A 71,853-nucleotide genomic window follows, 5' to 3' on the forward strand; every position below is an offset into this window, starting at 1 on the left:
GTCCGACCTGGTGTGCTCCGAATTATTTAACTAAATCGAGCTGAACAGACTGACAACAGCAATTCAATGAGCGAGCTTTCGGTGGAGAGAGCCGTTGGCCACGCGAGGTATGACGGGACGGTTCAATCGTTACGGGGAGTGTCTGCAAATACTCACACTCATTCAAAAGCGTCTGTTTATGAAAACTTGTGTAGTCAATCATTGGTTTCTAATCCATTAATGTATTGTATTGTGGTTAAATGTTGAACTGCAAGGTATATGCAGTATTTTCTTTCATATTTGTAAAGAGAAGGGTTATCCGGATGTATGTAGGAGTGCTACTTTTACACGTTCCCTTACCTACTCAAACTTGAATAAAATACACGCACGCCTGTATGAGCGTGCACGCATTTATTCACACTACAGATGCGCGCGCAAACAACAAAGAACAAACTCCAGACATATCCTACAAAAAAACATTTAAAATACCTTATAATAATTTTGACTTTATTCATGAATCCCTTTTAAAACATGGAAAAAGGGTTGGACATTTGGTTCAGAATAATTTAAAATGTAGTCAGTTACTGAAAACAAAATATATGCCAATTTTGGAATTAATAACGTAGTTGTAAAAAAACATTTTAAATCAAATAATCTACTGGATTACTAAAAATGGGTAATACTTTATAAAAAGGGACACAACAAAGTGAGTAGTGACTGGGGTACGAATGAGGAACTAACTGCTAGTAACCATTAGTACTTCACTAATAATTCCTTATGGAGGACTATATAGTAGGAACTGTAAATATGAGTTACCAGAGAGCAGACTGGGACATTCCTATATTAATTAATAATTAAGTAATGATTAGTTAATGAATATCTGTGAATCAATTACACTGACCAGTTTCTTTTTTTTGTGTCACCAATTTATACAGGTATTTTGATGGTTATCTAGAAAGCGTTGTCATGTCATTAACCCCGTGAGAAGACTCAGATCTGTCCTCCAATCAACAATCATTGGCACAGCTCTGGGAACCATCACTTTATCGTGGTGGAGAGGTTTGTGTGTCCCTATGAACCTGAGAGCTGTGTTGTCTGGAGCCTAGTGCTCCTGGTAGGGTCTCCCAAGGCAAATTGGTCTCAGGCGAGGGGCCAGACTAAGAATGGTTCAAAAACGACTTGACGTGAATGTTTCACCAATACCTATTCCAATCTCTTCTACATTAATATGTTCGTCATAACATATACATACATTAAACGTAGCTTGTAGTTCAGACTTCAATGTGGTGTCCTTTACAGTTAATCCAAATTGCATAATTGTCCCCACTAACTTTCCTGTTAATATTTAGACATATAATGATATTGTCCAAACAATGGAAATTACACATTCACATCCAATAATCGTAATAACACGGGGTTAGATAGATATATTCATATTTTATTCATACATAATACTGTCATACAAACGTGTGTGGTCAACATGACCCGTCAAATGTTCATATCCTAGATCATCCTGTCTTGCCACGGAACTGCACCGCCTGGTGAGTTCACCCAGTGTTTGATGAGCTCCCTCTGTGTCTTTCCGTCCATGGAGGTGGTGTTGGGTGGTCCAGACACTGTCTGTGTGTCCTCTAGGTTCTGGCCTTGTCTCCATGCACCTGGGACATAATTGTAGTTAGCGGTCTCTGTACGGTCAAGCTGCTGGGTCTGGTGCCGTGGGTGCCGCATCCTCATCATGTTGTGCAGGATGAGGCATGTGGTGACGATGAGCTTCACAGTGGACGGGTGATGCTGCATGGTACTCAGCAGTTTGACAGGATGCTAAACGCATTCTCTACTACTCTCCTGGCACGGGAAAGCCTGTAGTTAAAGATCCTTTCCTCCTTTGTCAAACCCCGCTGCCCGTACAGCTTCATCGTGTAGTGGCGTAGGGCGAAGGCATCGTCACCGATCCAGAAGTAGGGCACATCCTGGGTGCTGTTGGGCATAGGATCTGGGTCAGGGAAACCTATGGTACCATTCTCGGCGCCGTCCTTCAGCTCACAGTTATTGTAGATCTGAGCGACTGACGCTGACCCCATACTTGCAAATACAGAATAACAAAAGAAGTGTTAACTCAAACAGTATATAACTATAGGCTCACACCACATATTCATCAATCATAAATTGTGTGATTCATATTGCAAATACCCACCACCGACATCTGCCCAGACGGCACGCAATGTGCTTTCCATCAAGTGCCCCTAAGGTGTGGGGCAAGTTCCACTTGGTACGGAACTGGTCGGAAATGGCGCGCCATCCATGAGGAGTGGTGGGGCAGCTCATCACCTCCTCCAGGTATTCATCAATGATTGCCTGGCACACCTCTCGGACGATGAGTGACTAGGTGTTGTGAGGGACCCTCCAGCCAAAATTAATCGATGCATACCTGCTCCCAGAGGCAAGGTGACGGAGAGTCAGGGCAAGCTTCAGGCCAGGCTCGATCGGCGCCCTGTACCAGGTATGCTGCTTGGTTATCCTGGGACCCACTCTGGCTAGCAGCTCGTCGAACATCTCGGGGGGCATTCGCATGAAGTTGAGGAGCTCCAGCTGGAGCCGGTCGTATATGTCATACTGCCGTCACCTACCGATCCATGCTCTGGTCCAGATCCTCCTCCGTTGCCCTCTTCTCCTCCTTCTCCTACTGGCGCGGAGCTGGAAAAGCGGCAATTTGTTTACACCATGCTGATGCTGGAGAACGGCTAGAATGTACTCCTGACGCATCCTCTCCGCATCCTCCATGCCCTCTGATGCTGGGTTGATGTATTCAGCAAGACGTGCTGTGAAGAAGTGAGGATACTAATAGGTTACTCCGTCGTCACGAATGGGTTATCCACTCATTATCAATAAATCAGCTGTCGGGTTCACGTCACGTATATCAATGTATATTTAAGCAATAGCTCACGACAGGCCGTGGTATATGGTCATTATATCACAGTTAAGGGCCGTGGTTCGGCCCGACGTGAAGTGGAGGGTCGACAACCCCCTTAACTGTGATATAATGACCATATATCACGGTCTGAAGTGAGCTATTGCTTTTATAAAACGGTTACCAAGTGTGGCAATGTGAAAGAAAAATACACACTCTAATTTAAATAGTTTTTATTATTATTAAATAATGATGTTCAAAATAAAATAGTCCCTCCGTTGCCTTCTGCACAAAACATAGTGCGAGGTGGTTGCTATGCAACAACACTAACAGCTAGCGCGGTCTACCTGCTCTTCACGTAGCTCTGCATGTAGCTCTGCATGTCGTCTTTTAGGGGCTTTTTTCTCTGGAGATAGGCACTGATCGATCCACTCCTCTTTGTAAGTTTGTTTGTTTCTTAACGGACGTAATTTAACAGCTGTAACGGTGTAGCTTTTTCTCAGACGCGGAGGGATACTGACTTGTTGTGAAAAGTAACTACAATTCTACCAGTGATATACGCTCATTATACCACGGCTAAGAATCAGATTGCTTGATTTGACATGTCCGTTTTATAAGTATATATATACGACTGCCGTACCTCTAACGTCATCACATATGTCTTACGTAACTAACCGTATGCATGAAACTATGACCCACAAGTTGGGTACGTCAGAATATTTTGAACATGCTCAAAACATGTTTATTGCTTCAGCATTCAACCATACCCCAGCGTACCACGGCGTATTCTTAATGAATACTACTTATGTCCAACATACCCCTAATTTATATTGACGCACACCAGAGTATTGCTGTGTATTTCGTATATGCCGGCATTCGTTTCCACCATACAGACCTGTGTGGCAGAACCAATACGTTATACATTAGTCGAATATGTTTTGTACCAGTATGGGATATGTTATGTATACGTATCAATACGTTAGACATACGACTCTGTGTACGTTCCGGATCCAATCCGATCCAATGAAAAGTTGGACATATTTGGATAAATTGTGGGCTGTTTTTCGTATACGTTTCCGCCATATGGATATGTGTGACAGGGCCTTTAGCTCTCTGGATACCATCTACCACGGTGCACTGAGATTTATAACAAACCTCAAAACCCTGACGCACCACTGCACCCTATATGCTCGTGTTGGATGGTTTTCCCTGACCACCCGTAGATTGAAACACTGGCATATCCTTATTTATTTTTGGTGCTCTTCCTCCATACTTAAGGATCTACATTAGTCGGAAATGTAGTGGACCATATCGGCTTCACTTCGAGGACTTGTTTCTTTTAACTGTTCCAAAAGTCCGTACAGAACTTGGGAAAAGGACTTTCATTTACGGTGCTCCGGCTGCCTGGAACTAGCTGCAAAATTGGCTGAAACTCAGAGAGCTGGTCTCTCTGAACAGAGACATTGAAGCAAACCGCTGTGTCTGTAAATGTTTTAATTAATGTTGTGATTGTGATTGTTTCTTGTCTGTAACTATGCTGCTGGCTATCTTGGCCAGGACTCTCTTGAAAAACAGATTTTTAATCTCAATGAGACATATCCTGGTAAAATAAAGGTTATGAATAAATAAAACATGCAGAAATACTCAGATGACACTGTGATCGTTGGCTGTGTCAGGAATGGACAAGAGGGGGAGTACAGGAACCTGGTGGAGGAATTTGTGAGGTGGTCCAAGTCAAACCATCTGCAGCTGAACACCTCCAAGACCAAGGAGATGGTGGTGGACTTCCCAAGGATCAGGCCACACCAACAACCGGTGTCCATCGAGGGGGTCAACATGGAGGTGGTCAGTACCTACAAATATCTGGGACTGCAGCTGGATGACAAGCTGAACTGGACTGCAAATATGGACACTCTTCACAAGAAAGGGCAGAGTCGTCTGTACTTTCTGAGAAGGCTGGGGTCCTTCAAAATCTGCAAAAAACTGCTGTTGATGTTCTACCAGTCTGTGGTGGCCATTGCTCTCTTCTATGCTGTGGTGTGTTGGGGAGGAAGCAGCAAGAAGAGGGACACTGGGCTGCTGGACGGACTGGTGAGGAGGGCTGGCTCTGTAGTGGGCACAGAGCTGGACTCCCTGGAGACAGTAGCAGAGAGAAAGACCATCCTGGACAACGCCCACCACCCTCTGCACAGCACATTCATCCGGCAGAGGAACGTGTTCAGCGGTAGACTGCTGTCCCTGTCCTGCTCCACAGACAGGCTCAAGAACTATTTTGGCCATAAGACTGTACAACTCCTCTTGGTGATGGCATGAGGATTCAGATTCAGATTCAATTCAAACCATAACAGCCAGTACTTTCACTTTGTATTTATAACAAAGCTTTTCAAACACTTCAAAGGAATCCTTCCGGGTTAAGTTACCCGGATGGACTGCGGAAACAGTTGCAGGGTACCGACGGATTCGAAGGGCGGCCCCGCACTCCCCTCGCCGGCGTTCGCCACCTCCGTCTCCCCACCGCACACAACTCACATTTCCTCACCGCACGTGAACGCACCCCCCCCAAGTATTCCCCGCTAGCCTATCAAACCCCGGCCAATTGGTTTCCAAGATCAGGGGGCGCGTGAGGCGAGTACTAACTCCAGCCTTAACTCTATGCTTTTTTCACTTAAATTAAATTACAAGGGTCACCACAGGGTACTCGTGAATATCCCCATGCACACACCTCACCTTCACCCATGAAGCCTCCAGCAACGCCCCAGGGCTGAACCAAGCGCCATACATCCCGAGTCCCACAGAGCTTGGTGAATACCCCCCTGTATATCCCTTCCGGACCGGGGAAGGAGTCTGGCGGCGCCACAATCCGGACCAACTGCCCCACCTCCTTGACAGTCCCGCCAGGTGTGGCTGGGCTTGCCACACCGCCAGCACCCCTACCCTGGCACTTGAGGAGCCCCCTGTGGTGACTCTGTGGCGGTGGGGAGGGGCCAGCGGCCCCCTGCGGACCGGAACCTCCTCGGAGATGGAACGGGCCGGGCCTGTGGGGGAGCTGCGGCCCTGGCCCAGGCTCTGCCAGGGCAGAGAGAGGTGGTCCTCCACGAGGACGACGGCGGCTTCGATGTTGGCTGGTCGGTGGCACTGGACCCAGTTCGCTGAGGAGGCTGGCAGTCCGGCGATGAACTGCTCCAGTGCCACTTGCCCGACGACGTCCTCTGCGGAGTTGGTTCCCAGTTGAAGCAAGCGCCTGGCGGAGTCGAAGAGCTAACGGAAACCGGCGGCCAGCGTCCTAGAAGGACAGGCTTCGGAGCCGGGAGCGGTGTGGAAAGGGTTTAGAAAAATATACATTGTTTAAATCTCATCTTAAACATCACAAGGCCTCAGTACATTCTTCAGCATGTTAACCCAAATACTGCACCCTCAAAACAACAAAACTACTAATACATCCTTCAGTATTTTAACCTAATTAGTTGCCAACACATCACCCTTTAAATAAACTAATTACCTCATAGAGCCCGCCCACTCACGCACCACATATAATGACTTCAGCTGAGGGCGCTTCCTCTTTAGGCACCGGCACAAGATGGCTTCCACACAGGACTCAAATTCAGGTTATGGCTTTCCTGACAGCTTGTCTACTAATATGTTTAAACTTGTTTCAAATGCAACAAATGTTACCTTGTCTTGGTCTGTTGAAATTAGAACCACAAATAAAATAAAGAACTGAAAAACTGTCTACCTTTCTTAACAAAAAGGCTAAGCAAATTGTCAGTGAGGGAGTTAGTGCTTCATCACAAGAATCAATTCAGAATTTGGTTTATTGCCAAGAAAATGTATACTTACAAGGTCTTTGCCTCGCTCTTTTTTTTTCAAATCTTAGATTTAACAACAGAGCAGAGCCTATAAAACAAACGCCCCCCAATAACACATAAATGACCTTCTTTCAAAAATATTGTTTCCAGCGCCCCCCGATGAGAACCCCTGCATTAGACTGTACTTTGCACATCATTTTGACTTGATTCATAAATCACAGTTTTGTTGTTGCTTTCTTACTTTCAAACATGGAAACATAGGCTGTATACTAAATATACTATACAATTTTAATTCTATTCAAGATTTCAAGATTTAAGAAAATCCATACCTCAATTATACAAGTTTAAGTTTTGGCTCTTCAACATTGCAGCAATAATAGAAATGAAAAAAAACGAGGCATTAAAGGTATTGAAAAAGGTACTAAACAAAGAAACACGATATCATATGTATACAATGTGATAAAATACAATACAAATAAAGATTACATTTTAAAAAAGGAGCCTTTAAAGGGAGCCTAATGGAATTTAACTTGAGTGCAAACGTAATCCTCAGAGATTTAATTTATTTGATTTGTTAAACATGGATCCAGTAGAATGAGATTTATTCGGTCTTGAGTGAGCTTTGTGATATAAGTGGAGGGTCTGAGTGAAGATATGAAACCTCATTATTAAGAGGTCGCAAAGTATTGATTTAATATTTATTAGGATTATTATTCATCATAATTATGTATAGATTATTCGTTATTGTTTACACTACGGTCACTGGTCCCCCCATTACAATCATTTCCATTTAGTTCCAGAGTAATCAATAACAAGAATGCATTGTCTAAGATGTCTTTTCCATTAAGACGATACTGGGTGTATCATGTTTGTCCAGCAGGGGGCGGCCCAAGGAAACACTCGTAAATTAGGTAATTCTGTAAATCTGCTTTGTACGTGAAAAAGAACAATCCAAATATAATAAATACGATTTGACATATTATTTAGCTTTCGGACACATACCATAGCAGTTCTGATGCATAATTGAAAAAATAACCATACAACGCTGAGCCGAGTCTCATATCGCGAAAGTGCTTTTGCTGTCACACCGCTGACGTTACGCTGTCAGGCAGTCAGCTGACTGAACCAAACAGGAGCTTCCGTCTCTGCAGCAGGAAACATCATATTCATTCATTTTCAGGTAAATCTACTTCTAATAAAATTGATAAATTCATCAAAACATAGCAAAAAGCGCTGCTCAGTTAGACATGTCCACGATAGATTGCCTCTCATTATTTTTAGCTTCGTATATAACGTTAGCTATACTGCTAGTTAGCATGTAGCTACATTTACAATAGAGTGACACTTGACGGTGATTAGTTATTAAACTTATTAAATAGAAACGGCAAAAACCATCGTCCTTTGCTAGTTACAGTTTAACAAGGTTTTAACGAAGACGTCGTCTCACGGTGTGGCTTGTACTGTCATGTGGACGCTGTTTTCTCTGCTGTATGAGGTGGTTAACTTAGGTTATTTCACATGTTTGAAGATATGACGATGACAATTATTATTATTATTATTATTATTATTATTATTATTATTATTATTATTATTATATCATAATTTATAGGAAATCTGCCTTCTCATGTCAGAAAATAATCCAAATGTTGCACAATAATCCAGTCCTATGCCATGTTGAGTTGTCTATCGCTTTGTTTTTCTCAAACTGTAAATCTCCTCTCTCCATTTTTTGCTCAATTGACACCAAACTTGCTACATTGCATCGTCAGACTTTCCTACACAAACCATTAAGCCAGATTTTTGAATTTCCAAAACTTTAGCCCACAGTGCATCAAAATGTACTTTGCTACTGCAAATTCCAATGTTCTTTTATGAATCTGTATAACAAATAAATGACAGACTATGTTGTCTTGATGAAGTACACAGATGTCTTGATAACTGAATTTCTAACACTATTTTGAAATGTGCCTATAGCTGTGTACATGCTGTAGTCACCTACTCAGCAATTACCTCAACAAGACTTGCTTTTCGTGTCGATTGTTGTGAGTTCAATACTGATGTGATGCAATTTAAACATGCTAATGCCAACTCATGCATTGTGTTTTGTGCTTTAGAAACACAGAAAAAGATTACTGTTGCCTTCTATTTTTTAGCTGCAACCATGAAGAAGAGCAAGGGCAAAGTGAACAGTACTGCTGAGAAGGAGTTTGTATTTGAGTTCAGGGCGGGGAAACACAATTGTGTTCTCAAAGTGCCTCTGCAGTTTCCTGTTCAAGAGAACATCAGTGACCTCCATGGACGCCTGATGCTGCTACATAAAATACCCTGCTACATAGAAAATGGTGAGATTGCCTCTCTTGGTAAAAGAAAAAACATTCAAGGACAAGTTACAGGACTTCTGCATTTGTGTTGTTATCCTGCTCACAGGTGGAGTTGACTTTGTAAAATGACATTTCTATGTTTCTTTTCCTTTTGCATTTCTGAGGCAATACTGGCTCAACTGTCTTATCAGGGATTTGCAGACTAACGGCAACCATCACCCCAACCCTAATATTAGCCACATACTACAGCCAAAGTTGGAAACCTTTTTGATATGGAGTGCCATTTTTAAATGTTTTGTTAATCAGTGTGCATATTAAGGTTAATATTAAGTTTAATTATGATACCACATCAAAATTAAAATCTCCAACGGATCTGTAATTTCATTCTATCCATATAGGCATAGGAACAAAACAATATTTCTCATAAGATGAGCATTATATATGAGAGGACTGTACAAGAAGGCAGCCAGCCTTATGAAAACATCCACATCTGAGTTGAAATAATTAACCTTACCAACTTTCCACCAATCTTGTTTATCAGCAATGAAAAAAAAAAAAAAAAAAAATCAACCTACCAGAAATAACCGGCCGCACAACTGCCAATGGCTGTGAAAGAGGTATCATCTGTCTTTAAGTATTAGAGATAGATGATACCCGCCATGCATGCTATTAGTTTGAAACCTAATCGGATAGACTGGATCTAGCCCATTGATTTTGCAATGTACTACTACTAAAACATATTTTAAATGAATGTATATATAAATGTTGTTTATATTCCTGCAGATCTAAAAACCTACCTTTCCAACTTCATCGAGAGGGAGACCATCCTGGATTATGACAGAGAGGCCGAGCTGTCGCTGCAAAGACTCACAACAGGAGATGGAGATGTAAACCAGCTCACCAACGCATGGACCAGGTCTTATGTGGAGGTGTGCCTAAAAATCTATAGACATTAGTTGCTAATACCATGAACTGTCATATCTGTGTCTGTAGTATAATGATGGGCGGCTAGTCACAAATTCTCCGTCATGATGCGTTCTTGGATTTATTTGGATTTATCTACATTTCTCACATTTACTACTGAATAGGTTGCCATGGTGCCTGTTTTTTAAATTTTTTATTATCATGAGTTAGTTGTGTGCAGTCACTCTGGCTTTACACAAAGTTGTGGCTGTATATATCTAATGATATCAGTAAGATATTAGATTGGAGAAGAATGCCATAAACACAATTAGTCTTTCATTGACTGAGTGAGTTCGATCATCCTCACTTTATTGTTAGGCCCCTGTGACCTCAACATGATACAATCAGATATCTAGTTTAGAATTACTGTCTTAAACAACTTAATCAAGTCCACGTGGCATCTTAACTTCTTTATGCTTCCCCTCCTGGATAATAATTTCAGCTTCAGCACAGTTTGTGATGACAGAAAATACTGGTCTATTAATAATGTGGACATCATGTTTTATTCTTGGCAGGGGTTAATTTCAGACACTGTTTGCCTGATCGTATATCCACTACTCCATGTTACTGTAGTATCACAGCAGTGATTCGGAAGTGTCCACAAATGCTCCCGCTAACTCCGGGGCCGTCACAGATCATTAATGTAACTTGAACACAAGTAGTGCAGTACATCTGCAAAGGGATTATTCATGAGCTCTTTGCAGAGATCCATTATGTGGTGGCGCGTTGCACATATTTGAGAGAAGGGTCATCATTTTGATGTTCTGCATCCATACAAAACAGTCTAGTGACACACAAGTGGACTTTGTGGTTTACTAATTAATTTAAGTATGGTCTTCTGCCCTTCACATTTCTTGGATAGTGAACATCTCTTATTTCATGTTTAAAGAAGGGCAATAAGATCGTTTGGATTTACACTTTGAAGTTCAGGAGGCTAAACTCTGCCGTCACTTGCCCAGGCATTTATAAAAATACGAGGACTGCCTCAGCTCGGGTTGTGAATGCTCTCTTGCTCACTGCACTCAGACATTTAGGACTGGCTACCCATTTGTATTTTACTGCAGTCACACAGAAATACACATGGAAGCTTTCCGGAGTCCGTCGTGTTTGTGGCCTGAAGATTCCAGAGCCTGTATAAATAGAGGAGTTTCACATTCTAATACTGTTGTACGAATTATGGGTCGAGTGTTAAACTTCCGTGGTTTATTGAGCCGAGCAAAACATTCAAAATCTGTTGCATTCCTCTTTTGTTTTCCTGTGGCCACAGAAAAAAGTTGTTTTTACACTTTTTACTGAAAATGTTGCTCTTGTGCAGCAGATCACCACCAACAATGACAGTTTTAGTTTTATACAGTGGAGCAACCGTGCAACATGGAATGCATAAAGGGGTTAGGTTGTGTTTCTTTGCCCATGTGCAATCACTTCCAATTACTATTTTAAAATAGTTATTACATTTCTTCATCATGGTTTCAGACTACGCTGGAACATGCTCGGCCAGAAGAGCCCTGTTGGGATGAGGACTTTGCAGATGTTTACCATGAGCTGATCCACTCCCCTGCCTCAGATACCCTCCTCAACCTGGAGCACAACTACTTTGTTAGCATCTCCGAGCTAATCAGTGAGAGAGACATGGAGATTAAGAAGCTACAAGAGAGGTTGGTATTACGGATTAGTGCATTGGTCTTTCTCCATATTCAGTAAAAGTATGTGATTGGGAGATCGGCATTAATGTTTTCTAGTCGCCTAATGCTACATTGATAACAATAAATCCATGTTGGCAGGATGAGAGCTAGTTAATGTAGCTGTGGCAGCAGCAGGTGCCATTGACTTATACTATGATGCAGTTCTGGCTCTATTCAGTAAAAATTAGTATTAGGCGGAGGTAAATTATAACGTTATCATGATGTGTTCAAATGTATTCTTATAAAATTGACTTTTGCTGAGAAAAGTAAATAAATGATGCAGATGTTTTCACAGCAACATAAAATAGATATTAATTATGAGTTGTTTAACTTCCTACACTAGCTCTAAGCAGCTTATAATACATTACTAAAACTATTAATGCCAAGGTTTTTCTTTTTAATTCAAAGCAAATATTTATATAAAAAATACCATCATTTATTTCCTAATCATTTGAATTGTGTGTTTTAATGCAAATAACTACTATAGAGGACAATAACAAAGTAATAAGGATAACATTTAGAATGTACACTGAAATCAGCAGAGACGCGTATAAACCCCGCCGTATTAAAAAGGCATTGCGCTTGCGTAACACAACAGGGTGTTCAACACACTACCGTTTCCATTTAATTAAATGTTTTGCTAAGTTTTGTACAACCAGATCTTATTTAGGTTCTTCATATTAAATGGGGTGAATGCTTATGCACGCTCCACTTTTGCAAGACACTGTAGATGATGATGTATTTCCCCATCAGTCTAATGAAATCAGTGAATATCTTTCTGTCTGGCAGGCAAGCCACTGAAATGGACAAAGTGATGCATGAGCTGGGGAATACTTTGAGTGACCAGGATGTAAATGCAGTTGCTTCTCAACACTTTGATACACAGCAGGTAAAAGAAAAAGTTGCGGTGCTCTGTAGCTGTGTTAAAAACAGGTGCACCTTGACCCTAGTACAAAGTTATCATTTAACAACAGACATTCAGGGGATTCAGTTAGTGAATATTCAAATTCAGATTCACCCCAGCCTGTTTGGTCAAAATATGTTGTTGTCATAAGTTCCTCAATGTTTGACTTCTTCGAGCAGGTGTTGGAGAACAAGTGGGCCAGTGAGCTGAAGCAAGTTACTGGCATTCAGAAGCACGAGTATCAAGAGTGGGTCATCAGTCTACACCAGGATCTGCAGAAATCTAACAGCAGCCAAATTACGTGAGTTTTTAAGTGTTTGTGTTTACACTCAGACAAACAGGCTCTTAACAGGATCTGTGTTTGTGTACGCACATCTGATATCTGCAGGCTTACTTTAGACCTATATGCAGCTGAACAGCCTCTTTAAGTTCTGTGACTTGCTCTTTCAAATCTCTGGGTAAAGCAATAATTGATCCAAGATAATGAACACTGGAGTCAGGTGCTTAGTTCCTGACTCTTGTTGGGTAGAAAGAGAAAAGCTGCAGTGCAGACACGGATGAATGCAATGTGCAGATGCGGCAGCTTGGAGTGGCAATGTCCAAAGGCAGCAGAACGGCATTTCATGATCTTTATTCAGTGACAGTGTGAGGTTTAGTTTAAAGCAGGGGTCGGGAACCTATGGCTCTTTCAATGATGCGATATATATGGCTCTTTGATCTGACATTTTTTAACATGATTAACAAGTAATAAATGATTATACTGTGTCTTTTTTAAGTAAAACATTGAGCAGCGGATTTTGTTTTAGTTCCCTCCTCTCCTTTCCTCCACTCTGTCTCTGACTGTAGGTCTGTCCGCACGTGTGTGTGTCGGCAGTGAAGCCCCGCCCTTCGTAAAACTGCGCAAAGCAGGCAGTAGACCAGGGGTGTCAAACTCAATCACAGAGAGGGCCACGGTCCACATTTATTGAACAGGATACACATATTGGATAAAGTGCAAAAAGATATGGAACATATTTAGGTAGGCTACATTCTCCGAGTATGCACATGTGTCAGAGCCAGATGTTTGGAATCTTTTCTTAGTTGCCAGTTTAATGTTTGGGTTCTGTGGAAACCCTCAGTGAGTGAAGGTGTGCATCAGTGAGACGACTCCTGTGTGGGTTTTTGTTCATCTTCATCACAGAGAAAAGCTGCTCACACAGGTATGTGCTTCTAAACATGCAAAGCGTCTGAGTGGCATGAAGGTGGGTTGAGGCATCGTTTCGGGGATGAAGCTTGGAAACTGTGCAGCGCCCACAGAGTCATACTTTGCCTTGAGTGTGTCATTACACTGGAGGCCAATCAGCTCCATTTGGATGTTCACATGTGCTGTTTCCACGTCAACTGCAAACGGATTGCTGAGCAGTTCAATTTTAATTTCTGAGCTGCAAAGTGGCAAATGCGCTCAGTTGATCAGCAGAATGCGCAGTCGGGAACACAGCGGTGGAGATGTTTGTCAGTGTTTGGAAACACGCAGTGACCAAAGTTTCCTTCTGCATCAGAGTCTCTCACAGGCAGCTTGGCTTAGAAAGCTCTCACTGCATCACACATGTCCGTGATCACACGGCCCTGAAGCTGGAGGTTTAACAGTGAGATGCTGGCCAGCTCACATCGACACTTTTCGTCCCAGAAATCTGTGGTGTGTTTCCCTTTGCTTTCCAAAAATGGCCAGATTTGCTCAGGCAACTCGAAAAATCTATTCAGCACTTTCCCTCGACTGAGCCATCGCACCGCCATGTTCAGAATGTATCTCCTCAGGAGAAGACTTAAATTGGCTCTTATAAAGTTTCCTGTCTGTATTACGGTGCTTATTACATGTTCCATCTCCAGAGCTTTACAACACAGCGCTTCCTGGTGTATGATGCAGTGATACACCGTCAGCTGCATCTTCTCCCGCATCCTCTCCGCTAATCTGCTCTTTTCACCGCGCATCTAAGGCGCTCCATCTGTCAGTCCCGTCAGTTTGTCCCGGGGCAGTTTCAGTTCTCACACATTTCGATACTTCCTCAAATATGTCTTTTCCCGTGGTTGTGCCATGCATTGATTTAATTACCAAAACCGGCGGGCCAGTTATGATAGACATGTGATACACACTGATAGCGCTTTTAGTACTCCGAGATGTGATATACTTAAAACTCAATTTTATTAAATATATGGCTTTCAAGGAAATACATTTAAAAATATTTGGCTTTATGGCTCTCCCAGCCAAAAAGGTTCCCGATCCCTGGTTTAAAGGGACAGTTCACCACATTCATCACAGTCCCTGTAACATCCAACATCATAGCACTACACTGAGAGAGCCAATATCTTTGCAAAGGAAATAAATGACTGAGTTCATCTTTGCATGGAAATGATTAATTTAAAATCCATAGTGTTTTTTAGAATCGACACCCTTATAACTAACGGGATCTCAACAGCAGCACTTCTGCAGCAGTTCTAATCCAAAATGCGGCTTGGCTGCTGGCTCTTTGAAGTACAGACTATATTTACATAGAAATTGAAGTAATTACAAGAGATCAAAAACTCTTCTTAGTTTGACTGATGCTCAGCTTTGCAGCATCAGTTATGACTGGCATCTTGGGATAAGAGTTAGGGGAGAAACATCTAATAGTGGTTAACAGTAATGTGGCCCCGTAGAGTGTCGGTTTAAATTCACGTTCTACACTCCTCTGCATATATTATATTATATGGATATTCCATCAAAACACAGATACCACCAGGACCTGTATGCTAAGAGCTCCTCAGACAATGTGCTGACCCTGCATCGTTTTTGTTCTTCTTAATAATGAAGATCATTATCTTGTTATGCAAGAGCGGAACTTAATACTCCAAAATCCACACTTTGAACACTTTGTAAATATGCATTTTTAAAGCTGGAGTCCGTAAAGGAATTCAGGTTGGATTTTTGATTCCTTTGATATTGTTCTGAGACTAAACAATCCTTATAACTTGCATAATCAAATTGTGTACTACATTATTTCTTGTTTCATTGTCCAAGAAGTAGCCACAGAAAATGGCTGCTGAATGTGTGGGATTTTCTTTCAAATAAATAAAAATTTGGAAATTGCCTTATCTGTCCAATAATGTCTTTTTCCGGGCAGTATAAAAATCATTTAAGAAAATATTAAAATATAATGTTTGCTTTTCACTTTCACCTTTTCTTGGAATGAAAGTCTTCAGTTATGTCCCTGAAACTATAAAACACCAGATGTGCTGTTTTTAATAGATATCTTGACTCATTGATTTGTTTGCGTGATTGATTCCCAGTGAGGAGATTAAGGTGCAGCCCAGCCAGCTGTTGGAGCTGGAAGATTCTGGGGCCAGGATGTTTGAGGAGCAGCCTCAGCTGGAGGAGAGTTTCACTATACACTTAGGTGCTTGACTTCTAACATGCTATCCAAGTATTTATACACAGTTTTGTGTCAGCCGAAATGTCAATAACCATGTTCCTGAAACACTTATATTGCATTTTATTTTGGGTAATATAAGTCTGTAAATATTTATGGAAAGCAGTATTGATGTGAACTACAGTACAATGTGTAATCATTTTCTGATTAATGTGCATAAGTATGTAGTGACAGTATATATATGTGTATGTGTATATATATATATATATATATATATATATATATATATATATATATATATATATATATATATATATATATATATATGTGTGTGTGTGTGTATTTATTTTATATAAATATATATAATTATAATTATTTATATATAATTATAATTATTTATATATCATTATTTTTATATATATATATATTTTTTTTTTGTATATTAATATTTTTATATGTGTGTGTGTGTTTAGGAGCACAACTAAAGACGATGCACAACTTGCGGCTGGTCCGGGCAGATGTGCTGGACTTCTGTAAGCACCGGCGGCATGGCAGTGGTGGAGCAAAGCTAAGGCGGCTGCAGACGGCCCTCTCGCTCTACTCCTCCTCACTCTGTGGTCTGGTGTTGTTGGTCGACAACAGGGTCAACTCCTACAGTGGCATCAAGAGAGGTCAGGACATATTTTGGTGATCTTCAGAGAGATGTTGTCACTTGGACGACCTTGTTGGTGTTGTTTTGTAGAAAGATTGTTTGTGCTTGGCAGTCTCCTAGCAGTGCTTTGTAATATTTTGCCACCAGTGAATTGTAACGTTTTTATTTTGGTCCTATTAATGACTCACTCTGACTATTTCTCACTTTTACTGTGAGAATAACACTATTCTTTCGCTTTAAATGTTTTGTTTAAAGACCAGGCACTCCATCATTCTTTAAATATATTAAAAGAAAAAGTTGGAGTATGGGGTGCTCCAATCAGGATTTTTGTCACCGATCGCTAGAAGCCGTATTGGGTTAGGGTTAGGGTTAGGTCTATTAAATGAATCAATGCTTCATCTGATTGGCCTTTGTAGTGACCTATGAGCAAACTATTCAGAACAAATATCGGCCGATAAGGATCAGTGGCAAATTAATCGGAGCACTATTAGAGCCCTATTAACAGTGATGAGCTGTGGATAGATATGAATTTTTACTTCATGCATCATATCATCTCCCCGTCCTGTTTTGTCTTGACTCTCCAGAATTTGCAACCGTGGCGAAAGAGTGTACAGACTTCCACTTTCCCTTTCTGGAGGCGCAGCTGGACGAAGTGCAGCAGGTGCTGCTCTATGCCAGAGCCCAGCGGAGCAGCAAGCAGAAAGAACAGCCCGGTTAGACATTTGGCTGCTCCATTACAGCTATAATGTAGACCAAACATTCAAAGAGAATTAGAGAAAGGCAAGAGACCAAGGCTTCCACAAATCTCATCGTGGATTGACATTTCTCCAAGCCTGGACACAGACACTACTAAAGAATGTTTTAGTTTTTTAACCAGCTAAGCATGAACAAAAGCCTAACTGATATTGTTATAAATTATCTTGTTTAGCACTGACTCAGAGACACAAAGCTGCAAGATACAAGTGGTATGCATGCTAAACATTCTTCTCAAAATACAGAATTTACTGAGGTTAGTTAAAGTTAATCTCTAATTTACCTGGTTTGATGTTTAGCGAGACAAGAAACACAACCTTTATCTCTTATTTCTTTATAAGAATTAACGGAAGGGGAGTATAACTATGTACGTGACTGTAACATTGTTGCAGTAGAGAAACTTTACACTGCACAATAAGTCAGAGTTGGAGAATGTGGACGACGCTAGCAGTATGAGAGAGGGACTGAATAGGCAGGAAGCAGAAGACACTTTAGATTACTGCCACTGTATTGACAGGAAACTGTGTCCGGATCTTTATCAGAGTATAGGTTGAATGGTTCTTGGAGTAAAGCTGTATATAGAAACATTCTTTCTAGGTTACAAGCTTCTTTAAAGGCCCTGTCACACATATCCGTATGGCGGAAACGTATACGAAAAATAGCTCACAATTTGTCAGAGTCCAAATACGTCCAATTTTTCATCGGATCGGAAAAGTGAACCTAACCTATTGATAGCGTATCACTTACCTATACAAAATGTATCAGACAAATGCCCAACGAATGCATAACGTATACAAAAATATGGTGTATACAAAATATTGGCACGCTGGTGTACGTTGATATAAGGTAAGGTATAAGTAGTATTTGTTAAGAGCATGCAGTGTTACGCTGGGGTACGTTGTTGAACGCTGAGTCTGTGAAAATGTTTTGAGCTTGTTCAAGATTTCCGGACGTACCTAACGTGTGCTTCATAAGTTATGCAGATGTTACACGTACATTACGTTACGTTAGACATACGTGAATACGTACGTGACTACGTTAGAGGTACGCTACGTTTCCGTCGGCTGACGGTGAACCCTACAGCCAACTTATTGATAACGATTGGATAACCTATTCGTAACCTATGTTAAACTTATGCCTAACGGAGGAGTAACTTATTAAATGTGTTACTACAGTACAGCTAGCGTTCAGGTAGCGTTTTGGGAGCTTATTGGGGTTTAAATATAGTATATAGGGTTTCTGTGAGTAGCTCATCCTCACTTATTCACAGCACGTCTTGATGAATACATCAACCCATCATCAGAGAGCATGGAGGATGCTGAGAGGCTGCGACAAGAGTACATTCTAGCCGTTCTCCAGCATCAGCATAACGTGAACCAAATGGCACTTTTCCAGCTCCGTTGGACAGACGCTCTGATACGTTTTATATAAGTAAGAGATACGCTATCAATAGGTTTGACATTGACAAGTTGGACATATTTGGACTCTGACAAATTTTGAGCTAATTTTCATATACACCGGCATACGTTACTGCCATACGGAACTGTGTGACAGGGCTGTATGTCTGCCGTGTTCGCCGTATTGTCTGCGTCCTTTGAACAATCACAACTTACCCTTAATTTATATAAACGGAAAATCAGCTGCCATTGCCATTAAAGGGACAGTTCACCCCAAAATCAAAAATGCATATCTTTCCTCTTACTCTTGAAAAATAATGGCACTAGATGTTGTTTCCCTTGTGAAGTTTATGGCGCCCACAACAAGGTCTGTGGAGTATCTTGAATAACCGGGTTAAGATTTTATGGGACGAGACATTGCTGTTGGGTTTTTCAAATCTATTTTTTTGTCGCTTTGAGCACCACAAGCAAAGCACCATCTAGTTCCATTATATTGCAGAGAAGTCAGACATGTCTATAGCAAATATCTCCAACACAAAGCAACTCACACAACAAACATCGAGATTTATAAATAGCTATCAGGGTAAGAGGAAACATGTATTTCTGATTATGAGATATTTAGATCAATCTTTTTACTTTCATTGTATTTTTCACTGTTTATCCTTACAGAGATTCCAAGGAATGGAGGTGACGATAAAAACAAAAATGTTGAAAGAAATCCATCCAACATCTTACCAGGTAATGGATACCAATATATTTAGACTGACTCCTGACTAATGGTGACAGAGCAAAGAATCACATTATTCAGAAGGATTACTTTTCTACCACACTAGTTTTACATAACGTTTTTTCAATACTGTACCTTCCTCAAGGTGAGTTTTACATCTCGCGGCACTCCAACCTGTCAGAGGTCCATGTTGTCTTCCATCTGTGTGTGGACGACAATGTGCGTTCTGGGAACATCACAGCCCGGGACCCGGCCATCATGGGCTTGAGAAACATCCTGAAGGTCTGCTGCACACATGACATCACCACCGTAACCGTCCCTCTGCTGCTGGTCCACGACATGTCAGAGGTGAGAGTCTCTGAGAGCACTTGGAGGGCTTGTGTGTACGGATGGATGATGTTGTAATATGCACATTCATTCTCCACCAGACTCCACACACATTTGCACAATCCTTAGGGATTAAAATAATGTAGTAATGTGATACCTCAAGGGAATAATTAAACCCAAATTGAAAAAATTCAGTTATCCTCTCCCCGTGCTTGTTAAAACATTGTCTAAAGGTTCTCAATACGGAATTCAGAGCATGTCTATGATAGGATATAATATGAGGGATTGCCTCCTCCGGGCAACATTACTCCACTATATTTTTAATTAGCAAATAGCTGTTTGCTGCTATATTACTGCTCTGAATTCCATATATAGACCCATTAAGTTTAATATGCACATGCTGCTCCCATGTTTCGCTGTGGATGATGACATCATCCAAGTAGGCGGAAGCATATGCAGAGTGCAGACGCAGCACCCGGTCCATGAGCCGCTGAAAGGTGGCTGGGGCCCCAAACAACCCGAACGGAAGCGTCACAAACTGGTACAAGCCTTACGGAGTGGAGAAGGCCCTTTTTTCCCTGGACTCTGGAGACAGGGGAATCTGCCAGTAACCCTCGGTTAAATCCAGTAAAAACGAGCCGTGCCCAGCTGGTCCAGGAGTTCGTCGACCCGGGGCATTGGGTACGAGTCGAATTAGGACACATCATTAACCCTGCGATAGTGCACATAGAACCAAATTGACCCGTCGGACTTGCGGACCAGCACGACAGGGCAACACCAGTCACTGCTGGACTCTTCTATTATCCCCATCTCCAGCATGGCCTGAAGCTCCACCTGAACAATTTTCCTCTTGTGTTCGGGCAGTCCGGTAGGGCCGTGACCGCACCGTCCGATCGCACCACCCGCCGGGTGACCATGAAGGGCCCATGCCACTTGGCGAGTAATTTGGAGCTAGAGGTTGGGAGCAATACAAGCACTTTATCTCCTGGTGCAAATTTCCTCAGTCGCGACCCTCTGTTGTACAGGCGTTGCTGCCGTTCCTGCCGTTCCTGAGCCTGGAGCAAATTCTCCCGTGATAACTGTCCCAGTGAATGGAGTTTTGCTTTCAGGTCCAGGACGTACTGAACTTAATTTTTACTCGTGCTCAGACTCTCTTCCCAGTTTTCAGGTCCAACACACCCTGTGGTTTCCTGCCAAACAACAGTTCAAAGGGAGAAAATCCTGTGGAGGCCTGGGGCACCTCCCGCACTGCGAACAACAGAGGGTCTAACCACTTATCTCAATTACGGCTATCCACGTGAACGAACTTACGGACCATGTTCTTCAGCGTTTTGTTAAACCGCTCCACCAGCCCGTCTGTCTGCGGATGGTACACACTAGTCATAATGGAGTGGACGTCAAGCAGTTCGTACAGCTTGCGTAACGTGTGTGACATAAAGGTTGTGCCCATGTCAGTTAAGATCTCTTTCGGCATCCCAACTCGGGATATAGCATGGAACAGTGCTTGCGTCACACTCTTTGCCGAGATGTTACGTAGCAGCACTGCCTCAGGATATCGTGTTTCGTAATCCACAAGAACCAATAGAATCGGGCCATGATCCGGTTGAGTGACTTGTCTTACCCTAGATGACCGGACATGGGGTTATGATGAGCCTTTTCGGAACCAACAACTGTGTATTTACCTCCCCTGTTTATGTGTCACGGCTCACACGGTACAGCATGGCCTTGAGATTGCTTTTAGCTTTGAAAGGCACTTTATAATTACAATTTTTTATTATTATTATTATTATTAATCACAGAAAAATGGGGTTGTGTCAGTGTGGTGTTCGGGTGTTGTGGGCAGCCATCCACACTCACTACCTGCTCGAAAGCGAGACGAAGGGGAAAGTTCTCCACCGGATGTAACGGCGGGGACGAGGGAAGCTCATCACAAGCCTCCTCCGGCCCCGCACTCCCCTCGCCGGCGTTCGCCACCTCCGTCTCCCCATTGAACACCGCACACAACTCACATTTCCCTACCGCACGCGAACGCACCTCCCCAGTCTTCCCCGCTAGCCTATCAAACCCCGGCCAATTGGTTCCCAGGATTAAGGGGTGCGTGAGGCGAGTACTAACTCCAGCCTTCACTCTATGCTTTTTTTCCCTTAAATTAAATGATAAGGGTCACCACCGGATACTTGTGAATATCCCCATGCACACACCTCACCTTCACCCACAATGCTTCCAACGACACCTCGGGCCGAACCAAGCACTGGTGGATCATGGTCTGTGTAAATCCCGAGTCCCACAGAGCTTGGTGAATACCCCCCTGTATACATACCGGTACAAGGTACAACCCTTCCGGGCCAGTGGAGGAGTCTGGCGGCGCCACAATCCGGACCAACTTCCCCACCTCCGTGACCGGACAGTCCCGCCGGGTGTGGCACCGCCAGCACCCCAGCCCTGGCATCTGAGGAGCCCTCTGTGGTGCTGGGCGACTAGATGCGTAGGCTTCGCCCCCCAGGCTCCGTCAGGGCCGCGAGGACGACGGCAGCTTCAAGGTTGGCAGGGCGGTGGTGGCACTGGACCCAGTTAGCTGAGAAGGCCGGCAGTCCGGCGATGAACTGCTCCAGTGCCACCTGCCCGATGACACCCTCTGCGGAGTTTGTTCCCGGCTGGAGCCAGCGCCTGGCCGCATCGAGGAGTTGCTAAGCAAAGGCAAATAGGGGGCTAGTGTCCTCGAAGGGTAGGCTCCGGAACCGCCGGCGGTGCCCCTCCTGAGCTGGTCATACCCATGTCTGGTGGTTGCTGGTAGGCTGTGTGCGGCCCGCTGGGCTTCCCCGGAAAACAGCCACACCGCCCACTCTTCCCTCGGCCACCTCGGGCAGCGGTGCTCTCCTGCATTGCCGCCAGACGCTGGAGGACCAGGCTCAGCGGTCTCTGCGCCATTCCCTCCTCTGTCATAGTCCCTGTTCAAGCGCCAGTTGTGGAAGACTCCTGTCCACAGTCAGTTAAAAAAGACCGACCACTGGCCTTCCGGCCCACACAGGTAAAGTTCACCAATAATCGCAGCAGACAGGTGGTTCTCCTGCCCCGCTGCTCTGCGGCCCCGCTGCTGCTTCAGGGCCTGGGGTTTCCTCCTCTGGAACCCAGCCTACGGCAAGAGAACAGAACCAGGCCATCATCATGCATTTATTATGTGACTGATTACCTGATTCCGTTCAGCTGTCTGGCCTCAAGCTGGGACACTCCCATCTCTCCACCAGCAGCCGGCGCCCTAACCACCCCCCACTGTCACAGTGTATTATGCAGTACGCTAGTATGCATTTACGAACACAGAGACAGCGAGATATACTGTATGTTTTTCATTTTGGTATTTTATTTAATTCATCTCTATGTGAAGCACTTTGTACTTTGTTTGATAAGTGATCTATAAATAATTATTTTATTCGAAGTTTATTAATATTGAACATGTCTCGCACAGTATGGGAGAGTAACAGAAAGCTTTCATTGACTGATGAACTGAGCCTGAATCAAGCAGAGTTTAGGGAAACCTCCCGTCATAATAAGGAGGAGTTTCTATATATCTGGAAATTGGAAGGGGAAAAATAATAATTTGGTCTGCTGAAAATGAATGGAATTTGGATTTTCTTTTAACCTGAAGAGCAGCTCCTTCTTAGTGCTTCAACTGATAAACATAAAATATGATGAACTGAGAATTCCATAAGAGGGAAAGTAAATTCTCATCAAGAGTGCTCTCATGCCACAACATGCCCAGTGCAAGTTTTCTTATTGTGTCTAATCAAGAGTCTTTGTTTACATAACCAAAGACTTCTAACTTTTGAAGTCTAGGGAACCAGAGGAACTCTAATTGATAGCTTCTGGTTCCACATCAAAACTTTTCCATCTGTCATCTTGTTTGCCATTTAGTGGAGATGTTTGCCTGTTTGTACAAGGTCTTGTGTTTTGGCGTTGAAAACAATTGCCGTAGTTTGTCTAGAAGAATTAAATTATTACATGGCTGCGCCTCATATTGTTATTTTTAAATGTTTTATGCTTTTTTCTCCTGAGAATGTAAGACTTTGAGGCAAAAGGAACACAGAATAATTGTGTAATTACACTATTATACATGTTTAAAAGTTTGTAGAGAGGAAATTGAAAACTAAACTAAACCAATCTTAGAGTTCCAGTTTCCAGACAGTGACACTTACACAATTTGACATCTGTTATGTTCATTTTTCTGGTTGTAAGAAATGCCTCTTCTTGCCTCAATTGCTTGGCAAAGACCACAGCTGCCAGCTCAGCACTGGTACCAGCCTCAACCATAATGAAAAACAGAGTTGTGTGTGTGTGTGTGTGTGTGTGTGTGTGTGTGTGTGTGTGTGTGTGTGTGTGTGTGTGTGTGGGTTTTAGTTTTTAGCGATTTTAGCTGTTTATATGGCTCCAACACAAATTCCTCTGTACTAACAAACTGAACACTATTTTTCTTCTCATCTCTGTGCAGGAGATGACCATACCGTGGTGTCTTAAGAGAGCAGAGCTGGTATTCAAATGTGTCAAAGGTAAGTTAAATCATTTTTAGTTGATGAAATATCTTTTGAGCCATTATGCCCCCAACACACAGCAACACTGTTAAAACAGCTATATACGTTGCAACTCATATTGTCCCCATTCGGCTCTGTATTGGTGTATTCCTTATGTTTTTATATAAGACTACCCAAATGTAAACATCACATGTGATTAGAGGCACAGCGGTCCTCTTGATCGGTAAAACAGTTGCTCCCTTGCTTGAGCGGAAAGACAATGCAGGTTGAGGGAAGATAGCTACACTAAATAATGTTAAATAATGCTTGGAATACACAAGGTCTGTGTTTAAAAAAAATCGATATGACAATATATCGCAATGTTCTCCTTGCAGATGCACGTAAATCGATACAGATGCTACTTAATAGATACAGCAGCAAATGCTATGACTGCAGTTTTGAAAAACAAATATTGCCTATGGTGATGTGCAAAGTAAGCAAAGCAAATCCACATGACACAGACAGTGCGTGTCTCAAGGCATAGATATGGGAGCATTTGGGAGTTGTTGTACTTAATTCTGTGTAGGACATCGCCATTGTTCAAAATCAACGTGTATCACGATACGTATCGTATAGTGGCCTCTGTATCATGCTACGTATTGTATCATGAGGTTGTAGGCAATACCCATCCCTAGAATACACTGAACATTACAGAAAGATATTTGATGCGTAAATGACTTTCAATCTGTTTTTATTTGCAGGCTTCATGATGGAAATGGCCTCATGGGATGGAGGAATATCACGCACTGTCCAGTTCCTAGTGCCAAAGGTGGGAGCAGAATGTACTACGTATACTTTTGGTTTCACAACTTTTAGCTAAGGCGACACACAATCATCCTTTGAGTAATTGCTTTCCAGCTGATCTCTGTTAATTCAACATACATGTATACTTAAGGCCTCACATGTACACAACATCACAAAAGGCCCACCTGGCCCAGCAGTACATAGATTTGAATGCAGGCAGAGAAGAGAGACTGTTTGTCGTAAATCAGAGATTATAGAGCTTTAGGTTCTCTTGACCTGTGTTTACACTACTATGATAAAAGAAAGCTCAGAGACTCAGCCGTATAATTGTGTGATAAGTAATCGGATTAACGTGTAGCATTCCAACACTGAGGCGTTATCTTGAACTGCGTTGCATATCCAGGTCTGACCTTATGTAAAGGTAAATGTAAAAACATCCAGCATCAGCTTTGAAGCAAAGCCTTATGTCATATTTTCAAGTAGATGTGACCTGCAGTCATTTATTTATTTATTTATTTTATTTTGAGCTTTCTGGATATTGTATACCTACAGCTTTTGTGGCTTGTCAGGAAGGCAGCAGAGCTTATAGCACAATCTCATGTTGACAGGTTAAGATGATAAAGCCAGCGGCATCAAAGGACTGTGACTGTATTGGCTTCCTGTCGGCTACATGCTCAGACAACATTCAAAATAGCAGCTCTGAAACAACATTGTTTTCTATTCTTTAAAGAGACGCGGTGGCTAAATATACGCTCTGTTTCTGTGTGTGGATGTGGATGAATGATGCGTGAATGCTTAAAGATTAATACTTAACATTCTTATTTGACAGGTGGCGATGCTTAGTGATGCGGTATGTTCCCCACGTTAAAATCACAGCTGCCGTAGCTCGCATCATTTTGGCATCTTGACTAATGTTCCCTCAGGGGAAAAAAAGACCCTGTGATGTTGAACTAAAGGGCACCGCAGGGGCTGTTAACACTTGTCTGTACACAAACAGTCCAGATGTATTTTGGTTGTCATGGGCGTAATTTCCAAAAGGTATCATTAGTTCCCTTATGCGTGGCGGTTAAAAGATAACGATATGCATAGCGATAATAACAATAACAATAAGAAAATAATAACTTAGTTTCACTTCCACTTTGTCGTGTACCTTACGTTCTCAATCTGTGTGTTTGTGTCACTAACCGGGGGCTATACGGCCTGTGTACGCTTTGGTTGTTTTTTTTATTCGACTAAATCCATTGTGGCAGAAACAAGAAAATGACCCGCACATCCTGCTCATCGTCCCCGTGTCTGGGAGACCACACTGCACCGAGGAGGGCGGCCGCAGCAACTCTAATTCACCCCACAACCCCAACAAGCGCTCGGCGTATACAGCGGGGCTGCTGGAGTGTGGATCTATCGAGGCGAGGGTGCAAGGCGTTTTCTCGTTTCTGCCACTTTAAATGTGATCCAATAGACAAACTATGAAACTGCACACGGACCAGGACGTATAATCGACCAGCCTTCGTGGCAGCTCATTTTTTTCCCATTGATGCTGCACATATGTCAGTCCCTTGTTGCTCACTAATCCTGTCTGTGTGTCTTTTTTATTGACAGAGTATCTCGGAGGAGATGTTCTACCAGTTGAGCAACATGTTGCCTCAGATCTTCCGAGTCTCCTCCACCCTAACTCTCACCTCAAAGCACTGATGGATAGAGATGGACCACATTCTGAACTACAGTGACTCATTTATTTAAACAATTATACAAGCTTTTTTTTCCAGTAGATTTGATGAAGGAGCGCATTGTCCCCTTTCAATGAAATGGGGCCAACATAATATGGTGGCATCAAAGAACTTACAAAGTTGCAAAAAAGGATTTCAAACCAGAAGAGACATTTGTATGAAATTGATGAGCCTTGTTATTTTTGCACCTTTCAAAGCTGCACACGCTGTAAATACTTGTTACTGAAAAAGGACTGGATTCAGTGGCTCACCAAAGCAGCAGCTGCAATTATCATTTCAAGCCTCCAGGGTGCGGTCATGGTGACAGAGTTTTATGACATCAGCCGCCAGTGCCGCGAGTATTCCATTTTTCCTTTTAAAGCTGCAATCTGTAACTTTCCGCACATTCGAGCTGCAGCATAAAGACTTTTGTGTCGCGGTGGTGAAGTTGTTTTAACTCTCTGGTACGGACTGAAAATGCCATCAACGGAGCAAATGAGTAAATGTGAAAACACAGTATTGTTTACTAAAGCGATGACGCTGGATGGAACTGGCACTGGCTAGTAATCAGTGTGATCTCACTGTATTAGCAACCGTGCTCAATGTGAAATGTTTTCACCACACATTACTATAAAGATGGATGTAATAACAGTATATTGATTATAAAAAAAACATTACAGTAATACGCTTTCAATCAATTGTTTTCTGTTTTGATGTACAGTATAAGGTCCCCTGTCATCATCACATTTCATCTGTTAAATGTTCACAAATGGGTCCTGATGTACGATCACACATCATCATTGAGATTTAGATTTGGGGGCTGATTTGTCCAGAGAGCAGGGACTAAACGTGGCTCCTCTACTCCTAAAGAAGAATGTCGTTGTTGCTGAGATGAGCAACACGCAGGTGTTTTTTATGCTGCAATGCAGTGAGTTGTAGTGAGGATCACTCTTTGTGTGCGTGTGCGCATATGTGTGCGTGTGTGCATATGTGTGCGCGTGTCCCTCCCCTTTACCTCTGTAACAGCAGATGGCACTGTTCCTAAAGACAAAGATGTCAAAAGCGTGACTACACAGGCACTTCCATACTTCTCTTATTAAAAGAGATAACATTTAAATGAGCGTCTGTCAACTGTTAAAATTCATCTCTAGAAATGTTTGTATATTCATAATTATCATGAGCAAGGAGGGGCTGCTCTAAAAAGTTCAGCTTCAGTGGTAAATGTTAAACGAGTTGGAACACTTAAAGCTAATCAGATGTGTATTCTGTGTGTGTACTGTTTATGTTTACATTTTTACGTCATAATAAACACTCACCAAACTGATTTGATGTCTATTCTTCATGAAAGCCATCATAAACTCATCACAGACTTTCATATTTTGGCTGATTGGCATTTTCCTCCCCCTCTGCAAACAGTGAGACACTTCTAGTGGCATTTGGTTCAGCGCTTTATTCAGTGTTGATGGGTTATCCACGGGCACATAATCTCTCTGAAGTTAATAATCCATGTCATTCATTGGAATTACATTCCTCCTTCATCTTCATCTTCTTTAGGTGGCCTCTAAGCCATTTCAGACAGACCAAAATCAATTCAGCTTGTCAGAAAGTTTGACTCAGCGGTGGTATTAGGAAGCTTAATAGAGTTGAGAGTGTAGCAATCAAAGCAAGTTGCCTTCTCTCCTTTCAAGATAGGCCAGTGACCCTGTGAGAGTTATGAGATTTAATAGCTTCATTTTGAAACCGGCAACTGTTTATATCATACTGCCTCTCTGGGAACCATCACCTTATCGTGGTGGAGAGGTTTGTGTGTCCCTATGAACCTGAGAGCTGTGTTGTCTGGAGCCTAGTGCTCCTGGTAGGGTCTCCCAAGGCAAATTGGTCTCAGGTGAGGGGCCAGACTAAGAATGGTTCAAAAACGACTTCATGAAAGAAAGGGAAAGGAAAGGAGAGACCCTGCCCGGAGGAAGCCCGGGGCCCCCGTCTGGAGCCAGGCCCAGAGGGAGGGCCCGACAGCGAGCGCCTGGTGGCCGGGTTTGCCACGGAGCCCGGTCGGGCACAGCCCGAAGAAGCTACGTGGTGCCTCCCATCCATCCATCCTGTGGGCCCACCACTCATGGGAAAAACCGCTGGGGTCGGGTGCGCTGTCACATGGGTGGCAGTGATGGTCAGGGACCTCGACGGACCAGACCCGGGCAGCAGAGGCTGGCTCTGGGGACGTGGAACGTCACCTCTCTGTGGGGGAAGGAGCCGGAACTAGTGCGGGAGGTGGATCGCTACCAGTTGGATCTGGTGGGGCTTACCTCCACGCACAGTCTTGGCTCTGGAACCGTACTCCTGGATAGGGGTTGGACTCTATTCTTCTCCGGAGTTGCCCAAGGTGTGAGGCGTCGGGCCGGGGTGGGGATACTCACTAGCCCCCGGCTGAGCGCCGCTACGTTGGAGTTTATCCCGGTGGACGAAGAGGGTCGCCTCCCTACGCCTTCGGGTTATGGGGGGGAAAACTCTGACTGTTGTTTGTGCCTATGCCCCAAACCGCAGTTCTGAGTATTCGGCCTTCTTGGAGACCCTGAATGGAGCCCTGCAGGGGGCTCCAGTAGGGGACTCCGTAGTCTTGCTGGGAGACTTCAACGCACACGTGGGAAACGATGGAGACACCTGGAGAGGCGTGATTGGGAGGAAGGGCCTCCCTGATCTAAACCCGAACGGTCGTTTGTTGTTGGACTTCTGTGCTAGCCATGGAATGGCCATAACAAACACCATGTTCGAACATAAGGATGCTCATAAGTGCACGTGGTACCAGAGCACCCTAGGCCAAAGGTCAATGATCGATTTCGTAATCGTATCATCTGACCTGAGGCCGCATGTTTTGGACACTCGGGTGAAGAGAGGGGCGGAGCTGTCGACTGATCACCATCTGGTGGTGAGTTGGATCAAGGGGTGGGGGAAGACTCTGGACAGACCTGGTAAACCCAAACGGGTAGTGCGGGTGAACTGGGAACGTCTGGAGGAAGCCCCTGTCCTGGGGATCTTTAACTCACACCTCCGGCGGAGCTTTTCAGCCATCCCTGTGGAGGTTGGGGGCATTGAACCTGAGTGGGCGATGTTCAAAACCTCTATTGCTGAAGCTGCGGTGATGAGCTGTGGTCTCAAGGTCTTAGGTGCCTCAAGGGGCGGTAACCCTCGAACACCGTGGTGGACCCCGGTGGTCAGGGAAGCCGTCCGACTGAAGAAGGAGTCCTTCTGGGTTATGTTATCCGGGAGGACTCCAGAAACAGTTGCAGGGTATCGAAGGACTAGAAGGGCGGCAGCTTCTGCCGTGTCAGAGGCAAAGCAGCGGGTGTGGGAGAAGTTCGGAGAAGCTATGGAGAAGGACTTTCGGTCGGCACCAAGGTGCTTCTGGAAAACCATCCGGCACCTCAGGAGGGGGAAGCGAGGAACCATCCAAGCTGTGTACAGCAAGGGTGGGACCCTGCTGACTTCAACTGAGAAGGTTATCGGCCGGTGGAAGGAGCACTTTGAGGAACTCCTGAATCCGACTAACACGCCCTCTATGGTTGAGGCAGAGCTGGAAGCTGATGGGGGATCATCGTCAATTTCCCTGATGGAAGTCACTGAGGTAGTCAAACAACTCCACAGTGGCAAAGCCGCAGGGGTTGATGAGATCCGTCCAGAAATGCTGAAGGCTTTGGGTGTTGAGGGGCTGTCTTGGTTGACACGCCTCGTCAACATTGCGTGGAAGTCTCGGACAGTGCCTAGGGGTTGGCAGACCGGGGTGGTGGTTCCCCTATTTAAAAAGGGGGACCAGAGAGTGTGTGCCAACTACAGGGGTATCACACTTCTCAGCCTCCCTGGTAAAGTCTACTCCAAGGTACTGGAAAGGAGGGTTCGGCCGGTAGTCGAACCTCTGATTGAAGAGGAACAATGCGGATTCCGTCCTGGTCGTGGAACAACGGACCAACTCTTCACTCTCGCAAGGATTCTGGAGGGGGCCTGGGAGTACGCCCATCCGGTCTACATGTGTTTTGTGGATCTGGAGAAGGCGTATGACCGGGTCCCCCGGGTGATACTGTGGGAGGTGCTGCGGAAGTATGGGGTGAGGGGGTCACTTTTGAGGGCCATCCAATCCCTGTACGCCCAAAGCGAGAGTTGTGTCCGGATACTCGGCAGTAAGTCGGACTCGTTTCCCGTGAATGTTGGCCTCCGCCAGGGCTGCGCTTTATCACCAATCCTGTTCGTGATTTTCATGGATAGGATATCGAGGCGTAGTCGTGGAGGAGAGGGGTTGCAGTTCGGTGACCTGAGGATCTCATCGCTGCTCTTTGCAGATGATGTGGTCCTTATGGCATCATCGGTCTGTGACCTTCAACAGTCACTGGATCGGTTCGCAGCCGAGTGTGAAGCGGTTGGGATGAGGATCAGCACCTCCAAATCTGAGGCCATGGCTCTCAGCAGGAAACCGGTGGATTGCCTACTCCGGGTAGGGAATGAGCCATTACCGCAAGTGAAGGAGTTCAAGTACCTCGGGGTCTTGTTCGCGAATGAGGGGACAATGGAGCGAGAGATTGGCCGGAGAATCGGAGCAGCGGGGGCAGGTATTACAGTCACTTTACCGCACCGTTGTGACGAAAAGAGAGCTGAGCCAGAAGGCAAAGCTCTCAATCTACCGGTCGATCTTCGTTCCTACCCTCACCTATGGTCATGAAGGCTGGGTCATGACCGAAAGAACGAGATCACGGCTACAAGCGGCCGAAATGGGTTTTCTCAGACGGGTGGCTGGCGTCTCCCTTAGAGATAGGGTGAGAAGCTCAGCCATCCGTGAGAGACTCGGAGTAGAGCCGCTGCTCCTTTACGTTGAAAGGAGCCAGTTGAGGTGGTTCGGGCATCTAGTAAGGATGCCACCTGGGCGCCTCCCTAGGGAGGTGTTCCAGGCACGTCCAGCTGGGAGGAGACCCCGGGGAAGACCCAGGACTCGGTGGAGAGATTATATCTCCTCACTGGCCTGGGAACGCCTCAGGATCCCCCAGTCGGAGCTGGAGGATGGGGCCCGGAGAAGGGAAAATTGGGGTTCCTTACTGGAGCTGCTGCCCCCGCGACCCGATCCCGGATAAGCGGTAGACGATGGATGGATGGATGGATGGATGGATGGATGGATGGATGGATGCCATGCTGAGAACCCGCACAATTGTAAGAATATGAATTGTTGAGTGTTTGGCATTCTTGGGATTGGCTTGGAGTGTTGGGTTTCCTTGAGAAGAGAGGGCAGGGTGCTGATTCAGCATGACAGTCCACCTCTCCCTCCTCTCACTTCTGTGCCACATAAGTGAAAATGATCAGAGCAACATTCACAAACTGAATATGACGAGCATTCTTTGATATAGAAGTTGAACTACAACAAACTAAGTTAGAAAGCAAGTACCACAAGGCACCTGTTAAAGTGATTGACAGTAGTGAAACCGAAGGCCTTTCTTAGTCAAACCAGCGTGGACTCAAAGGCACAGAAACATGACCAGGGAATATTCATCTACAGCACTAATTCCCCACCTGGGGGCCTTACCCCCAGTAGGGGTCGCCAAAACTTCATGGGGGGGTCGCAAGGCTTTATTTCTGGCTTTCGCAAGGCCTGATTTCTGGGTTTGAGAGAGAGTGAGAGAGTTCATGATGTTCACAAATATTGATTTAACTTTCTTAAACAAAATATTGTAATTCTTAATTTAGGTGGTGTTGCCTTTTAAAAATAAAGTTGTCTTATATCTCAGGTTATCATTCATTTCTGTGAAAAAAAACTAAATGAAAGTTTGAAGTTTGGATTATTATTTAAGGTATATAAATTGAAGTACAAGCTTCTTTTTTTCTCCAACTCTCATAGGATAGGGACACAGGGAAGAAGTAAACACAAGCTTTATATTAACAGAACCTCTGCTAAAAAAAGCCTCATCCTGCATTAGAAAGGTTTGCAGTTAAAACAACCAAAGAGCTAATAGAGCAATGGCTAATTGTCAGGGAGAAAAAAACACTGAATTTGTCAGAAAAGAAGCCTATTAAGTACAGTATGTATGATTAATACAAATAAACAAAAAGTCATCCAAATCACCCGTTTTATTATTGCCTTTGCTATTCGGGTTAATTCTATAGTTTATCAGTTGTTCTATACTGTTATTGTTATGCATTGAATATAATATGAAATATCCATAAAATAATGTTATTTAGTCAGGGGGTCCTCAGTTTACTCAATGATAGAAAAAAAAAAGGGGTCCCTTAAGGAAGAGGTTTGGGAACCACTGATCTACAACATGTCACAGACACAGACTATAAACTCTTCTTGTCTTAAAAGGAATATTGTTTCAATGTCTTTGCTCACAAATGAAAATTGGCAGTTGTAAGTGGAAACCTTGCCCTTCCTTGGAAAACTGTAAAGTTCGGTGCCAGTAAAGTTTTACCCCTACAGAGCAAAGTTATTCAGTGATAATTGATTTCCTTGCTTATTTTAACTTGTTTAGGAATCACAAGTCAGAGGAATGGCATGCCAGCACTGGCTGGACAGCAATCTGGTGGCCCTATACGCAAATTAAAGGATAATTGAATGAGAAGAAAAAACATTATGATTAATGTTTAATTTCTGACTTGGCTAAGTCATGATGTGCTTAAAATGCGTACAATTACAAAAACAACAAGAATCCAGAATATGACGCAGAACCTAGTGAAAAGCATAGTATTCTGAGACATATATGCACAGTTATGGTCAAAAGTTTACATACACTTGTAAAGAACATGTCATGGCAGTCTTGATTTACCAATAATTTCTAAAACTCTCATTTTTCTGTGAGAGTGATTGAAGCACATACTTCTTTGTCACAAAAAAGATTCATGAACTTTGGTTCTTTTAGGAATTTATTGTGAGTCCACTGAAAATGTGATCAAATCTGCTGGGTCAAAAATATACATACAGCAACATGAATTATTAATTTTGGTAACGTAGTGGTATGGCATGGCATGGCCTCTTAACTTCTTGTGAGTGATTATGATTGACTACAGCTGGTGATCCAATTTTAATATGGCTCATTGGATACAATCATTAGACTCAGCCACAAATGGAAAGTCAAAGGAGCTCAGCACAGATCTGAAAAAGCGGATTATTGACTTGAAAAAGTCAGGAAAGTCACTTGGAGCCATTTCAAAGCAGTTACAGGTCCCAAGATCAACTGTGCAAACAATTGTTTGTAAGCATAAAGTGCATGGCACAGCTGTGTCACTGCCACGACCAGCAAGAAAATGCAAGCTAGCTATCACCTGCTGTTGAGAGATAATTGGTCAGGATGGTCAAGATTCAACCGAGAAACACCAAAAAGCAGGTCTGCTATGAACTAGAAGCTGCTGGAACACAGGTGTCAGTGTCCACAGTCAAGCGTGTTTTACATCGGCATGGGCTGAGAGGCTGCTGTGCAAGAAGGAAGCCCTTGCTCCAGAAGCGGCACCTTAAGGCTCGACTGAAATTTGCTGCTGATCACATGGACAAAGAAAAGGCCTTCTGGAGGAAAGTTCTGTGGTCAGATCAAACAAAAATGTAGCTTTTTGGCCACAATGACCAGAAATATGTTTTTGGTGGAGAGAAGGTGAGGCCTTTAACCCCAAGAACACCATGCCTACTGTCAAGCATGGTGCTGGTAGTATTATGCTCTGGGCCTGTTTTGCTGCCAATGGAACTGGTGCTTTGCAGAAAGTAAATGGAATAATGAAGAAGGAGGATTACCTCCAAATTCTTCAGGAGAACATAAAATGATCAGCCAGAAGGTTGGGTCTTGGGCGCAGTTGGGTGTTCCAACAGGACAATGACCCCAAACACACATCAAAAGTGGTAAAGGAACGACTAAATCAGGCTAGAATTGCCTCCACAAAGTCCTGACAGCATGTGGACAGTGCTGAAGAAACAAGTCCATGTCAGAAAGCCAACAAATTTAGCTGAACTGCACCGATTCTGTCAAGAGGAGTGGTCAAAGATTCAGCCAGAAGCCTGTGGATGGCTTTCAAAAGCACCTAATTGAGGTGAAAATGACATGTAACCAAATATTAGCATTGCTGTATGTATATTTTTGACCCAGCAGATTTGGTCACATTTTCAGTAGACTCATAATAAATTCATAAAAGAACCAAAGTTCATGAATCTTTTTTGTGACAAAGAAGTATGTGCTTCAATCAGTCTATCACAGAAAAATGAGAGTTTTAGAAATTATTGGAAACTCAAGACTGCCATGATGTAAACTTGTGACCACAAATGTACATATCACATTTATGTGAATAACATAAGATTTTTTTCCCCCAAATGTTTAGGTTTTGCTTCATGCAATGAACCAGAGCCATGATAGTTAACCGAGTAAACTAAACCAGAAACCATCGCTTGATTTCTGTAAAAAAGTGTGGTGATAGTTGAGATGTATTGTTAACAAGTTAAGTAGAAGAAGGATGAATGATTTGGAGTTGAAAATGAAGGATAAAGTAGAAGCCAACAATTGATTTACATGGTCAATAAATATTAATATCAGAAGCGCTTTAAAAAAGCACAACAAATTTTTTTTAATTCATTAATCTATTAATTTACTTACTTTACAACCGTTTGTTTACGGCTGTTTCCCTCTTACGTCACACGCTATGCTACCGGAACTTGCTATGTTTGTGCTTAAAGAAATAAAAGCTTTTGTGAGCCTTATGAAGCAAATGAAAAATAAAAATACAAAACATAAAATGTGTTTCTTGTTTTAGCTTAGTATTGATGAATTTCAAAGTACGTATTTGTTTAGTTAGTTTTAGGTTTATATGGAGTTATTAAGTTGTTAATCAGCAAAAAGTGCCCGTTGCCAGTGCTTTTGATCCTTTTATTTCGAAGGTTAATACCGGAGGTTGTAGCTGGAATTACAACTAGCTTGACAGTGGTTGTCACAGCTGGGTATCTGGCTCTCTACAAGTTGAGCAACAGCCATACGCCGGGAGCGAGCAAGTTGCTGCACTGTTTTCCCGGAGCTGCACTTAACTTAAGGTGAAGTTTCACTCGAGAATGATTTAACGGAATAATATATGTATTTAACAGATACTGCACCTATACAGCCTTGTTATTTAGACACAAATCGTACGCAGTACTTGGTAACTTGACGGTCGCTGTGTCGGTTAAAACTTATTCATTGTATGTGGCTGCCTTACAACGATTGACCGCGTCGAAAACCGCAAACAGCGGGTTTAAATTTCGACCCAAACGCCAGCGTGTGTCGCAGGTTTTATGCCTAATTCATACGACGTCAGAAACAGTGATTTGGCTGAACTGAAAATGGAAGCGTGTGTTTGGTTTGAGCCTGCAGGCTGAAAGGTGTATGGGTCGCTACAGTCCAGCAGCGTGGTGCTTTCTGGAAGTTTTTCCACTCTGCGTCGTTGACTGCAGCTCTACCACCAGGCTCCGTGCACACTGATGTGGTGCCAAGTGCCATGGTGGCAATAACTTTACAGGCTTACCGACCGTTATAACCTCCTCCCTGTCCACACTAAAGCCTTCGTCTGATTCGCTGGAAACATTTGGCGCTGTGTTGGCGAGAACCCCGCTGTTTTGACACATAGATATATGGGGGTGGAGGCGTTTAAGGACACCTTGTTTTGTAAAAGTTGCTTCCCAAACTCTTCCAACTGGCACTGAGCACTTAAAGTGATCGCGTTGATTCTTGTTGTTTTCACAGGCTGGTCGAGTATTTTGTAGGTTTCAGTGTAGTCTGAGAGCCAGCTAAGCGCAGAGATGCTGATGCAGCTGTAAACACAATCCTTGGCAAATGAATAAGGCTTCATTTTATTGTACGGCATTTAAGAAATCTTAGTAAGAAAACATTATTTGTGAGCCGTCGCATTTCTACAGTTGATAGCCGACCAGACATCCTAGAACATTGTGTGTCTTCAGCAGTACTTGTTGATGATGATGAAGATGATGATGATGAATGAATCAGTGACTGCTATTGCACAATGTCCAAGTTGTCTTCCTGTCAAAGTTGAACTTCCTTGTTACATTGATTACTCACTGATAACTCATCTCTTTCTGTTGTAATCGTCACTGAAAACAAGTACCAGAAAGTATTCTTTACCCACTGTTACTGGTCACAGTAGAGTAATTGTGTGTTACTGCCTAAAAATCAGTTTATTATTGTTCATAACTAATTTTTGTAAAGCAAATGACAAAATCCTTGTTGCATTGGGATCATTTGACTTGCTCACAGTTAAAATATGAGAGATGACACTGCATTGCTTTTTTTCCACCCTTTGTGGACAAACGTTAACATTTTTGAATTATGCGAGACATTTTACTTTTAATGTCTTCTCACTTTTTAAAGCCTCTTTCTAATTTAAATTGAGTTCAGAGAATACAATGTCAGGAATGTAAACTACATTTTCTACTAAGTAAACTCGGTGTTTTGACTCGCTGCAGTCAAAAGCTAGTTTTTCTGCTTCAACTAGACCCTTCAAGATTCAAAGACCACATCAAGAAGGAAGAGGATCAAAAGGTTAAACAGCTCTAACCCATGACAGAGACTTTTATTGTCACTATGACCGTGACTCTGTTGTTACACAAAGACCTCTTTCCCCCCTTCATGGTCCACTCAAGTGTGTTATTCATTCTACCCTGGAAAATGGACTCTTCTCTTCAGCCTTATTTGCCCCGGCAGCTCTTCTCTCTTCTCCTCTTGACACTATTTCATTTACAAACCTCAACTTTTTCTTTTTCAAATGATACAAAGTCTAACTGTCTTCTGCTAGTATGTGCAAAACTAGTTTCCATGTGAGATCCCTTGGGTGTACTGTGTTAACATCACCCAAAATATAGTACCACTAATGATCAGTGAGGAGCAGTCATTTATGATCAGAAAGACTGATCTCAAGAAAGCCAGATTCTTAGCGCTCAATACTTTCTATGTGTTGCCCCAGGAGGAGTTTGTGCTGCTCTCCGAGGAGCTCATCTGCTCCGAAGTGATAGAAATGCTGCTTCACCCGGGATGCTGTGGCTAGACCAGCTGGCTGTTCTCTAACTGCTTTTTGACAGTCTAATATATCCCTAAGCAGAGCGCAGGATAATCACCCACCGTCGAGGACACCAAGCTACTTAGGCAGACTGAAGGCTTTGCAGTTTTAATCAGTCGTAGGCTGTTTATCTCCCGCTCGTAGTGCTCTCTGTGCTTTCCATGCATACCTGGATTCTCAATGAATTACACTTCTCCCTATGTTTTTTGAAGGCAGGTGGTGGATTATGTGGTGGGTGTGATTTTTTTTTTTTTTTTTTTTTTTTTTTGCTAATGAGTAGGGCCCGAAGAGCTTTTTCTAGGTTTTTTTCTTCCGCTTAAGCGCTGTGTCTTCTTCAAAGCTTTGTGTGCTGCTGTTGCTCTCGTATCATGTGTAGCCATGAACAATCACAGGTATGCGATCTGTACAATAGGTTGTCTCTCACATCAGAAGTGCAGGAGACGCTCACTTCAGTGGGAAAGCGCTGTTTTATGGCTCTCGTGACAATCCTGTTTCTTTACATTGCTTTCAGGTTTTAACTTTCATGTCCTAGTTTAGTCAAGTGGTGGTGCTTCAATGGCCTAAACTGAGCTTTTCCTCTAGTTTTTGTTGTGCATGTCACATGAGATTTATCCTAGTTGTTGCTGTGCTTCAATTTTATGAATTGCATTACCTTTTTTAATTCTCTGTGTGAGTGAATTTTGATGAAACCTTATCTGCATTGAGTTGGACCAATTGGGGGTTTTATGTAAACTGAGCTGTTTGCTTTATATTGACAGAATCCATGTTGGCTGCCTCCGTTTTCTTTGTCTCTGCGTAAACTGCGATTTACTCCATTTCTCAGTTCTGCGTGGTGTATTTTGTTGTTATCCATAAGCAAACATTAAAATCACTTGGGCCTTGCACATTTACTGCTGAAGTGAATGTGTCCCTCAAGCGCTAATCATTGTAAAAACAGTGAGCTCATTTGTTGTAACAGGAGGAGGGAGAAAAAGTTGATGGTGGGGGGAAGTGTTGGTTGTATTTATTTTTTTCCCTGGAGGACAGCATACACCAATCAAAGGCAACACAACACCTGCGCACAGACTGGGAAAATCTTGCAAGTGCTGGAATGCACATTATTAGACCGTCATAACTCACTAACAGCAGGGGAAAGGGCTGAATATTAAGCAACCTGTCTGGTTCCTGGTTCTCTCAATGGGAGGCAGAGGAGCACAAAAGTTGTTCCCAGCTCTCTGCAGGCTGCAGGGTCAAAGTCCAAACTGTTCCCCTGTAATAGTGTTCTGCAGCCAGCTGGGTCAGAGAGAAAGACCGCTTATTGGCTCCCCTAATAGGCCAAAGCTAAACGAAAAGATGACAGCATCCCTACCAACCAACAATGTCACCTTTGTGACATTGTTATCATTCAGGTTTCATTTGTTTTTGACATTATGGCCACTTTCTCACAGTTGTTGCTGGGAATTTGACCAGTTTCCTTTTTATGTCATGACAGAGATTTTGATTCAAGAGGGAAATCTTTTTTTCCACCTTAAGTTTATTTAGCATTTGTGAAATATTTATATATTTTTTATTTATATTCATATTATATATAAACATTTTTTTTTATATCATTAAAAACATAATAACACTGAGGGCTATGTATGGTCAATAATTTTGTGATATGAATCATGGGGTTATGATATATATTGCGATATATCGCAATACTGTAAGCAAGGTGATGTATTGCGATTTAATAAAAATGTAATTGTTGGTCATAGTATAAAGAACACACCACCATATGCATAAGTGTAGTTTGTTTTGATGTAATCAGAACAGTAGGATGTGCTTATATTAGTCATACAACATCCTAGCACTACTTTATGTGCAATCAGAGCAAAAATAATTAACATTTGCCTATATTAGTACAAAATAAAAGTGCTAGCAGGATTCTTCAGATAAAGACTATATATAATTATTTTTTTAACAAAAACAAATTGATAGTTTTTTTGAGAAATCTATACAGCATCACAAAACCTAATATCCCGATACACATCGAGTACCGATATTTTCTTACACCCATGCTAACGCATCGCTCTCCCTGTGGCATCATTAAAGTCGTGACAGTATGATGTGCATAGCTGAACATCTGTTCGGACCACTTTAATTGCTTTGTGAGGGTGAAGGCATATTCAATTCAGCCATCTCTGTTATCTGTGTGCTTTTAGTGTCTGGTCTGATTAAAGACATGAATATTCCCTATCTTCTCTTCACTTTTGCATGAAATCGCTCCATGCCAAAGTGTGTGTGTGGGTGCGTTGGCACTGGTTCAGTTCTCTAGTGGCTTGCTTGGCCAACTGCTTTTCTCTTTAGACCCAATTTGTTGCTCTGTATTTATGTCATTCAAACTTGAAAAGCACTGCAACACAATTGGTGAAACATGCCAACTGCACAGCAGTTTCTAAAAGCAGGATCATTTAGTAAGTTCTAGAAAGATATAAGGGGCATTCATTTAATATTGCTGTATTGTAAGTAACTGTCTGATTATCTTTCTCCTGTCTCTGCAACACAAGAATAAATGATGAAAGGATATTCTGAATCTTTTTGTGCACTCCATTATACCCAGTGTGAGTGTACACTGATCGCTGTCACGTAAGCATCGGTTTCTAAAGTTTTGACATTTTGGTTTAGAAGCTATTTCTTTGTCTACCTTTTTATTCATGCAAATTTGGCCATTGGCGTGTTTTCACATTCCACTTATTTTTCGCTCCAAAGAGCCTCTGACTGATCTCAGAACTCACCAGGAATCGCAGCTCTTTCTGTTTCTTGTCTCCTTTTTCTGCTAGTCTCCATCCGTTCATACACTGGAGTCATAAAGCCCTGGGATCGGTGCAGATTTAGCAGCTACCAACATAACACACCTCAATCTTTGACCAAACTATTGCTGTTTGAGTTGCATTGTGGGTAATGTAGGCGCTTTGCTATGAGAGTCCAACGATTTTAATCATGCAATGCAATGCTAAATCGTGTGTGTGTGTGTGTGTGTGTGTGTGTGTGTGTGTGTGTGTAACTCCTCTAGTCAAGAAAAACAAGTTCATAATAAGAATGGTCCTGACCAAAGATTCATTCATCTTTTTTATTAATACATTTCATTGTCATCTTTTATATCAGGACCTTGCCTCTGGTTTTTGGAAGTGTTGTTGACTATAAGCCTAGAACCTCTTTATCAACTCTACTTTTGAAAAAAGAAAACAAGAAGTTACTTGTAGCTACCAGGGCAGTGCTCACTTCCCTTCTGGTGAGGAAAAACAACAGACCCAACAGTCTGACTCTATTTGCACACCCCCTCTACTAGCCTAATTTAATTTACTGACTTGACTTAGTTCTGCCCACATGTTCAAGTGTGGAGAGAACTGCGTGGCATTGGAGGCAAAACAGCCTCAGGTCGGAAAGCACACGAGCCTATCGCTTTTCAGTAATTCCCCATTAATGAGAAGCACTACTTGAGAGTTTGACATGGCTGCTAAACCACAGTTGAAGTCCAGATGAGACGGACCCTGGAGCATGGATAACACAGGCTTGTCCTGAGACATTTTCCCATGGTGATAAGGACTTGGCCAGATGTTTGCAATTCATTTTCACACTCGGTCTTTGACTGAAGCCCCAGTGTGTGTGTGTGTGTGTGTGTGTGTGTGTGTGTGTGTGTGTGTGTGTGTGTGTGTGTGTGTATATATATAAAGTGGCCGATCTAAAAAAGGCAAATCTGGTAAGGCGTTTAGTGTGCCAAATTATAAATGACCCTGCCACCCCCCTGATCATTTATTACTGAAGCTACCAGGAAACACCAAACCAAGGGGACACTGAAATGTTTCTTACTTGAGTTAGACCTCTTTTGAAGTTTGTCTCTGTGAATGAGAAAACCGTATATTATAAGACACCACAGTGTTCTCTTTCATGTAGCTAGCTGAAAGGGATGCTATTGAGTGTTTGAGGGAGACCTTTGATATGTGAGATGCTCTGTGCCTTGTGAAAGGATCAAGCTTATGATTTGAGTCAATATGTGTGTGTGAGTGCTTTGATGCCTGCTCCTGCCAGTTCAATGTTTTGTCAGAAATGTTTCATACAGCAGGCTTAGGGGATCAGCCATGATGGGCCTTACAGCTCACATGTGTGAAAAGGCGAAGGCTGCTGCTCATGCACACATGTGTACAGCAACACACAAACTGATACACAGATGCACACAACCACATCTAATGGACTGTTCCACCCAAGTTGACGGTAAACAATGTCCCGTTTGTGAACTTGTTTGGGTTGTTGTGTCCTGTCCGAGGTTTTGTGGACACGTTTAAAATGAAGGAAGGGAAGATTTGTCTTGATTACACGTTTCTGTTGTTGGCAGGCTTTTCGTCTTGTACAGCTGATGATTGACATTTCTTATTTTTCCAAAACGCCCATGGTAGCCTTCCGCCTTATAGTCTGCATTCATGGGTTGGGCACACAAAGACAGTAACATTGTAAAACGCTTCCTATTGTGTAGTTGTATTTTGTATTTTGTATTTTTATATTTTTTATATTTTTTAAGAAAAGGCTGCATTAAACATGATTACAATGCCACTGCAGAGCGCTGTGTGTGTGTGTGTGTGTTTGGAGAGGGAGGGAGAGGACTTTGCCCTTCTCTTCCATCTTTACCATCTGCTTTGTGTAGCATTTGACTGAGGCGATAATCATTGTGCCTTGGGGCCACTACTGCTCTATCAACAGCTGGAACAAGGAGATGGACCTGTTGATGTCCATCCGTCCTTATGTTATGTCATTCCTCTATGCACTGCTGTATTAACTGTATCCGTGCAGCTGGAAGGTTCATGACCTTGGTGTTTCTAGTTTCTTGAAGAATGGTCCTGCAAGTAATACACTTTCTTTTTTTTTCGGGATACTTGCAGTGCTCTATCTTTCAGTGTCTGTTTCAGATGTTACGTGTCCAGCTATTAGTCGAACTCAGAGGTTCCCACACTTTTCAGACCATGTACCAACTGCTCACTCAGACTCCTCTCCAGTATTGAAAGGTTCGTCAGGGCCAGTGTTTTTACTTGCCTCTCGACAGTTTTTTTTGGACCTTGTAGCAATTTCAGAATTCCACTCATTCTGCTTTTATCAACCAATGAGGAGTCTGACTCTGACTGCATTTAGCTAACGCTAACTTGCTAGTTAATGCTTTGTCAGACCACACGTCAACCAAATGTATTTCTCAATACTTAGTTTTTACATCGTTGTGATGTATGCTCACACATGTATGGCCTCTCTCCTAAACCGACTTCTTCATGCTTATCATCTTCCTCCATTTCATCTCTGTCCGATGCGTCAGCCAAATCCGATGATGGCACTATTGGCTACTGTAAATGGCAATCAATATCCGCAACATGTCCCTCCATATTGTATTGTTTTTACAGGAAACGTGTAAATATTTGGAGGCAAATTGCTCTCCGATATCCGCTTCATGGGGACTTAAAGGACTTGGGATAGTTAGATTGCGTACCTTGCGTAGCAGAATTTTGGAATCGCTGAATAGTTGTGCAGCCATATCGAAATGGAAACTGCATTCTTTGGGGAAAACCCTGCATTTCTTGCAGACACATGTCAAATTTGTATTGAGGACTTTTAAAAAGACAGATGTGTCGGTACTGAAATTCAGTAAAGAGGAAAAACCCTACAAACCTAAGTTAACCTTGTTGCTTTGAGTTCATCTTCTCTTATCAGGCGCAGGAACAAACATGTGTAGAGCAGGCTTGTGCAGGTCGGGGATGTAACCTCATGTGTGCCTCTTGTAGTAGCTTTATGGATCAATTCAACATTGCATAATTGAATTTTCATTATTTATGATACTGAGGCAGCTGTGACAGTTCTGTGGCTGTGTCCAACAGATGGCCCTGTGCAAGTAACACACTGATAGGATTCTTGAGCCTTCAAGGACTATATAGAAGACTCTTAGACCATCTATGTTATGCCCTATTATAGATAATAGAGAATATTAACTGTCTGGTGCTCTTAGAAGGTCATTGGAGTAGTGCTAATCCTGAAGGCGCTACATGTTAAATGCTATTAGGTATGTGTAGAAGCTCTGTGTTTAAGCATCAGCAGTCACGTATTTACTTTAAAGGTTAATTTGCTGTGGAAGCACACAATGAGTGATTGATCCTTCCCATCCTATCCTTCGTGCTATGTATAATGTGGGTGACATTTAGGCTTTATTGGGTCCCTGCTGCTATGCCAAGAGTAGTGGCCCTTGAATTCTATTTCTGACGCACTGTTTTGGTTTCCTTGGTTTATCAAAGCAGAGAGCAGAGTGTCGTAGCTTATTGTGGGCACGTTGGGTTTGGCCAGCACTGGAGAAGCTGGGTTTGAGGAAAAGGCTACCATGGAATTAAAACCTTCTTTGCCTGCCCAGAGTGCTTATGTATCTTGAGCCAAAGCTGTAGTCAAGCACACTCACCATGTTAACAAACATTGCAGCACAAAAGGTTGAGGATTTGGTGTAGTATCATTTATGTATCAACAGAGCCAATTGTAGAAAAAACTGTCAGCTAGTCTGGTATGCGTGGAACTTTAGGTTATGGGGGATGAAAACCCCAAAAACTTCAAGTGACAACCTTTTTATTTAAAAAATAAAAAATGTTATAACCATTTTCTATTACTAGTTAAATATTAGTAGGGTAGTAGGGTGTGTGTTCAAGATATGCATATTTGTACTTGAGGTGGGTAATTGCTCACCATTGCGATAATATACCTTTACCGACTATCATTATTAGTTTTGTGTGCGCTTGTGTACATGTTCCAGATTTATCCGGACAAAAGATTTGTGGGGGGTTGGACATATTCGGTAAGTGAGAACACCGAAGTCCAAGCTGAGTTAGTCAGGCCAGGCTTTTCTCCAAAATGGGATTTTCAGAATTCTCTTAATTCCAGGCAAGCCGCCCCTGTTGCAGAGGGGAAGTGCTGCCAGCAGCCATTCTCCGCACGCTGTCTTCATATTGATCTGCTTTTGGGCTCCAGAAAGGGGGATTCCTTAAAGCCAGCCGTAGTCCAATGGCATTACTCAACAGCCACCACTAACCACCCTGCCCATTTTAGAGCTCCCTTCGCTCCACTTTTCTTTCTCTCACTGTTATCTAATTAAAAGCTTTTTCTATAGAGGGTTGGTCCTGGCCTCCAGGCATTGGGTACGGACATGGCAGCGTGTGCGTGTGCGTGTGCGTGTGCGTGTGCGTGTGCGTGTGTGTGTGTGTGTGTGTGAACAATCTTGGGTCTATGTTTGTGCGTGTGTGCATGTACGTGTCTACACAAATAGGCTTATTGCTGGCTGAGCTGGTGAACCAGGAAAAGGGTTAAAGCAGTCAATGGACAAGCGGTCATGCAGGAGTATGAGCTTAACTAAGACTAGGCTGCAGGGGGAGGTAATGAGAGGGGGGGGGGGGGAGTGCTGCCCCTGCCCTGATAGGCAGCTGAACATGATACTGGGTCAGGGGATATAAAACAGAACTTTTAGGGAGTGGTTATAGATAGTGAGAGGTTGGGGGGAGTGGCCTCATTGTGGGAATGATCTAAATTCATTCTTTGTTTCCTAACTGCTTGTTGTGCTCCTATTATTATACAACGCAGGTGAGTGTGTGTCTCTGTACTATATTTCAGGTTTTAACTTGGGTCAGAATTGAGCAGAAAACAGTAATATTTTGAGACTGGTACAGACCGACAGACAGACGGAGAGCGACAAGATTCCTCAAGTGCTTTGGGATTTTCCCAGTTCCCACCTTACAGGCTGAGGCACAGAAGAGAGGGAGGGAGAATAATGGGAGGGATGCAAAAGAGGTGGGCTAAATAATAGAGGAGGGAACAGGGGACACAAAAAGAAGCAGGATTAAAAAAAAAAGTCAGACTCTTGAGCATGGAGTTGAAGCAGGTGGTCAAAAGAGTCAGTGCAGATATGCTCTGCAAGTGAGTGGATTCTGTTGATTGGATAAATAGTGTGATCAGCCTTTAAAATAGAGTAGATGCTCAATTTTCAGCAATGCAAGTCTGTAGATGGACCTTTTTGAGCTTCGCTTCCTTGGCTGGTGAGTATCATTTTGCCAAATAACTCCACTCCTTTTGTGGCTCATGTTGTTTTGCTCACTTTCTCTTACATTGTCTTCCCTCGATGTGTGAAAGACATGAGCTGCAAATACTTAATGTACAGGATAGAATAAAGAGAATAAAATATATCTATTTTTCATGGTAAGATGCACATTTTTAGTCATGCATTTGGGGTTTTAGCTGCTGTCATTCAGCCAAGCACGATGAATTTCCCCTGAATGTGATGAGCTCATTGTAGCGTGTGAAATGACCTGAACCTCCGTATTGTGACTGCTAATAGTAGTGAAAGGTCAGCTGTATCTAAAGTCGAATTTAAGTAGTCACGTTTAACTAAGTACTGACCTTTTTCATTATTACAAGAATTTTCTCTTAATAAATGTTTTATTTGTTGAAAGATAAGCTAAAACAGAAGTGTTATAACATGGCTATATTAATGTTTTGACTTAAAATATGATATGTTTTAAATTAGGTTTAGCAATTGATAAACATCTGCTGACAGAAAATAAGTTGGTTTGATTGGCCTATTTTTTTTAATAAAATAGTATTTCATGCTTACACGTTACAACATAGTGTTGATCACGAATACCATCTTACAGCAATTAACGGTTTGTTGATTAAACCTAATTAAAAGTGTGACTGCTCTAAACACTCCTGATCATGGTTGACTAAAAGCCCATTAGTGTTTGCATTCCCTCTTATTAGTCCTTTCACCTTGACACAATAGGTTTTCAGTGACTGGAAAGCCACAGTCTGTGGGGAGGCACGTTATCAGCCACATTGACTCACAAGAGGCTACACGGCTGAACTCTGCAGCACTCCATTGTTGTGCTATTTGCATGGGCCAGTATGATAACGGTCACCTCCCTGAGCTGTAGCTGGCTTCATTCTCTCTCACACACACACACATGGACACCAGGGCAGCCCAACCTAGCCTGCATTTCTCTAATGTTCACCTGATTTAAGTGCGATATGTGTGGGTGCCTCTGTGTGTGTGTGTGTGTGTGTGTGTGTGTGGATCCGCTGTAGTCTCCTTCAGATAAGCATACTTTTTCCTCCCACACTTTTCCATTAGTGGTTGGGGTCCATTGGTGTTTGGATGCTATTTAAAACAGTATTGGGGAATTCTTGTGTTGTGAATGAGTCAATTACTGTATTTGAATGATTGCTTTGATACGTTTTTCCCCTTGAACCATAAATGACATCCTCCTCCCACAATCATTTTTGAAGGCACTGATAGCATTGCTCTCTCAGGAGCCATGAACAATTAGTTTCTTGTCATCTTTTCGGTCTTTTAAATTTAAGAGACTTATTCGGAGTCATCGGCCTAATTAGGTTCAGAGATGAAAAGAGTGCTTCACATTTTGGCACGGCAAAGAGTGTCATTGCACCCTCCAAGGTTGTCTTTCCCTCTTCATTATAAGATTGATGTCCTTATATTGCATATTCTCCCCTGAAGCACTTACTTTAAAAGAACTGGTGACAGGTTAACTTTTCGTTTTCTAGGCAGCATCATACAGGAGGAAAATATTAGCAGCATACAGCCGTCCACATGCTGGCGCTGTCTTTGAGATGTTAGGTTGGTCACATGATTTGCGGTGAAAGGCAGGGTCAGGGACGGATATGGGCTTAAAATTACAGGCTGGCGAGTAGGGTCAGCACGGTCAGGTCTGCCTTTCAAGTGAGCAGAGACAGAACACAAATCAAACACTAAACTTTTTTTTATTGAAGTAGGTTAAAGAATTTCCATGTTATTATCCAGTTGTGAGTAATGGAAGGAAACGGTGTGTTTGCAAAAATGGTGCCAGAAGTTTGATGGTGTCTTCATCTGGGTGACAGGTTAGGGAAAGATGTAGAACACTTGGTAGAGATGAATTACGAGAGAGTGTGAGGGACTGTCTATAAATTAGGAAGGGGCACATTTTCTGAAAAAATTGTTCTTGCTTATGCTGAAAATTAGATTTTTTCATCTTGTATTGTGCCTAACTTTAGTGGATCATAACATGTCATGTATGGAATAATCTGCAGATGCTCGTATTCTAAATGAGACCATGCTTTTCTGTGACTGTCAGTTTTTGGGCCACGACAAGGGCAAAAATGTAGCCTGCAACAGACTAGGTTAGGTTTGTTTAGCCTAGCTGATTCCCCAAAATGGTTTTGCTTCTGAAGCAGATGATCTGCCAGTTAAAAGGAGTGAGGGGTCAGCAGGCAATGAACGTATAAAACCGACAATAGAATGAGTTTGAGATCCTTGAGCATACAGTCATAAAAGAGCGCAAAAATGATTAGGCTAATGGGGCCAGTAGTATGCTAGATTACACACACGCACACACGTGCTGTCGTTGTGTTCCTTGCTAGCTATCGTACAGCTAATCTACAGTTGGTATGTTGAACACACACAAACAGTCCAGCAGTTGCATTTGCACGGAGGATGTGAGGCAAACATTTCCGTGTAGAGAGCGGAAGTGTACAGATTAATCTCAGTCAATCCATGCATAAACTGACCACAGTTTGAGTTTCAGTGCACAGGTCTTTTTAATAAGGGTTTTGTTCCTCAGTTCTGATATCAGACATTTATCTTCGAGGACATGTCGATGACCGTGTCTAGAAGGAACCTATGTGGGGCCCTCTAATGTGACATCATTCCCATGACCTCCACAACAAGGCCAAGTGCTGCGGTAGTGATATTATGGCAGCATTGTAAGCAGTGCACTGTTCATTAGGGTCGCTCCATTTTAACGTATTGGTGTTATTCAAATGGCAGAGAAAGGTTTGCAGGAAGTAAGCCAGGGAAGCAGTCAGTATAAATACAGATGGCCGGTTCCATTAATATGCAGGAACTCAAAAGGGAGGAAGGCCACGGCAGCCAAAGACAACCAGACCCTCCTACTGACGTTTCTGCAGCCATCGACTGTGCTTGTGGCTCTGCTGTCATCTCAGAGCAATTCCTATCCCTCTTCTCTTCCAAACCCTGCTGTCTACTGGGAGACCCCCCACCCAACTCCACACACTCTATAGCCTCCCATCTATATGAACACTGCGTTAATAAAAGACTTGGAAATGGACTTGATACCCCACTATATCAAATTACTCTCCCTGGCACAATGTATACAAAGCCCGTTTTGTATTGTAAGAATACCGCTTAGTCATTAGGACCGATTTTTGGGGGGGCCTGCGGCTGAATAGGGCATGGTAATGGAGCAGTGGGAGAGCTGACAAAAGCTGCTCCCCCCACCTCTTCACCAGCCTGGCTCAGGTTGTAGTGTTTAAACATGTAAGATGTCAAGGAGAGCTGTTTGTCTAACAGTGTGCATGCTTTTGTGTCTCCAAGGCTTTGGGAAGACGATGAAAGGCATGACTAGAATACATTGTAGATTCAGAGATGTCATTAAGCGAGTGGTGGAATGACTGTGTGGCTTGCCTGTGTGTGCTTGTTTCTCTCTTCCCTCCCTAAAACGCAAGCTCAAAAGCTCCTTTCCATTGAAATGGCTTAAGATAGATATATATAGATATAGATATAGATATAGATAGATAGATAGATAGATTTATATTTAATTTTATTATTATTTGACTTTGAGGTAGATAAATGCGTCTCTGTGCCACTAACTGTTCCCCTCCTGTCACAGTCTTTCAGTCCTTCCATCCTCCTCCCTCGCCACTCGGGTCAAGACTTAAACAACCATTCAATTTACAAAACCCTGGAATCTGACTTGCATTTGGGTAGGCGTCCAGACAAGCCACAGCCGCTTGGGTAGACAAATCAGATTTCTCCATTCTTTCCACTGGGGGCCCTTCTGATTTCAGTGAGAACGTCTGACAGCAAGTCAGCTGGGACTACTATAGAAAGCATTCACACTGAGATTCAGAACCATGAAGGCATGACCAGTCGTGGGCAGATATGTCAAAAGGCTACTCTTAGAATGCAGGTCAGAGACGATGCTGACCTCAGGGATTGAGGGAGGATAAGGATGAAATGCAGAGGAGAGGGAGAGGCAATGTACATATACACACGCACAGAGAATATATTGGTAGGGGGTTGTAGTGGCCAGACAGGCCGTAGGGGCAAAGGCTGGTCCCCTGATGGGTGTCTTTCAGTGTGTCTAGGCTGGGTGGGAATGGGATCTGACGGGTGTGAAATGCTCCTCTCTCAGTGACCCTGGCCCCTACTAGCACCAGCCTGCTAACACTGTTACTTTGTCCTTCAGATTCTCAAAGAGCCTGTATATCAAAGGACTCATAATGACCGAGCTGGGAATGTATGAATGCTGTATGACATTCAGTTAACATTTTTGATTATAACAACGTGAAAGGCTCGAGAGGCTTGTAAGTCTGGTATGCCTGATGACAGCGATTAGTGCAAGTGGTGTTAAACTACGACATTGAAGAACATGGCACTTGATAATGGAAACTTCCACTCTAGTTTCTAAGCATTGATCTAAGCACATTTATGTGATTAACCACGTCTTGTTGGAGATGATGACATCCATTTTTTTTTTTTTTTGCTGGGAGAGAACAGATGGGCAGCATTGGCGGAGAAATGTCACACCAATGCAAATATAGCACCTTGTTGTTTCTGTGTTTGTGGCTGTTCTGACTGTTCCTGCTCTTTCCCTCTGCTTTAAAAGAAAGCACACCTCCATTGGTGACGATAATGGTAATCTTGGTCTTTCTTTCTTCATGTACAGATATCTGAATACACACAGATTGGAGGCAGCCTGATTGTAAGTTTCTGTCTTTAGAATGAAAGTCCCACCTCATTCCTTCAGATGACTATCAGTACAATTTAAGCCTATAGCTGGTGGTGAGAGAACAAAGATAGGATGAACACATCTTTACATCAAGGCATGTAATGGAGAATGTCAGCTATTGTCACTGGAAAAATTATCCTTCAGGGTGTGGTTGATGTCTGTCAATGTAGGATAGTGTGCAGAAATTACAAGATCACAGTTGTTGTGGTTCACCTTGGTGTTTTGTTCATCGTGCTACACAAAGCTGAGAGTCTCATGTGGATGGATGCAACCTCTGACTTAAGCGCATCACCTTGACAACACAGTGACTTTTACATTTTGCTTGTATCTGGCACAACATGGCTTCCTTTCTTTAAAACTAGAATGGTAAAAGGTGCCGTGTAATATCATTCACATGTTACTCAATCTACCTCCTGCTTCATAGTCTCTTTCAAACGTGTTTTCGGATGCTAAAGACATTTTTTTACACACTCAGATGAATATTGGTAGTATCTGCCAAAACATTTCTGGAATGTGACTAAAACTACAATCAGAGCCTAATAATACAGATAATTACAGGGTCAGCCAAGGACAAGCTCTCACTAATACTATTATGCAGAAGGAAAAGGGAGACGTAGTAAGTAGAGAGATGGGGAATTTTAAACTTGGATCCTTTTTTTCTCTCTAGAGGTTTATCTTTGAAAACTCGAGCATGCGCGTTTTGACACTTGAGAAATGGTTTTGTGTGTTCGCCACGTCGCTTCAGCTGAGTCATCTCCTCTGTCTGCCTGTTGTTGTTCCTGCTGTCCTGAAGCTGTTAGTGAGGAGCTCTGAGAATACATCACTATCATATTAGGGCTGGGGGATATGGAGAAACTCAAATTTCACAATATTTTTGATCAAGATATCGATATTGTGACCATATTGCAGGATAGACTAGTGGTGCTTTCACAAAACATTTACGTTTTTGATGAATAATCATCAGTGATGTGGATATAATGACTAAGTGGATAAAGACAAATAATAGGATAGCTAGAGCAGTCTGGTAAATTCAGAAAATGACTTACTCTAATTCAGCCTTTAAAACCAGGAAAAGACGTGTGTCTTGTGAGAGAGCATGATACGCTGACATCTCCCATGCAACCTGAGTCCACTGACATCCAGGTGTAGTAACCTGGGAATGACCTGCAGGCTTTAGCTGTTACTTAGAGCAGCACATTTTATACTGTGTGACAGGCTCTGCAGAGACTGTGTGAAAGGTGTGTTTCATTAGGTGTTTCTTTTCATTTTGCTGTTCTCACTGCTCTCCTTTCCTCTTCCTCTTCTCTTCAGATCCAGAATGCTGAGAAGAGGATGAATCCTCCAGGTCATCTGAGACATCCACGTGTCTTTGCTGCTGTCCCTCTCCGACAGCCCTCTTGTCCCACTGGGGCACCATCTGCCTCTCCACACTCTCCCCTTTGCCCCTTTCCGGGTCCCTCCCACCGCCCCTGTCCCCAGTAGTGGCCATCCAAGAGGAGAGGCAAGGCGAGCCAGCCGCTGTAAATATGCCTGGATGGAGGTCTCAGTGGCGTCTCGTCCTGCTGAACTCCCTGACCTGTGGCCTGGAGATCTGTGTGGCAGCTGGGATCACATACGTGCCCCCACTGCTGCTAGAGGCTGGAGTGGAGGAGCGCTACATGACCATGGTGCTAGGTAAGGGCTTGATAAAGACTAAAAGAGTGGGATCTGGTTACCTCTTTGCTACCTCGTAGTGTATGTCTGTGTATGCAAGTGCGCATGTTTTCCTTCTCGTAATCGGTTAATCCTTTGATCTATACAATTGTGCGAAATGCCAATCCCACTTTCTCAAATTCCAAGGTGATGTTTTCTTTAAATGTCTTGTTTTGTCAGTCCAAAACCCAAAGATATTCTGTTTACAGCTGGCATTAACTTGTTTCATCTGATCACAAGTGGACAGTTCTAAGTACAAGTGTAAATGGCCACCAAGACTTATTGTGATCCAATCACTCAAACCACTTGCCCGGGTGATCTGCGACGCATTTGACCACATACCTTTTGGAGTGTAAAGGCTAATGACAATGATGTAGCACAAAAGTACGTAATCAAACGGCAGTTCTCCTTTTGTTCCTCCTTTTTCTCATCTCCAGTTGGTTCTCAAATCGCATAAGCTGGTGTAGCCGAATGAACTGAGTTGCACCTATACTTATGAAGGTAATAAAATAATAACATGGAGGCTTCGTGGTCTGAACCAAGATGGCGAACTCCCACATTGTCAACGGCAGCACATTACAGCTTCACTCCTTCCGTTCAAACCTTTCACCATAAAAGGCCCAGGCTGAACTACATTACTGCTTATCAGAGGTCATATAAATTCCCTCGGAGCATTTTGCTCGCTTACACTGCTTATCTCCATAAGATGTATTACTAGAGCGTCAAAACATCTTGGGCGGTTTTGGATTGCTTCTTCCTCTTCTTTTTAATATCCGCCAGACTAGGCAAGGGAAGTTCATTGCTGCCTCCCACCGGTTCAAAACGACAACGCAATCGCTCGTGGGAAAACTTCCATACAGAGCGGGGAAGTGAGATCTGATCACAAGTGGTCACTCGACACAAACAGACCGACACATAGTGTTGCTTGTTGCAATTCATGTTGCATTTCGCTAAATGCATCTTATTTGCTTTTCTATTAGTTGGATGACATAAATGAAACAAACTCATTTAGATTAGTTTTTATAGGGCAGATTCGTAAGTGTATTCACTGAATAGGCTATTGCTAATATTTACAGCTTAAGCTAATTCGCTTGATCCTTTTTCATTTTGTATGTACAGTACCAGTCAATGAGTCATTGAATGAGAATGTGTGTCCAAACTTTTGACAGGGAACTGTACATGGATACAGTAAAACATTACAGCTGCGCAGTGCACACTTCAAGTACACAAAAGTTAGTAATCTAATATGCTTAACATCTAATTAGCTCTACCCTGTATTCCAGCTTTCCTATGATTTTCTATGCCATTTTACGTATTGTCAAGAATTGAGTCTCAGTCTGGATCTAGAACTGGCAGAAACATTTGAGACAGGATGTGGACAGCCAAATACTGAAATTCAAAAGCCGTTTTCACTATTGCACTATTTAGAGGCATCGTAACCCTGTTGTTGACAACACCACTCCTTGGTAAAAACGTGAAGGATGTTAGAATGATGAGCCACCAAGTGCTGTAAGAGCGCAATTGATCCAACTGTCCGGTCCTTTTTTTGAGGATGAAGTTTGTGGTGGTTGTGTCATTTTGCACAGTACTTCAAGCTGTTCCTTTTTACATATGGAATATAAAATAAAAATGTTTACAATATAATGCAACACACTACAAACTACAGCCAATGACTGTACAGGTGAATCAGTGACCGTTTCAACACAAACAGAATATTGTAAGCCTCCACTCTAGGGTGGTTATTGCGTATTATCGTCAACTTTTTACATACAAGATACAACATGTTTGACACTTATCATTTTTTATAATGAAGCGCTCTATCCTATTTAGTGATGCTGGGAAGATCTGTAAAAAGTAGCTATTTTTGCTCTGTGGTACGTTGCATATCCGCTGCTGCACAAGGCCACAAATGTGCAGCTGATGACTGCTCCATTATGTCTGGCTAACGTATAATTCAGTTTGACTCTGGTTGTGTATTTGTGGCTTTATTTGTCTCAGACTCTTCAATCTAACAATAGTCTGTAAGAATGTACTTAAACTCTTCCTAACACAAACATCAAGACAGAAATGTTTGTTTTTTTGAGAAAGGTCCGTCATCTTGTTGCTCACAAATTAGTGACATGTGTGTCCATACACACGGTCAGCATCACCCATATGGAATATGTTTGCACAATGTAACTGAGTTCACTTGTACGCAATGTGAATAGTTGCATTATCCTTGCCCAAATAGCATTCACATGGTCTTCACTAAAGGCGTCTCTTTGATACATTGTCATGTGACTGTACAGATTATAAATACAATTCCACGAAACCAAAAGGCTCCGTTTGGATGACAGAAGTGACTATTCAAGTATAAAGAATTAAACAGTATACACTCCTACTCCTCCGTTTATGTAACAGCTGCTGGTGATATGAAGAAAAATGATTTCATTGTGGAGTTTCTCCTAAACAGCCTGCCCTGTAAGCCAATCTGGAGATGCACTCAACCTAATTCTCATCACCCTGTATTATAATGGAGGCCTGAGTGTTACTTGAATGAAGATAGATATTGTGTCTTCGGAGGGTTAAAGCTCATTTCCCCAAGCAGTAGTGTCAGGTTCTCAGATGGCTGCTTGCTACTTTGTCTAATAGACATTATTTGGCGACTTCATCCTCCAGTTGTTACTTTCTTTCTCTAGTTTCCTCACTGTTGTGCTTTTTAACACTAAGGTGTCCGTTACTCTGGTTATTTTAAGTGTGTGTGTGTGGGGCTTGCATCGTATTCAGAGGCTGGAAAGCGTGTGTGTGTGTGTGTGTGTGTGTGTGTGTTGTGAGACAGTTAGCCTTACAGCTGTAGATGGTGAGGAGTGTTATGATGGACCTCCACAGCTGCAGCAAGAAGATATGTGGTGGAGGGGCTGCCTGCCTGCCTGGCTGCAGTCCACTTGTCTGCCGGCCTGTCTCTTTGTCTGTGATTGTCTACCTGCTCGGTCTTTGTGCTTCTTGAAGTGTTTTGGAGTTCTCTTCAGACACCAGAAACACACATTGTCTGGGTTTCTTGTCAAACTGCACAAAGTGGTATGGTTGTGTATTCCAGTTATGCTTATTTGCTGTGGTGCTTCAAGAGCAGTGTTTTGATGAAAGTGTCCCAATTCTCTGTATTTCCTGTTTTACGAGCATTAGGTAAATTGATTTATGTAAGAATGAAGATTTTATTATCTTCTGAACCCGAATTACTAGACTAAAAAACAAGTTTTCCTACAACGGATCGTTTTATTTCTAATTTATGGGGTGTTTTTCTACACACAAAGTCAAAGTTGTGGCAAGCAATATTCTGCCATTTATTTAATAAGATCACACAAAATACTGGTTTTCACTAGCCCAAGTATACTTTTTTTTTTTTTTTTATGTAACTGGCAGCATTAAATCTTTTTGCATAACTTGTTATTGTTGAAGTTACTAAGAATTGAGAAATACTTTAAATATATATTAGCAAAAAGTGTTGTGTTTACATTATTGCAATCAGTTGATATGACTTTTTCCGAATATAATCTTAGACAAAAACAAATGTGGCACACTGCCTTTTTATAAGTGCTCGACAGACTGGAGTAGATTCTGAAAACTAGTCCCCCATGTACTGAATCCAGAATGGGTTTTAAATTGAATCGTGAGATACTGAAAGTTTCACACCCCGTGCACGAGGACAGACATGAATTCACAATATTGCTTGTTGATGAGAAACATTGTAAACACAATCGTGCTTGTCTTTAATGAATCAAAATGTATTCTCCGATATTGCTTGCGTGTCTCTATGCAAACCGTGTACCATGGTGTGTTCTAATTAGCCAGACCCGCCGATGTGTGGAGGATGAGCTGGGGGTGGGTTACCTCCAGGCAGCAGGCCATCTGTAGGAACCATCCCCAGCAGTCAGAGATGATGGCAGAGGGGCACATGCAGTTACCCTCCCACCCCCCCACCCCCCGGTAGGGCAGAAGCAAGGAGGATTTGACAGCACAGGCTGAAGGCAGGCTGAAAACAACCCACCAGTCAACCAGTCATAGAAGCTGTTGTAAGCCACAAAAGCTGAACAGAGATTTGATCCGGCACCTGTGTTTTCAGCGTGGGATATTGTGAAAATCTGCTAGGAGAGTATGAGTGGAAATGCATTGTGGGATTTAAGGATTTCATACCGATTTGACAAGTGTGACAGTGTTTCAGAAGGAAAATACCTTGTTCCTCTGATGCAGTCTGTGTCTCTGTCTTTGCCGTTTCTCTTCAACATATTATTCTATGCTGACTTCATGAGTAAATCCCTGGTTCTGTCCACAGGTATTGGTCCAGTTCTCGGCCTGCTGTTCATCCCTCTGATTGGCTCAGCCAGTGACCACTGCAACAGCAGTTATGGCAGACGACGGCCTTTCATCTGGCTGCTGTCTTTAGGAGTCCTTCTGGCACTTTTCATCATTCCCAACGCAGACGTACTGGCTTCACGCCTAGCCTGGGGTGGGCGCACCTTCCAGGTAGGATACCTGTTTATTGTTTGTGATTGTCATTTTGGTAAATTCTACCTACAAAGCACACAAGACGAGAAATTAACTTGTATTCTACCATTTGCTACAGGTGGGCTTCCTTATCTTTGGGGTGGGGCTCCTTGACTTTTGTGGACAAGTGTGCTTCACACCACTAGAGGCTCTTTTGTCGGACCTTTATCGGGACGAGGAGGACTGCAACCAAGCCTTTGCTATGTTCTCTTTCATGGTCAGCTTGGGAGGCTGTGTGGGCTATTTGCTACCAGCACTGGACTGGAGTCATAGCCTGCTCTCTGTTTACCTAGGAGGCCAGGCTGAGTGCCTCTTCTCCATCCTCATCCTCATCTTCATCACCAGTGTGCTCATCACCATGAAGGTGTCTGAGGAACCGTCGTGGGCCAGCAGCGGCTTAGCAGGGTCTGGATCTATACTGGAGTCCGGGGCCGGTGCGATAGAGGCTGGCCGGTGCGGCGTGCCACGCTCATGCTGCTACCTGCTGAAGTGCAAGCTGAGGCTGCTGAAGTCGGGACCCTTGCTGTGCCTGCTGAGAACATGCTGGTCCATGACCCCGGCCATCTACAGGAGCTACTGCCATGTCCCGCGGGTGATGAGGCAGCTGTGTGTGGCTCAGCTCTGCAGCTGGATGGCTGTCATGTCGTTTATGCTTTTCTACACAGACTTTGTGGGGGAAGGCCTGTACGAGGGCGTGCCCAGTGCATTACCAGGAAGTGAGTCCAAGCAAAGATACGATGAAGGTCAGATTGCCTCTTTATTCAGTACAATGTATTGTGTTAGCTTATTTATTTTGTCTAAACAATATATTTTAGCGTTAGTGTTTTGTGTCACACAATATACAGTACCAGTCAAAGGCTTGGACACACATTCTCATTCACATTGAAACTTTTGACTGGTACCTGTCTGGTGGACTGGTACCTTGTGTTAACACTGCATTAAGACATTAAAGCTCTCGTGGAAGGAAACATGAATGCTTATATTCCTAATTAGAACATGGGGTAGTGATTAATTTTAGCCTCTTGCCGATCGTAATGTGTATTACAACAACAAACACTTTGAAAGATGATCAACCTGTAAGGAATTTAGAAGCTTATTTTTCCACCTGTTCTTAAGTCATAAACACAGGAGAGAAAACAATTTAGCTCTGTCGTAAAACATGGATCAGCAGAATACTTTTTCTTTTCTTACTAGCCTCTCAAGGCTCGAGACAAAAATGACCGAACAGCGTAGTGTGAAAGAAACTTCCATTGCACTAGTGAGACTCGAGACATGTCCTACCTATGTACTCATGGCTTTACCTTCACCACATAAAGTGGCTTAGGGTCCATCCTGGCTGAGCTGTCTGCTCTGTACCAGCTGGGCAGGATGCACATTCCTCAGGCACAGGTGGAGCACCGAGACAGAGCCTGTGTTACTGCATGCCTATAAGCCTTCCTGCTGTCCTCATTTTGGCTCCTGTTAAAGTGTAGGACACATACAGCAAAGACCTACTTAAACATAGACTCTGACAAATCCTTTCATTAAGTATGATTAAGACTGTGTCAAGCCAATCCAATGAATTTCAGGTATTACTTCCCACCCCTCCGCTTTAGAATTGGTAAATGCAACATTTCCTCTTCCTGCTCTGTGAATTTGATTCACAAATCCTGCTATACAGTTTCATGGCTATAGTCTAAAGCTATGCAAATTGCTTAGCTGTATGATTATACCTAAATAAAACCTTTTAGGTAGACCTGACCAAATCAGTTGTCAGTGGTGTAAGAGGGAGACTTGTTTCTTTGGTAGATTTTACCAGAGAGTTTGAGAAAGAGCCGCAAAGTGGAAGAATGACGGTGAGGCAAACGGATGTGAGGCAGACCTTCTTGTACTTGTTGAGAAGTTGCAGATGTATTAACACCGTAGGCCATGTCCTGAGTTAAGTGTTTTCAGTCTTGTTTTTGTCTACCGTTCAGCCAGACTTCCTATCTAACACCATATGTTTCCCTTCTTCTGGCTTTTGCGTTAACTCTCATTACTTGATGTACATGTTCAGCTTCCCTTCTCATTTCTATCAATCCTTTCCTGCTACTGTCCACCTGTATTTTCATCCCCTAATCCCCGTCCTCAACCTTTCCTCTGTCACCATTCTCCCTCTTTTATTTGACATTTTCATCCCTCTATCCACATTCCTTTCTCCTCTCTCCCTACTTTGTTTACTTTTTACTTTCCCTCTCTCTGTCTCTCCTCCCTTCGCTTGCTGGACCACAAGGAATGTCACACTCACAAAGAATTAATGTCAAGGAATCGGCACACAAAGAACATTCAAGTCAGGTAGACGGGCACACAAGTCTTAGATCTGTCTGAGGCTGAGCTGCGTTTGTTCAATCTGAAACCCAGTGGATGTTATTAAACCACATCATTCAGCCTGCAGATGTTCCTCAAGGTAATCTGCTTTGTCCGTAGTTGCATCGACTTTTTCTTTTACGTCATTGTTCGAACAGTAACTGCTTTTCTTATTGTAATCATGTTCCTTCTGGGAAGGGTTGTAATGCAAAGTAGTTATCTGTGAAGCGTGTAGTAGGGAAGCAGCCATTCCCCATCCTGCAGTTGTTCCCCAGTGCACAGGTCCAGTAGCATTCTGGCTCGGTCCTATATCTCGGAGGGCTTGAATTTCGGTCCTCATTAGCTTCTGCAGTGTTTGTAAAGTGGGCTCGGCAGCTTTGCTTTCCAGGAGTAATACGATCCACATACTCCTGTCACATAAGTGATTCTCTGCTCTGCTGCTGAACTCCTGACCCACACTGTTCACTGAGAGATGGGAGACCAGGCTGATAGCAGGCAGAAATAAATAGCAGTCGAGACATGTCGTCACTCCATCCTTCATGGATTAGTACTGAAATGAAGAAGAAAGAAAAAACTTAAAGGGGTGAAATAACCGGTTATAAACAGGGAACATTATTGAAAATGGAACAATTTTCCCACAGCGAACACAATCCCATGGTTGACTAAAATGCATTAAAATGTGTGTCATTACTTAGGTTGTCCATTCTGTGATTCTGTCAAAAGATGGAAATCTAGTTTTTTAGTTTAAAGCAGAGTTCAAAGGGAGAATGCAAATGATTGTACTGTCCTGGAGAAGTAAACAAACATTTACTACATTTCTTTATAAGAACAAGTTGTACAGTCCTTAGAACATTGACCTTTCTGTGGTGGCGACAGTATCACATATTGGTTGTCTTAAGTGTCACATTGCTTTTATGGGTTGAGATTTTTATTATCAGATGCAAGATATGATGCATCACAAGAGTAAAACCTGTTGCTGATAAATGTTATTTTAGGCCGTAACTGACAGGTTTTAAATTCCTGAATAAATACATAATAGGACAGTGTTTTATAACGAGGCAGTCTTCGTTACAGCTGGGTGTCCTACAGAGGATGTCTCAGAGAAGCTAAGAGTTTTATGGGCTCGGCTGGTTGTAATAGAAGTTCCATATTTTTCTTCCAGGTATCCGTATGGGCAGTCTGGGCCTGTTTCTGCAGTGTGCTACCTCAACCTTCTTCTCCCTGATGATGAGTCGTTTGGTTCGCCATTTTGGCTCACGGTGGGTCTACATGAGCAGTATGGTGAGCTTCACAATCTCTGCCTTGGTCATTTGCCTGTCCAAAAGTGTGGTCTTGGTCACTGTAATGGCGTCCCTCACTGGCTATGCGTACGCCACACTGCAGACTCTGCCCTACACACTCACCTGCCACTACCACAAGGAGAAAGAAGTGAGTAAAGAACTCATAAATTATCCCCAATCAAAGTATTTCGATCTGTATTATTGATAAATTGACTCCTTTTCTTGTCTCATTTCAGATCTATATGCCAAAAAGAAAAACCAAAAGCGTGCATATAAATGGGATAACAACCCAGCAGGACTCTGTGTATTTGACTCCTGTGGAAGACGGGCACGCCTTGTTCAGCAAGGACAGTTATGAGTTCCACCAGAGTCCACACAGCCCGAACGGCTCATCACACAGCTCCGGTGCCACCGAACAGGAGGAGGCTGAGTCTGGGTTTGAGAAGCGTGGCGTGGGTTTGGACTTTGCCATCTTAGACGGCACCTTCCTCCTCTCTCAGGTTTTCCCCACCCTCTTCATAGGCATGATCGTTCAGTTTGCGCAGTCCGTCACTGCCTACATCGCCTGCTCTGTCATCTTCGGTGCCATCGCCATCTACTTGGGCAGTCGAATCATCTTTGACCAAAAGGACCTCCAAAAGCTGAGACTTTGATGCAAAACATGTGGGAGCGATGGAATCACAAATGATCAATCATTCAGGTTCTATAGCGGAACGCAACAATGCACTACGGTTTCCAGAAGGCCTTGTACCGTGTGTTTGCTTTTATAAAAGCTCAGCGTTTGAGAAGTGTGTGTGTGTGTGACAGGTTATGAGAGAAAGTGGACAGAAAATATTACAAGAGACGGGTTACCGTGTTATAGCAGGTATCTTTACCTGCCACCTGAAGGTCAACACCCACTGTGTGCTCAGGTCATGTGCGGTCCTCTCTGTGCAATTTGAATTCTTTCAAAATCTTTCTAAAAACGTTTTTGTTATGAAACCTTTTCTGTCCAACCGTCTTTTTCCTCAGGTACCACAAACAGATTTACTGTAGGACTCAATTTCAAAAACACTCACACATTTTAAAAGTACAGTACAGTTTTGGCTCACACGGACTGATCTGCAGCGTCACTAAGCCCGTCTGAAGACAAGTCCTTTTGAGACGGGTCTGTCTTTCTTCCCAACAGAAGAATGGACAGATGAATCCATTGTTTCTACTGGTTCAGAAAATAGAATTGCAAGTCAAGAAAAACACACTTAAAAGGGTACTCCAATAATTTAGTATTGCCCACATTTCCCATAATTCAACTCCCCGTTGTGGGACTAATAAAGGATTTCTGATTCTGATTCAGGGCTCCAGGCGATTTTTCTTTGAGATCGCTATGAATGGTCCTGCTGCAGTGGAGTTGGGGACGTTAACTGCACACTCTCACTGACTCGCTGGTTGCGTTATTGGCCACTGGAGCGTGACTGCTGGCTGCGTTTCTCCAAAAGTTGAGTCTGGAGTGATTGCAGCCTCGTTGATTAATAACATGCTGTGCCAAATAAAAGGGTGCGACCAACGGAGAAAGTCGGTCTGGATCCCTGCTGTATCATCTTTAATCAGACCTTGCTGAACTAAGTGCCATCATCTTTTAAACTCCATGTCCTCTTTCTGTAATGCAACTTTGCAAGTCAAGATAACCCCGATGACATCACTGTATTTTCTCAGACCTGACAAAGATCCTCCAGAGCCACAGAGGAAATTATAAAACCGTTTTACAGGCGGCATAGTACACTGACCTTTTATACGTAACATTCAGCTGTATTCCCCCTCCCCCCCCCTCATCTCTTAAAGAATGAACAGTTTGACTGTAAATATTTTGTAAACAAATTTACTGTATATCCCTATGGGAATTTTGTTATGCAGCCTGTTGAGGTTATCGACTGGTGGATTAAGAATTAAGCTGTTGACTGGAAATGTTGCATTAAATGTCTTCTGTCTAGATCAGTGGTTCCCAAACGGTGTGCCGTGGGATTTTGAAACGATTAGGCCTATTGCATTTAACTATACACAAGGTTTGTAATTTACTTCAGTGTTTCCGCACCGGAGCTCCGACAGCACCCCCCCCCCCCCCCCCCTATTTTTTGGGGATATTTGGGCAGTTAGGTGTTCCGTTTTTTTATTGGTTTAGTGGTCGTTGGTCTGAAAAGGTTTGAGAAACACTGTTATAGAGGGTATTTTGCCCGGATATGAATACAGGTGTGCCTTGAGATTTTGGCCTGGTCTTTGGTTTGCCTTGGCGACAGAAAGTTTGGGAACCACTGGTCCTAGATAATCAAAAATAATCTAGTCTAGTGGACTGCTCATCATCCTGTCCAACTATGCGTCTGATCAGGACAGTCGTCTCAGGTTAGTACATTGTTACATTGTACATTACAGTGTCCCATGCTGTCCTTATGACACTGACGCAACACTTTCCCTGCTGCCTAAACCTTCATGTTTCACTGTTTTCTCAAATGACAATCTAGGACATCCAGATGGGCTCGTTACATAATGCTGCATGTAAACATGTCTGATGGAAGCTCATTTCATAGCACCTATTCCTGAAAGACCAAAAAAGTAAAGCAGTGAATGGAAATATTTGGTTACTGAAAATGATGCGAGAGTAGGCACCGTTTATTGATGAGTTGGTGTGTGTGTGTGTGTGTGTGTGTGTGTGTGTGTGTGTGTGTGTGTGTGTGTGTGTGTGTGTGTGTGTGTGTGTGTGTGTGTGTGTGTGTGTGTGTGTGTGTGTGTGTGTGTGTGTGTGTGTGTGTGTGTGTGTGTGTGTGTGTGACATAGAGGACAGACGGTGAGAAAGCATGAATAATATTTAAGTGCGAGGCTAATGGAAAGTGATATGACTCGAGTGTGTGCAGTTTTTTCACACCAGATATAATAAACTCTTATGACTTTAGCTTGGCCCATCTGATGCTGTGTGTTACTATGTCTGGTGGCCTTCAGTTGAGCTTTTGAAATTGGTCGCTTGGTGTAGAACAACCTTTGCTTGTTTCCTAACCGGTAAGTGAGTTAATTTGAGCGTTTTGTAACCAGGTTGTTTGATCCTTCACCAGGGGGGAAGAATTGGGTTCAGCAGATCCAAATAGTCCTGAAGGATCTTGTTGCCTGAGGCGCGCTCAGCATGAGAGAAGTAAAAATGGCAGAGGATTTGTTTGTCATGTCGACACCACTGCAGAGCAGATCCCTCCTGCAGCTGAATTAACCGTTTCACCCCGATACACACGACAATATTTTCTAGCAGTTACTGAAGTGTCAGAGAAAGGTTGTTTTACAAGTGCCTGTACATTTTTCAAACGTTTTTTGTACATATGTATTTATTTATTATGCTTTTATTACAAAATAGCACGTATTTAACTATTGGCCTCTTTGGCATCTTTCAGAGGTGCAAGGGCGAAGGCTGTTTCTGTGAAAAAGATAAATTATTTGTATAGATGTGGTATAGAAGCATCATCAAATTATAATTTATTTTATCATTACACACTTAGCTTTGATAACATCAAAGAGCATATTGCAGATGAGAATACTGAAAGTCTAATTGTCCACATCAGCTGAAAACTATTCCTGTCACACAGCTGAGATGTTTTTTCTTTTTTTCTGGTGCAAATAAGAAACCATAATTGTATCTAATGCTTTATCTGGGTCTTTTGTAACCACTTGTTTCTTCTTATCTGTGATCTGTGTTCTTGTTAAATTTAACAGATGAACACTACAGATATATTTATAGGTGGAGTTTTCTTTCCCTATTGCTCTCAACCAAATGTTCTGTTTATTTTCAGATAAATAAAAGTGCCAACGGTCCAACTACATTAAGGCCAGAAGTCATCGTGTTTTGATGTGATTTATCAGGTTTTTTTAAATAACTGTTTTTGTCATCCTAAATGCATTCAGCCATAAGAATAAATTGTATTTCACTTTAATTATACAGAGTTCAGATTGTGTATTAATACGCAGTTACCAAATAGATTTTATACAAAATAAAAGAACTGCATTGTTAATGAGTTGTCCGTGATTCATTTTGTGAAAGGCTTTCTCCTACTCTGTATTAAAAACATTATTTTTGATTATTGGTCATTGCACACATTATATAGACTTAACATATGTATATGGGTCTAATAATTGTTTGAATTGTTTAATTTGAATTGTTTTAACTATTTGAATTCATTAATCTGAAGTGCATTTTGATCATAATTTAAATTTTTAGAGTTTTGTAGTCTAAATGTCCAAACATCTCTCTGCAGTTTGGTCTACAGACACTAAAGTCTCCACAGGACTGGTCCCAATGAACTTGGAAATGCTGCCATCCTTTGGAGATCTTGGGAAACTGTAGTGTGCAAGCGAGACTGCTGGTGCGCAAATGCACTGACCTCACTGACGCATGGGCATGCTGCTGGTGGCATTATCTATTACATGGAAAAGACGATAGGCTTTCATGTTGCAGGGAATGGCATGCTGACAATGTGTGCCATTTCATGACTGGCCTCTCCAGTTTGCTCCTCGTAGTTCTCACGAATGCACCATGGGAAATGCACAAGTTATGGTGGACTATAAAACATATGATACTTTATTAAAATGCCAGTCTGGGCCTCCGTTACCCAACCGCGCTGTAGAGCTGAAGGGGGAGTTGCTGTCTTGCTCAAGGACACGTCAGCAGGGCGGATGCTGACCGACACTGAGGTCTTGAACCCTGATTTTAGCGGCCGGGGCGCGTTGGCCACCCTGCTGGCTCGTTGGTCACGCTGATGACGTCCTTTTATGCCCAGAAAAACACAGATTTACTGGGGGAAGTTCTTGAACGGCGCAGCAGAAAAAGTGGGACCACAAGAGCCCTGTCATTGCTCTCCGGTGACAAGTAGGCCTGTTTTTACACCTTCCTTCTAAATAAGGAAGCGGCCTGACAGACATATGACCACCGACCCAATTTGGGAGCAGCCCGAGTGCCCCATCTCGGCCCACGGCCGCTGAACGCCACCAATAAGCGTTCTCCCCTTCCAGTCCAGCAGTGACAGTAGGCTATTCCCCCAACTCTCCACACACTTGGTATTTTTCCTGCTGTCAGCACCCGCTCTACCCTTGTATTGTCCCAGTGGTGAAGTCAGCATGATGTCATCTAGGGATGCGATAGCCTTGGCAATGTTGAAACAGGGTTTTTGGTGAGTGGTAGAGGATTTATTCCGAAGTCTTACCGAGAGGGGGGGAAGAGAGAGAGCAAGAGAGAGTGTGTGTGAGAGAGAGAGAGAGAGAAAGAGAGAGAGAGGCGCAGAGGAGCTGCAAAACATGGTAATCACCAGCACCAACCTCACCATCACCATCACCATCACCTCCAGCTCTGCCGCGCACTCTCCCGTCTCCTCTCCTCCTCTGAACCGGGGCTTGCGGTTCATGCCCAAAGCCCTGATCTGCGCTCCCAAAATAACCCTCAGCCAGCATGCCGAAGGAAGCAAAACAAGAAGAGCGGTATTTTTAGGGTCATTAATTTCGACCACGTGGCCCGAAGGTAAACCGGATGGCCGTTGCGCAAAGGCTCCTCGTCAGTATGTCCTGCGAGACCGGCACGCCGCACTGGACGCTGACCGCGGTGGTTCTCCTGGGCTTTCTGCTGGGGATCGTGTCAGCGTACCCTTTACCGAGCAGCAGGACAAATGCAACTTTACTGGAGAAAAGATGGGAGACCCTCTTCTCCCGCTCTGTACTGGGGATCTCCGGGGAGAAACCGGAGCTGAACTGGGAGAGTGACTATCTGCTGGGCATCAAAAGAGTGCGGAGGCTCTACTGCAACGTGGGCATCGGGTTTCACCTTCAGGTCCTCCCCGACGGCAGGATAAACGGTGTACATAATGAAAACCAGTACAGTGAGTTATACCTCCACCAATGTAATGCAATAGACATAAAAGAGAGGCAGAGTCAATAAGCATGGATATGTGATGAGCAGGCTACTCGATCCACTCTATTAATTTGCATGATCATATGTCATCCGACTCTGAGGGAGAATTAAATGTCTTCCACGGCAAATACAAATCTTATTAAAAATAAGTATCCATCAGTGTTGAGCACCCCCTTTCCTCCCCCTCCTCCCAAAGCTCAACCATGACATGAATGTATGGACGCTTTTAGACACAACTTATTTTTACGCAGCCCTGTGAGGGCGGTCTAGAGAGCAATAGCCGTGCACGTCAATGCAATTACTGCAATTATTGCAATAACCAGAATGCGCTTAATTGTCGCGCGCCTGGGTACAAATGTAAGATGGGGTGAAATATGCAGAACAAAGGCTCGGCATGCATGCGCAGCAATCTGCAAGGTTACACCCATAGACGCAGAGAGAGAGAGAGGGAGAGAGAGAGAGGGAGAGAGAGAGAGCACAATGCTATAGTCACCATGATAAAACACTAAATCAGTCAGGATGGTCGGTTGGTATTTTCTATTTTATTTTCACACTAATGTAATCATTCTTTGTCTTGCATCAGGTCTAATAGAGATCTCTACGGTGGACAGAGGAGTGGTGAGCCTACATGGGGTGAAGAGTGAATTGTTTGTCGCAATGAACAGCCGTGGAAGGTTATACGGAACGGTAGGTATGCACAGTATTTCATTTGTTGTCCAGCAATGTTGGTTATTGGGAGACTGAAAATAGGACGCACTTGCAGCTCTATCCGCATTTTTTTTTAATGATAATTTGGGATGCTGCCCTATCTGCCAGCAGGGGGGCTGATCATTATGTGTTGCGAAATCTCTATATTTTAATTTCATCAGGAATTTATAAAGCTATTTAAAGCAAGTGTGCTAGGGCCTGGTGGCCTATGGGTAACAAATGATGAGGTTAACAGATGCGTGTGTGTCTGTGTGCATGCGTGCGTGTGCGTGTGTGTGTGTTGGAGGAGGAGGAGGAGGGAAAACCCCCTGACGCAATAAAACCTGTCAGCAGAGCTGGAAATCGATTTTAACGGCAAAGCGTTTATTTTGAAGGGCAGTGCACATCACACACATCATGGGAGGCAAAGGCTCAATTCAGCCAGCAGCAGCATCTCCCACCTCCAACCTCCCAAAAAAATAAATCGGAAACAGGCATTTTAAATTTCTAGTTTTGGCCTATATCTAGAGAGAATTTAAACATATTTTTACAAATGTACGTTTGACTATCACATGGCATCGCCTTACGATTGTGTGCTATTCACACAAAATCAATGCTGCTACTGCTTGTGCATTTTTAATATGTCTTTGTTGCATCCTCAAAGAACAGAGACATTTACCAACAGTGATGGAGCTATGACAGATAACGGGTTTTGTACAAGGTGTAAGAGCACCAGTGATGATGTACTGTACGTATTTCTCAGAACTTTTACAGACCTGTCAGTTTTTTCTCTTCAGAAAATGATTGAGGTACACACAGCAACCTCTTAACTAGTGTGATCATTTTCAGAATTGCAATAATAAAAATAAAATGCATTGTCCCACAAATTCCTGGTATGCTTTGACAATGTTTTTTTTAAATCAGTGTGTGAGTTTAAGTTGCTCGAGGCTTTCATTTGATCCTGCCGCTGAATGTGTTCAATGTGTTCAATGTGTTGAATGTGTTGAACATGTGAATTGCTGCTGGCTGTTTACACCATATCTGTAAATCTTATTTAATATCTTTTTACTCTACTCAATGCCCTGTATTGCATTCAAACACAGATCTTTTATAACAACCAGGTTTTTTGATGTTTTAAATACATCTTGATGTTTTTATGTTTTGTTGCATTAAGATATGCTTGTAGATTTCCTGGAGCTACTCGAAGACATAGTTTGTTTGCTTCTGGAGCAATGACCGCTATTAATATCAGACTGTTCCTGTCGGTGGGGGAGGAAACATTGTGTTTAGCAGAGCCCTGCTGACACATGGCCGCTGCTTTGCTTACTGTGGCCAACATATTTGACAGACACAATGTGACTCGGTTATCTGGTCATGAGTGATGAAGCGTTAGCTTGTGAGGAGGCTGAGGATCTGATAAGAGATTGAATTAGGCCACATGGCCTCTGATGGAGTGTTTGCTTTGCTCCTGCACACTACACGTAATGCACTGTCAGCACTGTAGCAGAAAATACTTTATGCTTTTGTTCGCAGTGGCAGATACGTGTATTTAGATGTTACATCGACAGGCCTTATGACGGAAATATTGATCAGGGTTGACCTAAAATCTGTCGGTTGCTGTTTATTTTAGAATTTATATAAGAGTTTACAGTGATTACTTAATTATATTCTTTTCAAGATTTAGTGTTTTAATTTTAATGGAATAATTTGACATTTTGGGAAAATAGGTTTATTTGCTTTCTTGCCGAGTCAGAAGATTGAAATCCACACCCACATCTGTCGGTTTGATATGAAACTGTGGAAACAATTAGCTTAGCTTAGCATAAAGACTGGAGTCAGGGGACTGTCTCTCTCTCTCTGGATCAGCAAAGGTTAAGAAATCTGGATCTACCAGCACCTTTAAAGCTCACACGTTGTATCTCGTTTGTTTATACTTTACAAAAACCCAAGTGAAAAAACGTCACGTTGTGGTCTTATGTGGTCTTATTTGCCAGACATCGGATTAAACAAACATATAACTGGTTAGTTGGTGAGCTTTAGAGGTGCCGGCAGGCAGATTTAGTTTTCTTTGAACTCAGCCAGACTAGGTGTTAGTCCTTGTTTCCAGTCTTGATGCTAAGCTAAGCTGATTGTCTCCTGGTTGTAGCTTCATATTTACCGTACAAACAGGAGAGTGCTGTCAATCTTCTCTACTAAGGCAATAAAGTGAACATTTCTCAAAACGTGAAACTAACCCTTTAAGTTCAACAGTTCAAGTTGACTTATGTTTAGTTTTTTCTGAAATTAGACCATTACTGAAATGAATAATAATAATAATAACACATTAGATTTGTATAGCGCTTTTCTAGAAACTCAAAGACGCTTGAAGTTTTAAATATCAGCAGATTTAATGGATGATTGGGCTCACTGTGTATCGTTAAATTAATACATGTTATTAAAGGAGCAAACTCAATACACCCTAATATTTAAGAGTGCTTGGAGAAACAAATATAACTCTACATTGTCAAAATGTTACTTTGTGTAATCTAAATTTAGCTTTATATCGTTGTGCTTTACACAGAATCTTTTTAAAGAGCGTTTTACTGTTCTGACATCATAGCTTCAAACTGTCTATTTCTTGAGCAGTTCATTAAAATGCACGCTGTCTGTCTCTTTGTCCTCTCCAGACAGTCTTCCATGACGAGTGCAAGTTCAAGGAGAGCATGCTCGCAAACAACTACAACGCCTACGAGTCTCTGGTCTACAGAGGCTCCTACATAGCACTCAGCAAACATGGCCGCGTGAAGAGGGGCAACAAGGCCACCACTGCCATGACTGTAACGCACTTCCTACCCCGAATATGATGAGCAAAAACTGGCAATAACAAACTTATTTGCACATGTGGATTATTTCCCAGGTAACATAAATACCGTATACGTACGTACAAACACAAAAGACAACGAGGACTGTAAAAGAAAGAAATACCACTATATCTGATAGTATTTATTCAAACTTTATATGTATATTTGGGTAGCTTCCTTGGTATAAGTTATGGAAATGCCATTCTTTGCTGCTTTTATGATTTTCATCATTTTGTGATTATGAAGGGGATGGAGAGGCGTCATTTATCCCCTCGGTTTATATGGGTGCTTGCTGGAATTGGTTTGAGTCCTTGGAAATGAAATGAATACGTTATTACCTCAAAGCACCATATCCTGAGAAGAAGAGCAAGAAGAAAAAGAAAAATGTGTGCATGAAATTTCTACAGAGAAGAATGCCTGTTTACTGAAAATGTTTTCGTTGCCATCGATCAAGGACTTGAACACTTCCCTCTACGTTCGATTGTCTCTGTCCCTGTCAGGGCAACTGCAGCACTTGCAAATATGGCGGTGGTTTTTCTTGCTTCGTCATGAGGTGGCGGTGCCTTGAATTCCTACTTGCAGCCCCCTTACCCTTGCATGCGAGAAACGTGGTGCTCAAGTCAGAAATAGGAATGAAGCGCAAGTCATCTCTCCCTCAGACACCACCGGGAGGCTTTAGCCCAATTCCTGGAGGGCCAGAGGTTCCTCCACGTTATTTTCTTTCCATAATTAGATAAATTAAGTAATTGAGACTCTATGCTGCACAGGACCCAGTGGAGCCTCTTGTTAATATGGAAAGCTAGATTTAGAGTCAGCACCCCCCCCCCCCCCCCCCCATCATGTCCAAGGGAGCTTTGACAATCCCGGGTTTTACTTTCACAAATTTTGTAGCCGGATCATCAGGCCAGATTGAGTGTGTGAGTGTGTGGTATATATGTGGGCATGCATTTATTTGAAGTATGTGTTGCTCAGTTTGAGAGCCGCTACATTTTTTACGCTTTTCTTTTCTCATTGTGGGAGGTCGAGGGTAACAGAATATCATAGATCTGACACAATGAAGCAAAATGTCCTCCATTTCTGTCTGCTGTATATTTCCAGTTCAAATTGAGTTGGTGAAATCTGTTGCGTCTGGTCCGGTACTTGGTCATTTGCTTATTTGCTTTTTTTGTTGTTGACAATGTTGACTTTATAGCAAAAGTGACGATGGAAGCTGTTTGACTTTTACACTGGTTTGATAATATTTGGCACTTAAAGTAACGTGCTTATGCAGAAACGAGTGAAGTTACAGTGAATGTCATTGAGTTGTCAATTCGCTTTAAATATGATGGTCTGCTGCATTCATTTGCAGTGCAGTGTAGTGTAGATACGTTTGGTTGAGAGAGAACTGGAACTGCCTAGTTAATGATCCTGGGATATGTGAACAATACTTCAGGTAACTCTGACTTTTCCAAGATGTTTATTGTGCTTATTGATCCCAGATTTAAAGCTACTTCTGTATTATACAGATTGATCGCTGAGTTGAGTACAGACGCCCTGAGAGGCAAGTGAGAAAAACAATTCTGGTTAAACTTTTTCCAAGTCTGTTTTAAATTGTTTTCTTTCCTCTGAAAAAAATGGTTTGCCAGGATAATCCGTTGGGAGTTGAATTCATTTTCTTAGTGTTTGTGGTTGAAATACTCATAATAACTATATTGATAAAATTAGAATAGATTTATAGCCAAAAGAAACACATGACAGTAATCTTACATACCTTGTTTACACACAATGTATGTACAATGTAGAGTGCATGGAGAAATAAAAGCTCACCTGTAAGAAAACCCTTAGTTAAACCATGGTGTTGCCGTGCATTTCAGCCTCTAGTGGCCGAAATTGATATTACAACAACAACCATGAAAACGTTTTTGCCAAAACCTTTATATTCACAA

At 42.8% G+C, this 71,853-nt stretch overlaps 4 protein-coding genes across 6 annotated transcripts in view; 3 read left to right on the forward strand and 1 right to left on the reverse strand.

The window, feature by feature from the left end:
• Positions 1-133, reverse strand: part of e2f4 (E2F transcription factor 4) — a 10,674-nt gene extending 10,541 nt beyond the window's left edge. Inside the window, exon 1 of the mRNA XM_029434621.1 lies at positions 1-133. This exon is cut by the window's left edge and continues 306 nt beyond it. The gene's annotated coding sequence lies outside the window, so the exon portion shown is untranslated.
• A 6,325-nt stretch (positions 134-6,458) lies between these two features.
• On the forward strand, positions 6,459-28,138 carry ferry3 (FERRY endosomal RAB5 effector complex subunit 3). 3 transcript variants are annotated; one of them, XM_029434470.1, is made up of 15 exons: positions 6,459-6,492; positions 8,847-9,035; positions 9,798-9,943; positions 11,451-11,632; positions 12,449-12,548; positions 12,743-12,864; positions 15,867-15,973; positions 16,420-16,617; positions 17,183-17,311; positions 19,418-19,486; positions 19,621-19,823; positions 24,286-24,343; positions 25,066-25,133; positions 26,359-26,514; positions 26,708-28,138. In XM_029434470.1, exons 1-15 carry the CDS (start codon positions 6,465-6,467, stop codon positions 26,798-26,800), a joined length of 1,848 nt encoding a protein of 615 aa, XP_029290330.1. In that variant the 5' UTR covers positions 6,459-6,464; the 3' UTR covers positions 26,801-28,138. The 3 variants fall into 3 exon arrangements, with proteins under 3 accessions (XP_029290330.1, XP_029290332.1, XP_029290331.1); XM_029434471.1 differs by lacking the exon at positions 6,459-6,492 and adding an exon at positions 7,751-7,873; XM_029434472.1 differs by lacking the exon at positions 26,359-26,514.
• A 7,600-nt stretch (positions 28,139-35,738) lies between these two features.
• On the forward strand, positions 35,739-64,515 carry LOC115009182 (solute carrier family 45 member 3). The gene is made up of 6 exons (XM_029433003.1): positions 35,739-35,842; positions 51,990-52,352; positions 56,680-56,870; positions 56,971-57,634; positions 60,379-60,644; positions 60,733-64,515. The coding sequence occupies exons 2-6, from the start codon at positions 52,205-52,207 to the stop codon at positions 61,147-61,149; spliced, it is 1,686 nt and encodes a 561-aa protein (XP_029288863.1). The 5' UTR covers positions 35,739-35,842; positions 51,990-52,204; the 3' UTR covers positions 61,150-64,515.
• Positions 64,516-65,117: 602 nt separating this feature from the next.
• LOC115009184 (fibroblast growth factor 6-like) overlaps positions 65,118-71,853 on the forward strand; it is a 9,908-nt gene continuing 3,172 nt past the window's right edge. The window contains exons 1-3 of the mRNA XM_029433004.1: positions 65,118-66,369; positions 66,985-67,088; positions 69,755-71,853. The exon at positions 69,755-71,853 is cut by the window's right edge and continues 3,172 nt beyond it. Of these exons, the coding sequence (XP_029288864.1) occupies positions 66,024-66,369; positions 66,985-67,088; positions 69,755-69,931 (627 nt within the window). The 5' untranslated portion in view covers positions 65,118-66,023 and the 3' untranslated portion in view covers positions 69,932-71,853. The remainder of the gene's footprint in view (positions 66,370-66,984; positions 67,089-69,754) is intronic.

The sequence above is a fragment of the Cottoperca gobio genome, chromosome 6, assembly GCF_900634415.1.
Source record: "Cottoperca gobio chromosome 6, fCotGob3.1, whole genome shotgun sequence".
Classification (NCBI taxonomy): domain Eukaryota; kingdom Metazoa; phylum Chordata; class Actinopteri; order Perciformes; family Bovichtidae; genus Cottoperca; species Cottoperca gobio.

Bases quoted from the DNA above. Each gene is read 5' to 3' on its own strand.
- LOC115009182 (XM_029433003.1), top strand. From the start codon at position 52,205: ATGCCTGGATGGAGGTCTCAGTGGCGTCTCGTCCTGCTGAACTCCCTG. The intron at 56,871-56,970 runs GTAGGATACCTG...CATTTGCTACAG, and splicing joins GGGGTGGGCGCACCTTCCAG to GTGGGCTTCCTTATCTTTGG. The intron at 60,645-60,732 runs GTGAGTAAAGAA...GTCTCATTTCAG, and splicing joins ACTACCACAAGGAGAAAGAA to ATCTATATGCCAAAAAGAAA.
- ferry3 (XM_029434470.1), top strand. From the start codon at position 6,465: ATGGCTTCCACACAGGACTCAAATTCAG. The intron at 19,487-19,620 runs GTAATGGATACC...ACCTTCCTCAAG, and splicing joins TCCATCCAACATCTTACCAG to GTGAGTTTTACATCTCGCGG. The intron at 19,824-24,285 runs GTGAGAGTCTCT...ATCTCTGTGCAG, and splicing joins TGGTCCACGACATGTCAGAG to GAGATGACCATACCGTGGTG.